Source organism: Salmo salar, chromosome ssa11 (assembly GCF_905237065.1).
Source record: "Salmo salar chromosome ssa11, Ssal_v3.1, whole genome shotgun sequence".
NCBI lineage: Eukaryota > Metazoa > Chordata > Actinopteri > Salmoniformes > Salmonidae > Salmo > Salmo salar.
In genome coordinates this window covers 30,135,476-30,207,564 of record NC_059452.1, presented here as the reverse complement: position 1 = coordinate 30,207,564, position 72,089 = coordinate 30,135,476, and the positions used below count along the sequence as shown (strand labels likewise).

The following is a 72,089-nucleotide window of genomic DNA, read 5'->3' as shown; positions in this document are numbered from 1 at the left end:
AGAGAGAGAGAGAGAGAGAGAGAGAGAGAGAGAGAGAGAGAGAGAGAGAGAGAGAAAGAGAGAGAGAGAGAAAGTACAGATGTATCTTCTCCTCCTCTCAGAGGACACCAGATGCTTTCCAAGTTTGTCCAGCCTCTTTAATGATCAGGCCTGGATTCATCTGTCATCTGACTTTACCACATCGACACGGTCTAGGACTCTAGGTCCCTTTCTCTTTCTGTGGCACAGTGTGAATGACAGTATACTGTAGGTCAGGTATTCCCAAACTGGGGTACGCGCAATGCCGTCGGAGGTACGCCAAATAAAAATGTGATTCACATAAAAAATAAACATTCTTATTTTTTTTCACATTTTCAAACAGTCCATTTATATTTCCCATCGGGGCTATACATTTGGGTGAGGTTTTATTCTCGCCTGAGTAGTCTCGTTTCACTGCCAAAAATAAAACTAAACTATCTAGTGTTCAGTGACATAACAACACAAATACAGGTAGCCTAGTCAAATAATTAACATCCAATCACATTAACCGTTACTCTCTCACGGGAATTTCACTAACAGTCCATATGTAGCCAGACATAGCTGCTGCTCATTCCGTTTGCTCGAAAATTGATAAATGATTCAATAAAGTAAGGCCCGCGTCCATAGAGACACATACCAGCTCTACTGGTAGTACTGCTACTACCAGCAGTACTACACCTGCACCTGTCGACGACACAAGTTGTTTTGCTTCCATGAGCACATCCAATGCTAGCATCAGTAATTCTACATTTGTTGTTAGCCCAGCTTGCATGGACACTGACAGTTGTGAGAAGAATCTTATATGGTGAACTACCGAGTGGCTAGGACAGGCAAGCTCCATACTATTGTGGAGGACTTAATTCTTCCTGCTGCCACGGATATGGCTGGGAAAATGACTTCATCAAACAACACTGTTTCACGACGCATCAGTGACATGGCAGGAGATGTTTTGAAACAACTACTGCTTCGCATACAAGCCAGTGAATTCTATGCGTTACAGCTGGATGAGTCAACAGACGTGGCGGGCCTGGCACAGCTCCTGGATATGTCCATTATGTTTATGGGGGGTCAATTAAGGAAGACATCCTCTTCTGCAAACCACTAGAAACCAGGACAACAGGAGAGGATATTTTTTAAGTACTGGACAGCTTTGTGACATGAAATTAACGTTGGTGGTCAAGATGTGTTGGTATCTGTACTAATGGCGCAAAAGCCATGACAGGGAGACATAGTGGAGTGGTAAAGCCCGTGCAAGCAGTTGCTCCCGACGCCACTTGGGTACACTGCAGCATCCACCAAGAGGCCCTTGCTGCCAAGGCAATGTCTGACAGCTTGAAAGACGTTTTGGACACTACAGTGAAAATGGTTAACTTTGTTAAAGCAAGGCCCCTGAACTCTTGTGTATTTTCTGCACTATGCAATGATATGGGCAGCAACCATGTAACGCTTTTACAACATACAGAAGTGCACTGGTTATCAAGGGGCAAAGTATTGACACGTTTTTTTTAATTGAGAGACGAGCATAAAGTTTTCTTTACTGACCATCATTTTCACTTGTCTGAACACTTGCATGATGACAAGTTTCTCACACAACTGGCCTATTTGGGTGATGTTTTTTCTCGCCTGAATGATCTGAATCTAGCATTACAGGGACTCTCCGCAACTATATTCAATGTGCGGGACAAAATTGAGGCTATGATTAAGAAGTTGGAGCTCTTCTCTGTCTGCATTAACAAGGACAACACACAGGTCTTTCCATCATTGTATGATTTTTTGTTTGCAAATGAACTCAAGCTTACGGACAATGTCAAATGTCATATTGCGAAGCACCTGAGTGAGTTGGGTCCTCAATTACGCAGGTACTTTCCCGAAATGGATGAAACAAACAACTGGATTCGTTATCCCTTTCATGCTCTGCCTCCAGTCCACTTACCGATATCTGAACAAGAGAGCCTCATCGAAATGGCAACAAGCGGTTTTGTGAAAATTGAATCTAATCAGAAGCCACTGCTAGATTTCTGGATTTGGCTGCGCTCAGAGTATCCTGCCTTGGAACACTGATGCCCTTTGCAACCACGTACCTACACGACCGTTCAAAAGTTTGGGGTCACTTAGAAATGTCCTTATTTTTGAAAGAAAAGCAATTTTTTTGTCCATTAAAATAACATCAAATTGATCAGAAATATAGTGTTGACATTGTTAATGTTGTAAATGACTAATGTAGCTGAAAACGGCAGATTTTTTATGGAATATCTACATAGGCGTACAGAGGCGTGTGTTCCAATGGCACGTTGTGTTAGCTAATCCAAGTTTATCATTTTAAAAGGCTAATTGATCATTAGAAAACCCTTTTGCAATTATGTTAGCACAGCTGAAAACTGTTATTCTGATTAAAGAAGCAATAAACTGGCCTTCTTTAGACTAGTTGAGTATCTGGAGCATCAGCATTTGTGGGCTTCGATTACAGGCTCAAAATGGCCAGAAACAAAGAACTTTCTTCTGAAACTCGTCAGTCTATTCTTGTTCTGAGAAATGAAGGCTATTCCATGCGAGAAATTGCCAAGAAACTGAAGATCTCGTACGACGCTGTGTACTACTCCCTTCACAGAACAGTGCAAACTGGCTCTAACCAGAATAGAAATAGAAGTGGGAGGCCCTGGTGCACAACTGAGCAAGAGGACAAGTACATTAGAGTGTCTACTTTGAGAAACAGACGCCTCACAAATCCTCAACTGGCAGCTTCATTAAATAGTACCCGCAAAACACCAGTCTCAACGTCAACAATGAAGAGGCGACTCCGGGAGGCTGGCCTTCTAGGCAGAGTTCCTCTGTCCAGTGTCTGTGTTCTTTTGCCCATCTTAGTCTTTTTATTGGCCAATCTGAGAAATGGCTTTTTCTTTGCAACTCTGCCTAGAAGGCCAGTATCCCAGAGTCGCCTCTTCACTGTTGATGTTGAGACTGGTACTATTTAATGAAGCTACTATTTAAAATATCTGCTATAATTTCCTTTGTTGGGTTGCTAAGAGCAGGCCAGTCTTAAAAATCGACAGGTCAGAGATTGTTACTCATTCTAGTTAAATAAAGGTTAAATAAAAAAATACAAATCTATGAACATGTTTTTATAGAATGAACTGGCAAATGGTTGAGGGAGATGTCTTTCCAACTAAGAGAAGTAACTCTTTCCATTAGATAGTGGGACACATGCATGACGAAATCGGTTCCATTTTGGTTATTCCCAATGTATGTACTTCAAAGGGACAGAAGGCTGTGTATTGTTGTCATTGTGGATGGCCAGATAGCTTGCAACAATGAAAATAAACTGCCATGTAGTGAATTGTAAGTGGATTGTTGCAGCTAGTTTGGTCTTGTTATTGATACCATGTCTTGTTTTGAGGTGTTTTGGCTGATGTCATATCTATGCTCATATGGCTCAAATATGCTAACTAGCTAACCAACAACTGTAACAATGTATTTAAGAGACAAGTGCTCATTGTGAAACTTAATGTATGTTTTCAATAAACATTGGAGATGAAATATAGTCTATATGTTACCAACTATCTAAGCCAACCTACAGGTACTATCATTTTGAGACATATAGTTAGTAATGGAATAGACATTCAACATCCATATTGTTATTATTTCATTACTGCAATATTTTTTGTCGTAGAAGTTAAGCAATGCTCTCTGACATAGCCAGACATGTCTGTCTACAACACCAAAGTTAGATAAATATAGACATCCCTGTACAATTTATTGTTGTGATTCTATAAGATACTTAAGAATTAACTCTTGGCCCTCTCCCTAACATTTGTGTTTGCAACGACAATGGCTTCTAATAATATTACAACTGTTCTGCTTAACTGTTCACAGTTAATGTCTCCCTGCCAGAACAATGTCTTCTTTCACCATCAGACTACTATAACACATGATGTCACTGTTTGGAATAACATTGTAGGATTTTCACAGAAGACAGATCCAGTAGAAAATGAATTGGACGGCTCCTAAATCTTGTGGACTTGAGCTTGAACTCACAGAGTCTCACGGCAGAAGAAAAACTCTGACATGATTTAACATATTAGACTTAATCGATTTATTAGACTTAACCTCAAGAGAGGTTTGACTTCTGGCGTATTATAGACAGAGTTCAAGCATAAATGATGTTCATTTAGAGATGATATGATCCACCTACACAAGGCTCAGGTCACAACCCTATCAATTTACTGGAATATTAGTATTAGGTTCTGGACTTTCACAAACATGACAGACAGAAACTCCTGTCAGACATATTACATATAACGTATAACATGACCGACAGAAACTCCTGTCAGACTTATTACATATAACGTATAACATGACAGACAGAAACTCCTGTCAGACATATTACATATAACGTATAACATGACCGACAGAAACTCCTGTCAGACTTATTACATATAACGTATAACATGACAGACAGAAACTCCTGTCAGACATATTACATATAACGTATAACATGACAGACAGAAACTCCTGTCAGACATATTACATATAACGTATAACATGACAGACAGAAACTCCTGTCAGACTTATTACATATAACGTATAACATGACAGACAGAAACACATGTCAGACATATTACATATAACGTATAACATGACAGACAGAAACTTCTGTCAGACATATTACATATAACGTATAACATGACATGAAGCACAACAATATTGAATAGTGCTGTTTCATTATGCTGAGAAAAGTATATGGTGAACGTTATCTGGGTAAAAGGTTTCCCCCTTCATTTCATAACTAAGGGCTGGATTTAATCCAATCCGTGTTAAAATGTAAAGGATATTTCCGATTGAGCCGACATATGCTGCGTTTAATGTGAATGCAGTCCGCGAGACCGAAGGCAACATTGCCTTTAATTGTCAATCGCTATAAAGTGGATCTTCAGCGCTATGGATTGAATAGAGCCCTAAAAAATGTATCTCTGGTAGGAAAAACTGCATTTGATGGAGCTGCAAGAATGCAAAGAGGATTCTTAAAAACAGATATATTCTCTTGAGATGAGAATGCCTATGAGATGATATGCATAAACAGAGAGATCACAACTTGGATACACAATTTCTGCTGCTCAGCTCTGTGTAGCCAGCCAGCGGGCCGTGGGCAGTCCTCACTCAGTCACTCCTCAGCTCTTCTAAGAGCTGGTTAGGTTCAAGTATGTTTCCTCCATAGCTGTTTTTTGTTTTGCAGTACCCTGTCTTGCTTTGTCAGCTGCCAGGGTGCGTTGACGCCTTTCAGAGGTCAAGCGGGTATCTGCTTGACCTTGCCATATGGGGTTACATATGTGTGTGCAGGGATTCAACTCTTGCAGATTTGGCCATGCGTTTCCTGTGCTGGTACAGTACTACTGTACTGGAAGTGTCACTGTCGTGAGACATTGAGTTGAAGTACATTCTCTTGCCAGCCATAGAGCCCTCTGTGGAGAAAGAATAGGGTGAAGTGACCACATGAGCCCAGGTGAGGAGAGGTCTAGCTTCTGAAATGCTGCATAAAGGCATGATGACTGTGCAACAAGATAAGACAGTGGGTTGCTATCTTCCAACCCATTCTGCTGTCAAGTAAAGATAAGTATCAACCAGAAGTGTCTCCCAACTCTCACTTGATTTTCTCATTACATTTACATTTTAGTAGACGCTCTTATCCAGAGCGACTTACAGTAGTGAATACATTCATTTCATGCATTTTTTTTTGTACTGGCCCCCCGTGGGAATCGAACCCACAACCCTGGCGTGGCACACACCATTACACCATGCTATTCCAACTGAGCCACAGGGGGGCTACACCAACTGTGATTTTCAGGAAATAGAATCCTGAGTCAGGGTGAGTCAGGGGGGTTGTGTAAGTTTGTAGGCATATGTCTTTGCTGTTCATTTTCCATTGAAACAAATCAATATATCAAGTCAGAATACAATGAAGTCTTACGTGACATGGCATCATAATGCTCGTACTCCAATGTTCAGGTAAGAAAAGCAGGCTGTTCAGTCTAAAAAGCTACTGTAGCCCAGTTATTGCTGTTTATTATGATGTGTGAGTTACAGTGCGTCACTGAAACTGAACCCACAATGAACTCTAGTTATCTGGCTATTTATCCCTCCTATGATAACAAACCCTAGCTTTTTTGTATTAGAAATTAAGATACAGTAGGTCCTCAGAGCCTCTTGTGTCCTATATTCACATGGTAGATTAATGTGTTGTAGCCTATTGTCGTCAAGAACCAATATACAAGACTATCTTTACTCAATCTTGACATCATGCACATAATAACAATGAGAAGCTGTTTCCTAAACAGTTCTAGGAGTTTCTTTCATCAACGTCAACAACAGTATATCATCTATGTCTGTAGGCTTTATGAGACGTCTGTGGAACAGTTGAAGACCTCAGAACAAAGAATTTATGGACTTAACCACCAAAACATTGACAAGTAAATCCATGACCAATGCCTGGTAAGTCAGTTCTAGGAATATGATAAGTACAGTATACCATTTTTGTAGCTTAAACCTTAACCCTACTCCACACATCTTGTAGTTATACAGTTACAGCATCATCTCCCCTATGGCCATGCATAATATCATTGCACTTGCACTATGAGGAAGCCCTTTGAAATCCAATGATCTCATGATCAAGGAGAAGTGGCGCTTCAGCAATTTGCTAAAAATGTTGACCTCAGGGTACAGTATGACTAGAAAAGCTTCTGCCCAGGAAGACGCAATGTGCATTCAGGAACCAGAAGAATACACTATCACCACAGAAGGTGATAGTTACGTAACACATTGGTTGTGTCCCAAATTACACCCTATTCCTTATATAGTGCACTACTGTTGACCAAGACCATTTGGGACACCGAATATTTGAACACTTTGAACCCAGTCAGAGTGGTGGTGGTCACAACACCGGTGCTAGTTCCCACCATGTGCAACACTGCAACCACACCTGGGATATTGCTGCCAACACACAACACAAACAAGAGGAGGGAGGTGGAGAGAGACAGGTGAGGGGGGAAAGGGGGAAAGGCGGAGACGTGGGCAGAGGGGATATGTGGCTACCGCACGCACACACACACAGAGAGAGAGAGACAGAGAGAGAGAGAGAGAGAGAGAGAAAGAGAGAGAGAGAGAGCGAGAGAGACAGAGACAGACAGAGAGAGAGAGAGAGAGAGAGAGAGAGAGAGAGACAGAGAGAGAGAGAGAGATAGAGAGAGAGAAAGAGAGAGAGAGAGAGAGAGAGAGAGAGAGAGAGAGAGAGACAGAGAGAGAGAGAGAGAGAGAGAGAGAGAGACAGAGACAGAGAGAGAGAGAGATGGAGAGAGAAAGAGAGAGAAAGAGAGAGAGAGGGAGAGAGAAAGACAGAGAGAGAGGGAGAGAGAGGGAGAGAGAGAGAGCGCGCGAGAGAGAGAGAGAGACAGAGAGAGAGAGAGACAGAGAGAGAGAGACAGAGAGAGAGAGGGAGAGAGAGTGCGCGCGCGAGAGAGAGAGAGAGAGCTCGGTAGTCTTTGTTTCCCTGACTCAGAGTTATGGAGTATACTGTAGATCTTATCTCTCCCTCTTCTCATATCCTTTCTAGTTCTAGTCCTCTGCTCAGCAGCGTCTCTCTCTGGGATCTGTTACAGCCATACCACAGGCTTGGGGAAGTGGACTTGATGTTATCCTGTCCATCTGCAGTGGATTTCCTGGGAGGCCGAGGCGAGGACCGGCAATGAGTGTGTGTGAGAGGCCCCTGGAGCATCGTCATGTGTGTGTGTGTGTGTGTGTGTGTGTGTGTGTGTGTGTGTGTGTGTGTGTGTGTGTGTGTGTGTGTGTGTGTGTGTGTGTGTGTGTGTGTGTGTGTGTGTGTGTGTATTGACAGGCATCAGTCTGTCCATAACACTTACACCTGCAGGCAGGCAGTACAATATTGCGAAATAAAAGTACATAGACAAAACATAGAGGAGTTCATATGCATGTTTTCATATCAAGTATTTGTGAAACACGTGCCGTACTATTATAGTACTACTACTACTATACGAATCAAGGGAGAAACTATAAGAATACATAAAGTAGCTATTAGATACTGTAAACTATGTGTTTGTTCTCTGAAAGAGTTACAAAAACCCAGGGATGGGAGTGCAGTAGGATGCTTCTGTCAAAGAAGGAAACAATCCATCTATAAGCACTGTTTTATCCTGTATTTTACAGGGAGGTCTTTTCATGTTACAATTAGTTACATACTCTGTAAAGTCCCTAAGTGTGTTGTCCTGTGGCAGAGTGTTTTCGTGATCTGATGAAAAAGTGCAATAGGTGTTTGAGCCAAGACTTAAGTAAGATATCCATATTTCTTATCTGGTAGATTTCTATCCATGTCAGGGCATCTGGTTAGGGTAGCTCTGAGCTCTATTCTGCTGTTCTACAGTGGCCGTTCAGAGATGGAGTGGCACAGAGAATACGATTAGAAAAACAGTAGACCCTTGGTCCTTACAGTAACTACTATATTCACTACATTCCAGCTGTCAGTCCACCCATATTCACTTACAGTATTATAGGCTTACACCCTGCACACCCTGAATAAACTACCTGCACACCCTGAATAAACTACCTGCACTCCCTGCATAAACTACCTGCACACCCTGAATAAACTACCTGCACACCCTGCATAAACTACCTGTACACCCTGCATAAACTACCTGCATACCCTGCATAAACTACCTGCACACCCTGCATAAACTACCTGTACACCCTGCATAAACTACCTGCATACCCTGCATAAACTACCTGCATACCCTGCATAAACTACCTAAACACCCTGCATAAACTACCTGCACACCCTGCACAAACTACCTGCACACCCTGCATAAACTACCTGCACACCCTGCGTAAACTACCTGCACACCCTGCACAAACTACCTAAACACCCTGCATAATCTACCTAAACACCTTGCATAAACTACCTGCACACCCTGCACAAACTTACCTGTACACCCTGCACAAACTACCTAAACACCCTGCATAAACTACCTGCACACCCTGCATAAACTACCTGCACACCCTGCACAAACTACCTGCACACCCTGCACAAACTACCTAAACACTCTGCATAAACTACCTGCACACCCTGCATAAACTACCTAAACACCCCTCATACAATATATGATTCTAACCCTAAACACCTGTCAGCCAATTCAAGTAATTCTACTTAATCCTTATTTTAACTGGTCAATTGAGCTGAGAACATTCTCTTATACAGCAACGGAGAGAATTGCAGGGAAGACAAGAGTCTTTGAATGGGTCAATAGGAAGCTTGGCCAGAGCCCAGTTGGAGCTTGCCCTGTCCATCCAACAGGTGCGGAGTCAGTCGGTTAGGGTATGTGTTGGCCCTTTGATGAATTGGGTATTAACTTGTCCGTTCCTGACCACCTTAGTTTACCGTACTCAAACTCTGGGATTTAGATGTGAAAAGGAGGCAGCATGTTTTAATAGCCTAGAGAGACAAAAAGGCCAGCCTTGTGTGCCAGGCATCCAGCTGTTGGAGGAGACTACATAACAGCAACAGGAGACTGTACTGTAGTACTTAACTAGGATAAAGTGGATTTTTTTGGTCTCTGACTGTCGTCATACTAGCTAGCAATAACTATTCCAGATAGAGACAAACTTTGAATGGAAGAAAACATACTCTGTTCTTGTCACGTCCTGACCAGTAAAATTGTTATTTGTCATTGTAGTTTGGTCAGGGCGTGGCAGGGGGTGTGTGTTTTGGTGTTTTTGGTTTAGGTTCTATGTTTTCTATTTCTATGTTTAAATCTAGTTTCCATTTCTATGTTGGGTTTTTGGCAATGACCTCCAATTAGAGACAGCTGGTTGTCGTTGTCTCTAATTGGAGGCCATATTTAGTTGGGGTTTGTTTCACTTGTGTTTTGTGGGTGGTATTTTCTGTATAGCCTGGGAGCCTTATGGAACGGTTTTCGTCGTTTGTTTATTTTGTTTAAGTGTTTTCTTTAAATAAATGAACAAGTTTGAGCACTTTACCCGCTGCGCCTTGGTCCAATCCTTATGACGCCCATGACAGTTCTCTCTCTGGCTGGTCCAAACCCACAATCTATGGTCCAAACAGAGAATATACATGACACGTTTTACAGCAGCCTTTTCTAGGCTGGGAGCCTCTCTTGGCCTTCACTGTACTGGCAGCAGAATGTGGCTGCATGACACAAATGGTACCATATTCTATAAAGTGCACTACTTTTGATCAGGGCCCACAGGGCTCTGGTCAAGAGTAGTGCACTACATAGGTAATAGGGTGCCATTTGGGACGCATCCTAAAATTGAGACAGGCTGGAGATGGAATAACACTCAGATTTTTTAAGAAGAAAAAAAGAGACAGTCACTCTCCACATACCCCTCTCCTTCCAGTCTCACATTAAGCATCTCCAATCCAAAATTAAATCTAGAATCGTCTTACTATTTCGCAACAAAGCCTCCTTCACTCATGCTGCCAAACATATCCTCGTAAAACTGACTATACTACCGATCCTTGACTTCGGCGATGTCATTTACAAAATAGTCTCCAACACTCTACCCAGCAAACTGGATGTAGTCTATCACAGTGCCATCCATTTTGCCACCAAAGTCCCATATACTACCCACCACTGCAACCTGAATGCTCTCGTTGGCGCGCTACATATTCGTCGCCAGACCCACTGGCTCCAAGTCATCTATAAGTCTTTGCTAGGTAAAGCCCCGCCTTATCTCAGCTCCCTGGTCACCATAGCAACACCCACCCGTAGCACGCGCTCCAGCAGGTATATTTCACTGGTCATCCCCAAAGCCAACACTTCCTTTGGCCGCCTTTCCTTCCAGTTCTCTGCTGCCAATGACTGGAACGAATTGCAAAAATCACTGAAGCTGGAGACTTATATCTCCCTCTCCAACTTTAAGCATCAGCTGTCAGAGCAGCTTACCGATCACTGTACCTGTACACAGCCAATCTGTAAATAGCACACCCAACTACCTCATCCCCATATTGTTACTTATCCTCTTGCTCTTTTGCACCACAGTATCTCTACTTGCACATCATCATCTGCACATCTATCACTCCAGTGTTAATGCTAAATTGTAATTATTTTGCCTCTATGGCCTATTTATTGCCTTACCTCCCTACTCTTCCACATTTGCACACACTGTACATATATTTTTATATTGTGTTATTGACTGTACATTTGTTTATGTGTAACTCTGTGTTGTTGTTTTTGTCACACTGCTTTGCTTTATCTTGGCCAGGTCGCAGTTGTAAATGAGAACTTGTTCTCAACTGGCCTACCTGGTTAAATAAAGGTGAAATAAATACATTTATTAAATATAAACATCCCACAGCCCACAGAAGAGATTGGTAAAACAGCTTTAGTTGAGAGGAGAGGTATTACCCTAGTAGAGGTTTTACATTGGAGGTATTACCATACCCAGCTAGCAGCCTCTAATTAAGGCCATCTCACTGCATGGCAGCCATTGTCCCTGTGTTTGGCATCTCAGTAAGACAGACAATAGGGACTGACTGGCTAGAGGGCCCGTCAAGCTAACGATGGTGGCAGCCAAAGGTAATTGGATAGACTTCAGCCTCCTTAGGCCAGATATTAGAGAATGGTAATCAATGCTATACTTTTCTTTCACAAACGATTAGATTTTCTGCTGCGGTTAGGTTTAAATCCCATTCATTTAAATCCCCTTCTTTTCTGAGGGACAGTTCTTCAGAAAAGTATTTTTTGGTCCATAGTCAACTGAGAGATTTACACAGAAAGAAGAGAGTAAAAAACAAACTACACAGAGCTAACTAATGCCCCTGACTGTGGGAAAAGAAGAGCAATTAATAAGGTATCAACGGTATCAACATCATGGCTATCCAATAGGCCAAAACATTCATTTACAATTAAAAGAAAACTCTCTATCATGTATATATTGTGGTAATCTGGACACTAGTAAAAATGAAATTGAAATAGTTAACTAAAATGCATGTTGGTAAATAGATGGCAGTGAAAAGATGTTGGGCCAGTTTGGCTGCGTCTACACAGCCAGCCCAATTCAGATAACTTTTTTCTACCAATTGATCTGTTGACCAATCACATCAGATCTTTTCACATCAGATCCCCTTTGGGCTCCCAAGTGGTGCAGCGGTCTAAGGCATTGCATCTCATTGCTAGAGGTGTCACTACAGACTCTGGTTATATCCCGGGCTGTATCACAACCGGCCGTTATCGGGAGTCCCATAGGCGGGCGCACAATTGGCCTCCGTCGTCCGGATTAGGGGAGGGTTTGGCCAGGTTAGGCCGTCATTGTAAAATAAGAATTTGTTCTTAACTGACTTGCCTAGTTAAATAAAGGTTAAATAAATAAATACATGTGCTGATCTGATTGCTAAAAATAACAATTAGTGAAAAAATATTAGCTGGGCTGCCTGTGTAAATGCAGCCATTGTGTGATACATACATCAGTATCTCCACCATGGGGTTAAAAGGTTGTATTTGTCTCCCAGTTTACAATGAACGTAGTAAGGAAGAATCAAGTAACAAAAGCTAAAAGCAAGCATTTTGTAGACGTGCACTGCACCACCTCTGCTAACATTAATCTAAATTATAGCCACAATCATTCCGTGGCCATCATACAATAAGAAATGTAATCATCCCCAGCTTCCAATTGGCTTGTTCAACTCCTATCCTCTTCCCTTGGAGAGAGGGATGATGTTGGTCAAGTGGATGACTGCTGTCACCTGGTGGTGGGTTACAGAACAGAATGTGCAGCGAAACCACTGAACAAATATATTAACGCAACATGTGAAGTGTTGGTCCCATGAGCGGAAATAAAAAAATCCCAGAAATGTTCCATATGCACAAACAGCGTATTTTTTTCAAATTTTGTGCACAAATTTGTTTACATCCCTGTTATTGAGCATTTTTTCCTTTACAAAGATAATACATCGACCTGACAGATGTGGCATATCAACAAACTGATTAAAGAGCATGATCATTACACAGGTGCACCTTGTGCTTGTGGACAATAAAAGGCCACTTTAAAATGTGTAGTTTTGTCACAAAACACAATGCCACAGATGTCTCAAGTTTTGAGGGAGAGTTCATTTGGCATGCTGACTGCAGAAATGTCCATCAGAGCTGTTGTCAGAGAATTGAATGTTAATTTCTCTACCAAAGGCTGCCTCCAATGTCGTTTTAGATAATTTGGTAATATGTCCAACCAGCCTCACTGCAGACCACATGTAACCACGCCAGCCCAGGACTTCCAATTCTGGCTTCTTCACCTGTGGGATCGTCTGAGGGGGACGGGGGATGCTTTGGAGTATTTCTGTTTGTAATAGAGCCCTTTTGTGGGGAAAAACACTGGCTCCCCAGTGGGTGGGCCTATGCCCTCACAGGCCCACCCATGGCTGCACCCCTGCTCAGTCATGTGAAATCCACAGATTAGGGCCTAATACATTTATTTCAATTGACTGATTTCCTTATATTAACTGTAACTCAGTCAAATCTTTAAAATTGTTGCATGTTGCGTTTATATTTTTGTTTAGTATATATGCCATCCAGCAGACACTTTTTATACAAAGGGATTACAGTAAAGTGACTGCACACATGTATAGTATGTTTATGTGATCCCTACAGGAATTGAACCCCCAACCTTGGAGTTTCTCATGACAAGCTCTAATCAACTGAGTCAAACAACCATACATTTACAGTGAGGGAAAAAAAGTATTTGATCCCCTGCTGATTTTGTACGTTTGCCCACTGACAAAGAAATTATCAGTCTATAATTTTATGGTAGGTTTATTTGAACAGTGAGAGACAGAATAACAACAAAACAATCCAGAAAAACACATGTCAAAAATTTTATAAAATAATTAGCATTTTAATGAGGGAAATAAGTATTTGACCCCTCTGCAAAACATGACTTAGTACTTGGTGGCAATCACAGAGGTCAGACGTTTCTTGTAGTTGGCCACCAGGTTTGCACACATCTCAGGAGGGATTTTGTTCCACTCCTCTTTGCAGATCTTCTCCAAGTCATTAAGGTTTCGAGGCTGCGTTTGGCAACTCGAACCTTCAGCTCCCTCCACAGATTTTCTATGGGATTAAGGTCTGGAGACTGGCTAGGCCACTCCAGGACCTTAATGTGCTTCTTCTTGAGCCACTCCTTTGTTGCCTTGGCCGTGTGTTTTGGGTCATTGTCATGCTGGAATACCCATCCACGACCCATTTTCAATGCCCTCCCTTTAAGTGTGCTCCTAATCTCAGCTCGTTACCTGTATAAAAGACACCTGGGAGCCAGAAATCTTTCTGATTGAGAGGGGGTCAAATACTTATTTCCCTCATTAAAATGCAAATCAATTTATAACATTTTTGACATGCGTTTTTCAGGATTTTGTTGTTGTTATTCTGTCTCTCACGGTTTAAATAAACCTACCATTAAAATTATAGAGTGATCATTACTTTGTTAGTGGGCAAACGTACAAAAACAGCAGGGGATCAAATACTTTTTTCCCTCACTGTACATACACACAAGTCAGTACACTAACAGGGAGAATACACATAATTAGAACAAGAAAGTTGAAAGCAAAAAGACTAATTACCGAAGTTTGAAAGCTATAAAATACAATATAAAATTGTACTGGATTTTATTGCAAAAAAAGGAAGTTTGCTGTGTTCACAGAAATTAACATAATTGCAACAACGCGCTCTGCTAAATAAATAACAATGCACACTAGTTAACTTGAAACCATACATACCCCCTGGAATACACTGTTGTATTACTAGGCACACTTGCCTTTTTGCTCACAAATTGCCTTATTTTTCAGTAGATGCTTGGGCTTTAGTTTGGCTAAAGCCATAAGGATCAACTGCTGCCTCAGCAACATCACTCTTCAATGGAAATGCAAATAGAAACAGATGCAAAGCAAAACCTTTAGCTAATTATACAGCAGCACTACTTACATTGCGTGTCCCTGAGCAGTGGAAAAACTGTAAAGCACAGCATGTATCGTTATAGCTTGTATTATTGCTCCTTTACTGGGTTGCCAGATTGGGTTGATATCATTAGAAAAATGTATTAATGACGTTTTCTGCAATCCAGTCATATATTAAAGACTTTCAACTCATACGAAAGCAACGTTTGGCAGCCTTTTCAGTTATCTTCAAGGAACCTCTGTAGAAAACAGAGGTGAACAGGTAGACACATTAAAGAGTACAGGATACAGTCATCTCAGAAGGGTATCCAGGTCATTTACATACATTATGGGCTGGCACTATGTAGTTGGGTTTTCATCTGAAGAGGCAAAACTATGACAAAACAATGGGATTCCTTAAATCAAAATCAGCAGGGGAATCTACAAAAAACATTGGCAAAAAGTTCAACATTGCTATGAGCAACTTCCTAAAAGCATTAGGATTAAGTGGATATCCGTATATTGCTCATCCTTCCTATGACCACATTACTGACATCAACAAGGATCTGAAATAATATACTTGGAGGTCTATGATTCCACCCCATCTGTACAGAAACACAAACAATAGCTCTTACAAACCTTGCTTACAAATCTTTTTAAGGCACTAAAAAATCATAGAAAGAATTTAAGCAAAAAATATATGATTTATTTTTGTAAAAAAGCAACATTAATTTAAACATACATCATCCTATTTCCTATGTGGTCAACACAATACTTTACTATGCTGTCAAAATGAGGTTCCAGCTCTCTAAAATCAGTGCAATAGAAAAGACTGTTGTGGTTCATCAGACTCAGTAGTCCGTCTGTCTGTGTATTCAACTGAGAGCTCCGTCTCTGTACATGATCTAGATCGACATTGCAGTCGGCAACTGCAGACTTACTGATCAACAAATCACCTTGGATCTTAAATAACCGTATTATTAACAGTAGATCAGTCAGTTTGCTCCGTCCGTGATCAGCTACTGAGCAAAATGTATGCTAATGCTCTCGAACACAACGTCAGTCTCTGCCTCAGACTTAGTCGTCCTTTTTGTCAGAGATGCTCTCTTCCTGGTTGTCCTCAGAGCAGACGTGATTGGTGGAGGAGAGTTCTGACTCCACCTCCTGGAGGGCCTGGTACCGCTGGAGCTCCAGGTAGGTGGTGAACAGCTTGGCATACTCTGGGTGGTTCAGGGCAAACGCCTGGAACTCGGCTGGAGAGGGAAATAGAGTGACAGAGGATCAAATCAGAACTTACAGTAAGTAGTATATCTGGTATATTATCAATGCTCACAATACCTGGAATTCAGTTTCAGAGAGGATCAAATCAGAACTATATTCAAATTGTCAGCGACTAAAGAAGCAATTCTGTTACAGCATAAAAATTCAAATAAAATTCCACAAAGTTGTTGTTTAAAATGGGCTACTTTTGGTGAAAGTAATGTTAATATCCTATGGGAATTTAAAAAACGAAGGATAAAAAAAACTATACAAATATTAATAACCCACTTTCAAATCCATATAGTATTTCTCTTTCTATATTTCTAGAATGGAGAGATCCAAGGCTCAACCCGGCCTTTTCTACGGTGTTCCGGCAAGGCAAGCTGCCTTTAGTTCATGCTGGAGTCTTCCACTTCAGATAACCTTTGACCTTCACAAGGGTCTATTTACCGAAAGTGATGAATTCAGAGCTGTCTGTATCTATCTCCTTAAAGAGTTTGGAGACATTGAGGTCACACACGCCTAGAGCAGAGCGAAGCATGGAGGAGAACTCTTCATGAGTGATTCTTTGGTCCGCGTCAGTGTCAAACAGCTGAGGAGAGGGAGACAATTAGTTAAGTAATGACAACACATAGGCTTGCTTATTGAAATCGAGATTGCTCTTATGACCATGTGGCTTTCAAACCTACTTCATTTCCCCCTCAGACAACTACAAAACACAGTACCCCCCACACCTATTTGACTTTATCATAGCCACTGAGTGCTGCTCTATTGCTTCCAAACCATGGGTAGACCTCACAGACAGTCTGCGTCAGCTATATTCCAACGCCCCAATGTCATGTGTTGGACAGCTAAATGTGACACGGCAACATTCGCAACAAGCAGGGTTTTTATTGGCCGAACCTGGAAAGCTGTGCGGAGGACCTCTTCGGTGTTAGCTGGCCGACATAAGATGGTTACACCGATGACATACTCTCTGAAGTCAATGGTGCCATCTCCATCCTAGAGAGAGACAGAGTGACAGCTAAGTATCACTTAACAAAGCCAGACTACACATTGCATTCAGTGGACTACAATACAGTATGTTTTTCCAAGATGAACAATGGTTCCTTTATTTCTTCAGACAGTTTGTTCACCCTCTCTATGAACAAAGCAGCGGGGGACAGCATACTAAATCCTCGGTTACTTAGCCCATCCAGTCACAGGTTGGAGAGAACAGACAGAATAGCTGTGGTCTGATTCTCCACGCTTTGAAAGAATAGTGCAGTCGTACACTTCCCTTTGTAGTTTTCAAAGGAATGTTGTAAGAAATATGGTGTAGACTTCCTCCAGCCAAGCTTGCACCAATCCAACACAACCTAGGAAAGCCTCGAAGAGAGATTGAACCGAACTAGATGTGACTGGCTCTCACCCTGTCAAAGAGAGCAAACAGCTCCTGCAGGGCGGGGCTGATGGGCAGCTTGAGGAAGCTGGCGAACTCCTGGATTGTGATGCGGCCTCCTTTACAGGAGCAGGCCACGGCTGCAAAGCCCTCCAGCTCCTTCTTCACGTTGTCCCACTTCAGGCTGAGGGGGACCGGGGAGGAAAGGAGGAGGGCAGGACACAAGGACTTACTCAGGGGAGGAAGAGGGTGTAGGTCTGTGTGTGTGTGTCCAACTATTACCAATTGCCGATGTAGCAGTTGGACAAATAAAGCAGTATTGTGTAAGGTAGCGTTACTCCAGTGTGGAGTTTGCCAGTGGGTGACACAACAGTACATAACAGGACATAGTGTGTTGCCACAGTGGCAATAGCACAGTATTAGAGCATCAGAGGAGCCAGTCTTACTCAAGTTTTTGGCTGATCTTAGTGAACTCCACTAGACCAGCCTCCATGGGCAGGGTGAGCTCCCCAGCCGAGATCATCAGTCTACAGTCCTCATATGTGTGGTCCGTCACTGGCACACCCAGGGCCCTGCACACACATAGGGATAGCATTGAAGAGATGGGTAAGAATAGACATAAGGAAGCTATTATTAAAATGCTGTAATACCATTCACACACACACTTACTGGGCCATAACATTTCGTACTGTCCTGGCAAACAGCACAGGTCTTTTCTTTTCCTCCTCAGTAGGGGTAACTGGAGGAAGAAACTGGAGGAGAGGGCAAAGATCAAAACAGGGACTAACCAGGAAGTACAGGCTAACTGGAGGGCTACCTAAATAAGGTCTTTATAACACATTCATAAGTCATACATAACACCTTCACAAACCATACATAACACATAAGTACTGCTAATGAATGTGTTATGAAGTCATTATCTCTTGGCCTAAGTAAGTATTCCTGTGTAGTGTGTTAATACTAACCTCTATCTCTACATTGGTGTAGAGCTGAGACAGAGTGAGAAGCAGCAGGGTTTTCCTGAAAGAACATCACCACGAATCATCATCACCTCTATTCAAAGGGCATAACGGTAATCCCATACAACAAGATTGAAATGTAAGCCTACTAAACTGAAAAACAATTCATCGCTCAACAGTGAAAATCTCTATTCCCAGAGTTTGAGGCCTAACTATGGCCCATGAGGAGAAGTTACAGGAACATAGTTGCAATCTGAGAGACTGTACAGAAAACAACAGGGGAAATGTAGCGTCGAAGCGTTGAGGCAACACTGATGATTGTAATCCACTGAGTGCACTGCAAACTTACGAGCTGAAGCCTTGCCAAGTCCAAGTCACAGTGTCCAGTCTGTTGGGATACCTCATGACCACAGGCTGCACCGGGACCCCAGGGACGAAGGCACCTGACGGGGAGAGAGGGACAGAGTGAGACCCTACTGACCTCCAGCACTGACTACTATTCTAACTTAATGAGCACACACACACGACCTATATGTGCAAACACAGGAGCACAGACAGCCTACTAATTGGACAGAGTGCAGCCGATGACAACTCATTTACCCACAGTACACGTCCAACCAATAACAAGACCAGAAGCTGGATTCATCTAACCCTGATCAATATACCAATCAGTACTGTAAGGAAGATACTCATATTATTTCTGTGGGTTTGGCTATTGGCACTGCAGTAAAACAAAGTAATTCAGTTAGGTGCAAATGTCTGTGCAAAAAGTGTAACATGCCATAGAGTGTAATTGATGGTCTTGTATGCTGTTATTTGCATTGATTATTAGATGCATTCTCAGGTTTACAGCTTTAGCATTGAACCATAGAAAGTGCTACTGTACAATTCACTCAGATCTTAATAGCCTAGTTCTTGGTATTGAGTGAAGATAATCAGTCAGTCATTTCCTTCTGAAGTTCATTATTACATCGTGCAATGTATTCCATGTCGCTATGGCTACTGTTCTGTTTCAGGAAGTAATGGATACACTCAGGCCCCTTCACTCTGGAGAAGCCCATTGTGTGTGCATCAGCTGACTGACCACACAATGAGGCACATAGCATGTAGCATACTGGGAGTAAATGAAGAGGTGTTGTGTCAAAACAATTGTAACAGTATTACTTCCGTCCCGCTCCTCGCCCCAACCTGGGCTTGAACCAGGAACCCTCTGCACACATCGACAACAGTCACCCTCGAAGCATCATTACCTATCGCTCCACAAAAGCCACAGCCCTTGCAGAGCAATGAAAACAACTACTTCAAGGTCTCAGAGCGGGTGAAGTCACTGATTGAAACTCTACTAGCGTGCACAGCTAACTAGCTAGTCATTTCACACCGGTTACACAAGCACCCCAGAAAGAAGCTAAATGAACACCATTCTGCAACCGCATGGTGGTGAATTTGCATCAAGTGAATTTGCATTAAGTCAATGACACCACTAGTGTGGATGGTACTGTGTGTCTCTCCTGGAAGGCTGTCTGTCTTCACTATAAACAAATGACAACCAGCCTGTTAAATGGGAATACAACATGGACATTGTAGGGTCCCACATGATTTTCATGCCCTATCAACACTACACTGTTTGGTATAAGTTGATACCTTGGATCCACACAAAGGTGTTTCTACTCCTATTTAAAAATAAGCATGGTAGTGAAGTTCAACCTACCTTGTTTGAAAGTGATGAGACATGAGCGATTTGTACAAGTCCCCTCAGGGAAGACCAGGATCTGGAACATAAATAACTAAATGTTTATTTTAGGAAAGAGAGATACCTAGTCAGCTGTACAACTGAAATGTGTCTTCTGCATTTAACCTAACCCCTCTGAATTAGAGAGGTGCGGTGGGCTGCCTTAGTCGACATCCACGTCTTCGGTGCCCAGGGAGCAGTGGGTTAACTGCCTTGCTCAGTGGCAGAACGACAGATTTTTACCTTGTAAGCTCGGGGATTCGATCCAGCAACCTTTCGGTTACTGGCCCAATGCTCTAACCACTAGGCTACTGCCACTGACAATGTAGGTGGATCTAGTCCAATGTTTCATTCTATGCTGAATGAAGCAGACTTTCTATAACAAAGAAGTAGCAACAGAAATTGTGTTTGAAGGAATGTCACGCGAGAGGAAGTTGACAAGGCAAATTCTTGGTATGAAAAGGTGTGATGTTTCATTCCCAAGCTCTTTATCAGACTACAAGCTAGACAAGCCATGATAAATTATGATAAAAAATGTCAAATGGCTGTGTGTATGTGTGTGTGTGGATGTGTTTAACTATACTTGTGCGTCCCCACATGAATAGTAAACTAAGAAAAAAAATGGACCCCAGTTGGTTATTCCCCACAAGAGCAAATGGGATTTATGGGGGGGGTTTAGGATTAAGGTTAGGATTAAGAATTTGTGTTAGGGTTAGAATTCGGTTGATGGTTAGGAGCTAGGGTTAGAGTTAGGGGTTAGGGAAAATAGGATTTTGAATGGGACTGAATTGTGTGTCCCCACAAGGCTAGTTATTCAAGACTGTGTGTGTGTATATACGCATGCGACAGACCTGTGGCCAGCAGCCTCCAGACTTGGCTCTGCTGTCTATCTCCATAATGGTGTTCTTACGGGAGTCTGGGTCCTGTCTGGAGACCAACACCGGCTGGAGACACCGCACAAACCCTGGATGGAGAAAGGAAACACACATCAGATAAACTCACACACTAGTGCTGAGCAATGTGTTTTTTAGTGTTTTGAGTATGATTATTCTTTTAAAGATTAAATGCACTATGCATTATGTGGGTTGAATGCTGTTACACAGAATAAAACAATGAATAAAGGTCCCATGATGGTAGTGACTGCACATTACTGCTTATCACTTATTAACCACCATTTATTCACATTACTTTACTTTAATCAAATATTTCAGTTGTGTATATTACATTTGTTTTATTTGATGGCTTTATTATTTTATTTCAAGTCATCATTGCTACCTATGCTGTCTGACAAATCACTATTTTGTAATTCTTCAAAGTAAATAAGGCATACTTTATGACTGCTGAATACCAACTATCAATCAATAAGATCATGTATTTTTAGTTAGAGATGCCTCACGAAGAAACATCTGCTCTCTATATCACCTCACGATCACGCATTCTTCTGTCTTCCGCTGCAGGTGTAAAAGAAACATATACCGGACAAGCAGATGCGCAAAAGATCATCGTCATTGTAGTTAATTACCACGTTTTATGCACTAAACTATGTAGAATATTGGCCTGTTGGAAACTACAACTCCCTACTATATCACACAGTTCAGGCTGTATCTGATTTATCTCTAGAGAATGTACGAGAATGTGTGCAATGTACGCATTGAGCTCAAAGAAAAAAAACGAACTAAATGGAAATGAAATAATTGAACCCCGTTGGTCAATTAGTTGTTTAAAAATGTCAGTTAATCGCTCAGCACTAACACACCATTACAGGCTGGAGGCACCGCACAAACCCTGGAGAGAGGAAACACACACATCAGATAAACACTAACGGATATTAAATCTGCAAACAGAATCAGCATAAATACCCACACTTATCGTTGACAGACCCACACACTTACTGCTAACTCACAAACACACACTCTAAAAAAAAATCCCTCTAATAAAAAAAACCCAGACAGAAACAACACTCACTGCCGAATATAGGAGTGGCGAGGTTCTCAGTGCGGGACACAGTGGAGGGCAGGCCTGCTACGATGCACACAATGCCATCAAAGAAGGTGGAGTGTGGGGCCACAGCCAGAATGGGGGCCTCTGCACTGCTCACCTGCTGGCCCTTCACCACCACCCTGAAGCCCATGAAGAAGTAGTAGGACCTCCCCAGGAACGCCATCACACGCCGACACATGAACCTGGGGAACCAGAGAGTCAAACATCAACAGACATGTAGCATGAAACTATACAGATTAAACTAACAGTTGTATACTGTCAGGAATATTCACTTAGAGACACTGAACATGGATACATATAGCCTACATCTGAATGGACCAATATTACAGTCAACATAGATCTGTGTGTTGTCAGGACCTCAACTTAGCCTTTTGAGGGTCAGTAGTACTGTACTAAGTTGTTATGAGCTAAGTTGGTGCTCCATGTTCATCAGCTAGTTAGTGTTGACAACTATCAAATAAAACAGACCTGAACACGGGCGATAAACATCCAGCAGCTGCATGTAGCTGTGGTCACGTCATATCAACACATACAATCAAAGAGAGAGGGAAGTGGGCTGCTTTTGAGTCACAGAAGAACACATTTGGTTTATTTATCATGTGTTGCATCAGGCCTCATGTTACATATCTCTATGACCCCCTCCGTTCTGAGGAAATAAAGAAGAAGAGGTAGATACTGTTTCCTTCGATACAGACAAGATCTAATGAAGACTGCTTCAGCTACACTCAAAATGGACAGTTTTATCTCCATCTCTGCATTCAAAGACTCAATTATTTACACTTACTGACACTTGTGGCTGCTTCGCATCATGTATTGTTGTCTCCACCTTTTTGCCCTTTGTGCTGTTTTCTGTGCCTTATAATGTTTGTACCATGTTTGTGCTGCTACCATGTCGTGCTGCTGCCATGTTGTGTCGCTATCGTGTTGTTGTCATGTTGTGTTACTACCATGCTGCGTTATCATGTGTTGCTGTCTTAGGTCTCTTTATGCAGTGTTGTCTCTCTTCTCGTGATGTGTGTTTTGTCCTACTTTTCTTTTAATCCCAGCCCCCGTCCCTGCAAGAGGCCTTTTGCCTCTTGGTAGGCCGTCATTTTAAATAACAATTTGCTCTTAGCTGACTTGTTTTGTTAAATAAAGGTTAAATAAAAATAAATAAATACACAGAAAGGGCTGATGTAGGCTACATTCCTTTTAGTAGCTTCACAGTTTTTAGTTGAGGATGAACAAGAATTAGTGTGAAATTGCGTAGTTGTTACTCCTTTGTCCTTCATGCATTTCTCAATGTGTGAAAATCCCACAGCTCTGGATGTATATTGGCAATTCCATGGTAACAGAGTGATGCTGAAACAGATTTTTCACTTTAAAATCTAGTTCAAACAAAAACAATGACTGCAAAGTTAAAGTTGCACTATGCTGGAATCTCTATGCCATTTCCTGGTTGCTAAAACTCTAATAGTTAGACTAATTTCAGTTTATATGACAAAATAAGCTAGTATAGTGTAGACAATCATTGTACCATTGAAACCTCTATGAAATATAGTTTCCATAATCAAAATAATAGTTTTTTCAGCTATTTGAAACTGGTGTACAAAACCGAAAGTAAAAGACTCAAAAACAAAACTTAACGGGAAGCATTGAAAGTGCACATAGAACAGATCTACCGATTCCTATGCTTGCTTTCATGTAGAATGATAGATCTATAACTCATATTTCTATGTGAATTTGGTCCTTCGCCCCAAAATGTACATATTTTCACTTTAAACAAACCACACAACTATATGCACAATGACTATTTTGAACTATTTCCACAGAAAATGTTACAAAAACACAGTGCACATGCAACATTTGGTAAACGAATAATAGTTTGTGCTGTTTGTGCAGTTCTGTTAATGTGGAATTGCTCCTATGCATCAAGTGCGATGGGAATTTCACACATTGAGAAACGCAACTACGTAATTTCACACTAGCTTAATTCTTGTTCACCTTCAACAAAAAACGAACTGTCAAGCTGTTAAGGAATGTAGCCTACATCAGCTCCTTGGCTTGAAGGTCGAGGGTTCGAGACCTGCTCCCTGCCTGCTGTTTCATTACAATAGTTATACATACAGACCTATGTCAGTAGTGGCACAGGATGGTGTTTTGCAGTATATTTACCGTCTCCATCCGGTCATGGGCGCCACTGCTCCTTTGAGAGGGTGCAAGAATGTTGTTACGACAGCAACAGGCCATGTTACCATGAGAACCAGAGTCAGGAAGATGGCACGGATAGGCACCAGGAAGATTCCCCGGAATACACACTGCAAAGAGAGAGAAAAAAACATCACACACACCAGTTTTTTTTTTTACAGATCTACAACGTGTTTAGGTTATTGACTTCATGTCACTGAAAGAGGGACTTTAAAGAGCCATTTTAAAACACATTTCCTAACCAACATATAATGCGCAACAATGCAACCATTGACCAAGGAATACGCACGTTATAGACTTTTCATTCTAGAAATTCACATGGTTGGAGGAATTTCCAGAAGGGTGCACAAATGCATTCATTGTTTGTGTTACACAATAACAAGGTATTACAAAAGGATTGTCAGGGTTTCATCGGTTTAGATTAGCTATGTACCTGTACTGTATGCTATAGTCACGCACCACCAGACACACACACAGCCGAGGAGCTAGAGGACAACCACCCGGCTGCGCTCAGCGGTGGGTAGTGGAGTAGAACTGTTTACGTTTGAATACCAACCTCAGTTCTGTGACCGATAAATGAATGAGTTAATCGATTTATTTTACATTTTATACTCACTTTGATAATGTCAGCCTTGGCCAATTTCACCTCCTGCACAAAAGGATTAAGGACGGCCGGAAGAAACAGGGATTGCTGCCTGGGTAGCGCGAACACTCTCCGGGGAGTCATTCTTCTCGCTCGGGTCGCGGTATGGCGTCAGTAAGCATTAGAATTGCACAGTAGTTCTGCAATCACCCCACTTCCTCGATTCGAATCTTGCGAATTCTGTTCGCTCTCCGAATGTTGCGATAACATCGTTCACAACAACGGTAGAGCGAGGACGAGAGTGATCTGGCACTCTGCCTCCGACTACTTTTAGGCCCCACCTACTGCACTGGGTTTACGTGGGATTGTAACATTTTGCCAAGTGAGCAGTGGAAACAAAAATATAAGTACTTGACACATTGGAAATAATTTTCAAAATAACAGAGCAAACTAGAATGCTATTTGACCCGAAACAGAGTACACCGTGGCAGAATACTTGACCACTTTGACTGACCTAAAATTAAGGAAAGCTTTGACTATGTACACTGTACAGACTCAGTGAGCATAGCCTTGCTATTGAGAAAGGCCGCCGAAGGCAGACCTGGCTCTCAAGAGAAGACAGGCTATGTGCACACTGCACACAAAATGAGGTAGAAACTGAGCTGCACTTCCTAACCTCCTGCCAAATGTATGACCATATTAGAGACACATATTTCCCTCAGATTACACAGACCCACAAAGAATTCAAAAACAAATCCAATTTTGATAAACTTCCATATCTATTGGGTGAAATACCACAGTGTGCAATCACAGCAGCAAGATTTGTGACCTGTTGCCACAAGAAAAGGGCAACCAGTGAAGAACAAACACCATTTTAAATACAACCTATATTTATGCTGATGTATTTTCCCTTTTGTACTTTAACTATTTGCACACCATGCCATTAAAGCCCCTTCAATTGAAATTGATTGGCTGAAATAAAGTGTGAACAAGTCAAATATTCATGTTGAATTACAAAATGTATAATTTTGAAGCAACTTTACAAGATTAGTTAATGTACATTAGGGTGGCATTCAATAGATATAGGGCCTTAAGAAAAGAAAACACAGAAATACCCATAGAAGGATAAGAATAGTCATTGAGGTTTCTTTTCACAGCTTAGCAATTGGGGTCAAATTGTTGTTCATTTGTATGAAATTAACTAAGTCATATCTCAAGGGCAAAGGCATACTATGGCTGGCGTGATGACATGCTCTGCTCAATAATAAAAACCACAACAAAGTGTTTTTCAGACCTTCATCCATCCACAAGATGTCACCTGTTAGTCAAATATGGCATTTACATTGACCACAGAGGTACTGTATGTAAGGGCCCTCAGAATGGCTCAACAAGGACCTGAATACAAATATACAGTATGAAGTGTACTTAAGAAAAAACATTTTAGAACTACACCTATTTATAAACTATTAATTTACTGATTACAAATTGTGTGCTAGTGGGCTACAGAAAGGCATAGTCCTATCTAGTGTGACATAGGACTATCTGGTAAGAAACTTCAAGGGCTTTTCTCTCTCTCACACACACACACATATATATATAACATGTATTGACCATCCATCTTTATTATTTTACAGACAGAGAATGACACATTGCACAAAGTATTATAAAAAAGCATATGAATCAAAACAAAATGACTAGTATCAAAACAACAATACAAAAAGATTATTACACAATACTTCTGTGGTACTTCTCTTGTCATGACTCCATCATGCAACAACAAACCAGATACAGTCTCTAGGCAGCCTGTGCCTTTCATCTCCCTGTACCATCAGTGAAACAATAGACAGATCCTACAAAATAGAGAATTTGGTCTCCATATTTGTGCAGTACCCCTGTATAGTCTAATACAAAGTGCTAGCCCTATATGAAGAATAAGGTATGTCTATAAGTACTTACTTCTGAAAATAGTCTGAACAGAATGTAGAAAAACTGCATATCAAATATAGGATCATGCAAATAAGCATTTTCTATAAGCACCATTATCTGTCCAGACATATTGTGCAAATTCATATTTTCAAATGTATTCCACAACACTGAAATTACTATTGACTATTTCTCATTCTATTGCAGTATCATGTACTCTCTAGATTGCAGACATAGCAGTAAATATAGACAGCATTCATTCTTCAGATGATGCAATACTGCTCAGGTGAAGCTACATTTATATAGGAGAATATCTTCCAGTACAACACTGCCTGTCTCTATGTAGTGTGGACATACCTGATGTCTGAGTTTCTAATAACAAACAACGGGCTAAAGAGATCAAAGTAAATCTGCATCATCATAACACAAACTGATAATATCACACCGTAATATAATACAAAATCCTGTTGCCTATGTTCAGCCTGTGTAGATGGTCCCACGGTGTGTTACAAGGTGTCATTAGTTTCTAGGCTAGGGTGCAGGAAAGGCTGGTTGGATAGGGATGGGGGAATCAGTCCGCTGAGAGCTTAGCCAATGTCTATGCGTCTCACTGTTGCTTAGTGACAACCCAGCCAGTCCTTTGTAATCTCGCCCAGTTTGACGATCTTCAGGCTACTGTCATCCATTTTGAAGTAGTGGGCACCTTTGAAGAAGTAGGTGTAATCTGGAAAACACAAACATTATGACGAGACAAGGTACATAAAAATCATCACATTCAGTGCATCAAATATACATTAATTTCACCTTGAGCAAGCCACGAGGCCTTACACACTAGAAGGGAAAATTTGAGCTAGTGTAAAATATGTCCCCTAGAAGCTTCTATCTTAGTATAACACACTATTGTCTCAGCCAGAGGAAGAGGACATGATGATGTCACTCGTCTCCTCAGTAAAAACACCCAATCAGGAATCAGCAGAGGAGGAGCTCAGGCTAATTAGAATGAAGACAGAGGTACCTCTGTGAAGCAGCACAGGCTGGCTCTATCAAACACGGTTTCTTAGTAGGGAAGCGCGGTGTGTGATGTATAGTATATGTGTGTCAGAAGCAAGGGTATAAAAAAAACCCTGGTTAACTGCCATAGACTAAGATTTACCTCCTGTGTTATACTACTCTCGCTGCTTGCTCTCTACTCTCTCCTCCTGCCTTTACCTCTCTCCTTGCTTTCTCTCTCTCCTCCTGCCTCTACTCCTGTCTCTACTCTCTCTCGCCTCCTGCCTCTACTCTCTCTCGCCTCCTGCCTCTACTCTCTCGCCTCCTGCCTCTACTCTCTCGCCTCCTGCCTCTACTCTCTCGCCTCCTGCCTCTACTCTCTCTCCTCTTGCCTCTCTACTCTCTCTCTCTCCTCCTGCCTCTTCTCTCTCCTCCTGCTTGCTCTCTCTCTCCTCCTGCTTGCTCTCTCTCTCCTCCTGCTTGCTCTCTCTCTCCTCCTGCTTGCTCTCTCTCTCCTCCTGCTTGCTCTCTCTCTCCTCCTGCTTGCTCTCTCTCTCCTCCTGCTTGCTCTCTCTCTCCTCCTGCTTGCTCTCTCTCTCCTCCTGCTTGCTCTCTCTCTCCTCCTGCTTGCTCTCTCTCTCCTCCTGCTTGCTCTCTCGCTCCTCCTGCTTGCTCTCTCTCTCCTCCTGCATATCGGGCATGCAAGGATGTGCAATGATGTCAGAGGGAATGAAACAGTTTTGGTTGTTTTAAGTAAGGTCTTTGTTGTTGTAATATCTAAACAGACGTGGCAGTTTCACCACTAAGGATTCCAGCTTTAAGGCCAGGTGACAGTTCATAATGGAGAGGACTGGCTGGGTCAGGTTGGGTTCTAACTGACAGGAATGTAAGCCTGCAGCCAGTGGTGTGTCGGTACAGCTCAGACTGAAGCAGTGCTCCCTCCATGTTTTTCTCACACACACACACACACACACACACACACACACACACACACACACACACACACACACACAGGTTGAAGCAACGTTGTTTCCACGTCAGTTCAATGAAATTAATTTGAACCAAAGTGGAATAGACGTTGAATTGACGTCTGTGTCCAGTAGGTCTCTCTCTCTCTATATATCCCTCCCCCTCTCTCTCTACCCCCCCTCTCTCTGTCTCCCTCTCTACCCCCCCTCTCTACCTCTATCCCCCCTGCTCTGTGTGTGTGGTGGTGTCACTCTAAGTGATGTTCAATAAAGTATCTATTATACAGTATTGTATTCTAGTATGCTTACCAATGCCATTCAGACTAAAAGCAGAATCAATGCCGTCTGGGATTCCGTTCCAAGAGTCAGCGATGAGCTTGGGGAAGCCAGGGTCCATCTTCTTCTTGGCTTCATTGTACCTGGAGGGGCATGATAACACACAGAGGCCATGATATCAATGTTTAGTCATGAGTACATGATACTATGTTAGTCTGTCAGGTACGAGAAGATTGGGCTGTTTTGGTTGACAAGTCACAGCAGTCATGCAAGAGTTAAGTACATACAGCAACAGTATCTTACATTATCCCTGTATTAGGTAAGAGCAGAGTGAGCTGTTTTAACAGTCCAGTGGAAGCTAAGGTCTCTAATTAAAAGCAGACATGGCTCAGCACAGCAACACATCAACACAGTGACGTCTATAGAATTAGAATGACTTTAAAGTAATTCTAATTCTATAGCGATGTCATCGTTACAATACTGAGTGGACCAGACACAGGCTTTGGTAGGGGTTGTGTTGTGGTGACTCACCTCCAGAACTTGTCTCCAGCGAACAGGTAGGTCTTCTGGCTCTTTCCGAAGGAGAAGGCTGCGTCAATGCCTTTCAGGTCTGTGGGCAGGCCTATAGAGGAGATTCTCTTGGGGTAGCCTTTCTCTATCTGGTCTGCATTGAAGATCCACATCTCATTGCCTATATGAGAGAGAGGAGGGGAGAGATGGCAAATGAGCACAGGTCAAGATGCTCACAGGGAAGGGTTTGTGAGGATAGAGTTTCTCTAAACGGTTTCCTTTTCATTAGCCACAGAGAGACAATGATCATAGGAGTTGGCAAGACAGCACAAACAGATCTGGGGCCAGGCTAACATTTGATCATATCTTGTGGTTAGGGAGGACTGGATAAGTAATTGAGGAAATGTGACTCATAGCTTTACAATTGAAGGGCTGGATGGAAAAGAAATGGTTCTCTTCTACAAGGCCAAGCATTCATCTTCTTAAATAGGAAGAGCTCTGATTTCATGGTCTTATAGGAGATGGAGCTTTTCTAAAGGAGAATGGCATGCTTCTACAATGCATGGCATGTATTATAAACCACTAATAACTACTTACACTACTAATGTCCAAAATGTCCAAACCACATACTAGCAGTATACTTGACTGAAATACTAAAAGACACTTATGATTCTCCTAACGGTGAACTTCTTAGAAATAGGATGTTATTTACTGGAAATTGTCACAGCCGTTTAACGGTGGTAGAGAGAGGAAACTGCCATGAAAATGTCATTGTGAGTTTTTCTGATCAAGTCAATAAGCACAACAATGAACTGCATATATGCAAGCGTGTAATCCTGGATTGTTCTCCTGGGTATCAACAGTGAATGACAACTAATTTACATACTCTCACATCCATCCATAACTGTGTATGTATTAGGGTTGAATGGTGGGAAACCGGTTACCGAGATTTACCACTCCCTTTTCCCGGGATAAATACAGTAACAGTGAGAAACCGGTAAATTATAATAAATTATTTAGAGGAACAGCATGTCGTGAAATGGAATTGTTAAATGATTTATTATATTTGGCTTTTCTACGGCCTGATGAATCAACGCTCAGGGTGGGGACAGACACCCCATCACAGTATGGAGCGCAGTTCACAGTGCATGTAGACCTATCATCTCATCATGGTAACTTTTTTTTCTTGTGACAGGGAGTCCTACATTTGCTACAGCATAGTCTATGCTCAGTAATATAAAGACTGAATGCACCTCTAACTTACCCATCTCAACCTGTCTTTCAGAGGTCACCTTGTTTTTTAACTGGAAAGATAGAACATGTTTTGTATTGCAGCTGCAGAGTTTTAAAACAGCCTGTCACTCGAATATCGTTGCTTTAAATCAGTGCCCGCGCAGTCTCTCTCTCTCTCCATCAACTCCATTAAAAATAGAACATCCTGTTCTAGATTGATATACAACCCTATATATAGATGTCCTTGCGTACCTCTATCAGTAATACATTCAATGAGGTATTAACCTTATATTTAGCTAATTAATGATGGGTTATGCATAATAAGCTTATAACTTATAGCCTCTGTCTCTAGCGCAATACGCAAGCACCTCTGCTCCCCTGGCCTCCTTAAAAAAAGCTCCTTAGCTCTTGGAGTCCCATGCAGGAAAAGCTACACTAGAATAGCTCGCTGGACAATAGACAATTATACCAGTAGACTATTCGAAAAGGGACGCAAGCTCTTTTTTTGCTGAATGTTAAATACAGCAGCCAATAGAAGTCACGGGTAATAAGAGCGAACTCGATGGTGGTAGGCTATAACAGTTACATATTCAGACCCATAACCATTCAATCTTCGTGAAGAGAAGTGAAAACCTTCTGTATCTAATTCTGCTCCTATATTATTCAAGGATGTCATTAGAATGATGAAGATAAGGACAACAAAACTTATTTCATTTAACTGTTGAAAGCGAGGAAGGAATGAAGCGTCAGCCTACTAATTTTACAAATTCCAAAATTAAAATTACATTTCTAGGCTATACTTTAACTTCGTAGGCCACATGTGCTGCTTCAGAATTGCATGTTCCATTCTGCTTTATCATGGTTTGAATGATGTGCATAATTCCAGTCCATATAATACAGTATAATACAATACAGTACAGTAATACAGTTCACACCCAGAAAGATTAGCCTACGGGAGATAGTTTCATTTATCTACCAAAGAGAGCATATAGCTAGCTGCAACTAATGGGAATTTATTGAATACCTGCACAATTATTTGGCCTTTTTTGGTTTTGGCTTCATTAAATGTGGTTAATGTAGGGCTCATTAAATGTATTTAATATATGTCTCATTAAATGTATTTAATATATGGCTCATCAGGATCAGGTAGCATCAGGTTTTAATCTTCATGCTGATCAAAGCTCTAATCAAATCCAGACATATTTATATTCTTTATAATGGTTTTCAATGACACTTATGGTTTTAACAAAATTACCGGGTTACCTGGGAGAAAAGTGATTTATTCTTGGGATGGAACATTTGTAAAATACCGGGAAAATATTAAACCGTATTATGTATGTATGTATGTATGTATGTATGTATGTATGTATGTATGTATGTATGTATGTATGTATGTATGTATGTATGTACGTACGTACGTACGTACAGTGCAATCGGAAAGTATTCAGACCCTTTGACTTTTTCCACATTTTGTTGTTACAGCCTTATTATAAAATTGATTAAATTGTGTTTTTTCCTCAACAATCTACACACAATACCCCATAATGACAAAGCAAAAACAGGACATTCAGAGACTTGTCCTGAAGCCACTGCTGCGTTGTCTTGGCTGTGTGCTAAGGGTCGTTGTCCTGTTTGAAGGTGACCCTTCATCCCAGTCTGAGATCCTGAGCACTCTGGGGCAGGTTTTCATCAAGGATCTCTCTGTACTTTGCTCCATTCATCTTTGACTCGATCCTGACTGGTCTCCCAGTCCCTGCCGCTGAAAAACATCCCCACAGCATGATGCTGCCACCACCATGCTTCACCGTAGGGATGGTGCCAAGTTTCCTCCAGATGTGACGCTTGGCATTCAGGCCAAAGAGTTCAATCTTGGTTTCATCAGACCAGTGAATCTTGTTTCTCATGGTCTGAGAGTCTTTAGGTGCCTTTTGGCAAACTCCAAGCGGGGTATCATGTGGCTTTTACTGAGGAGTGGCTTCCGTCTGACCACTCTACCATAAAGGCCTGATTGGGGCGACAGCGTAGCCTAGTGGTTACACCGTTGGACTAGTAACCGAAAGGTTGCAAGATCAAATCCCCGAGCTGACAAGGTACAAAATCTGTCGTTCTGCCCCTGAACAAGGCAGTTAACCAATTGTTCTTAGGCCATCATTGAAAATAAGAATTTGTTCTTAACTGACTTGCCTAGTTAAATAAAGGTAAACATTTTTTTTAAACAATTGGTGGAGTGGTGCAGAGATGGTTGTCCTTCTGGAAGGTTCTCCCATCTCCACAGAGGAACTCTAGAGCTCTGTCAGAGTGACCATCGAGTTCTTGGTCACCTCCCTGACCAAGGCCCTTCTCCTCCATTGCTCAGTTTGGCCAGGCGGCCAGCTCTAGGAAGAGTCTTGGTGGCTCCAAACCTCTTCCATTTAAGAATAATGGAGGCCACTGTGTTCTCGGGGACCTTCAATGCTGCAGAATTTTTGTTGGTACCCTTCCCCAGATCTGTGCCTCGACACAATCCTGTCTTGGAGCTCTATGGACAATTCATTTGTCATCATGGCTTGGTTTTTGCTCTGACATGCACTGTCCACTGTGGGACCTTATATAGACAGGTTTGTGCCTTTCCAAATCATGTCCGAAACGGCACATTGATGCCGAAACGTTGGCGATTTACCCAATAAATTACTGGGAGTTTATATATGGAGTGTGCGACTCTCTTTATTTTTATAGTTTATTCGCCGTTAGTCAGCACCTCCACACAAAACAATTTTTCTGGGTGTGCGCCCGCTCATGTTTTTCAATCAATTGAATTTACCACAGGTGGACTCCAATCAAGTTGTAGAAACATCTCAAGGATGATCAATATAAACAGGATGCACCTGAGCTTAATTTCGAGTCTCATAGAAAGGGTCTGAATACTTTTATTTTTAATAAATTTCCCCCAAAATCTAAAAACTTGTTTTCGCTTTGTCATTATGGGGTAGTGTGCGTTTAAAAAAAAGCAATTTTAGAATAAAGCTGTAACGTTACAAAATGTGGAAAAAGTCAAGGGGTCTGAATACTTTCCGAAGGCGTTGCATCTCAACGTTGGATGACAACTCAGTCTCCCATACATACATTACCTGCAAAGAACACAGTCTTCTCCTCCAGTGGGTTTTCATAGGCAGCGTCGATGGTAACAGGGAGCTCAGGCCAGTAGGTGGCTACCAGCATGGGACCTGAAGGCTTGCCCCGGAAGTTGGTTGACCTGAATATGAACCTGATAGAGAGAGCAGAGAGGAGTTACCTACTGGTTCAAATCATGTAAGAGGGGGCAGAGAGGAGAGGAGAGAGGGGAGAAAAGGGGGGGGGTCAGATGAAGGGAGAGTAGAGGGCAGTGGGGAAGAGAGGAGAAGGGGGAAGGGGAGACGGGAGAGAAGCAGCGAGAAAGGGGAGAGGAAAGAGGGAAAGACAGAGCGGCGAGTAGGAAAGAGCGAGGGGAGAGGAAGGAAGAGGGAAAGAGAGAGGGGAGAGGAGGGAAGAGGGAAAGAGAGAGGGGAGAGGAGAGAAGAGGGAAAGAGAGAGGGGAGAGGAGGGAAAGAGAGGGGAAAGTGAAGAGCAGTAAGAGATGTGAGAGGGGGAAGTAAGGGGGAAAGAGAGAGAGAGGGGCAGTGAGTGAGAGGGAGAGTTTCAGCAGCGAAGCCACAATAGCCTGATTCATTCAGCATCTGGTTCTCGTTAGGACCGGTGTTTATCGAAGCCAGGGGAACAAGACCCATCTTGCCCAGATTTCCAACAGGCAGCTGCATGAGCAACAACAGCAGCAGCAGCTCCCCAAGTCTTTTCCATTGACCTATTTTTCAAAGAGCCAGATATTTCTCAGATAGATAGCCTGTTAATGGTTATAAAATGCTATGCAGATATGGACAAAGTAGTCATATGATGATCTGCTATAGTAATCTATTCAAGGTTGAGGTATGTTGAATTAGTCCCACAAAACAAGCCAACCTGACCCTAAATCAGACAGGAAGACAATCCATGTCCACCTCTGATTGTGAGATTACAGGAAATCCTATATCTGGGTCACAGAGATTTCAGCATTTCACTCACTCTTGTCACATTCTGGATGCATATGTAATACACTTCCTGCATGAAATGCAGCCAGAGAGGTTAGAGAAACCTAGCTAGCAGGGCTGTCTGTGTTCAGAGTCTCGATCCCATACAGGTCCACCTCATCATCAGCCAAACCGGCCGTGATTGGGAGTCCCGTAGGGCGGTGCACAATTGTCCCAGCGTCGTCTAGGTTTGGTCGGTGTAGGCCGTCATTGTAAATAAGAATTTGTCCTTAACTGACTTGCCTAGTAAAATAAAGGTTAAATATTATTATTATTATTTTTATTTTTTAAATCACTAGGCCAGTGAACAGTGACAGTGTGCGTGGGTTCAGTTCAGTGGATTATTCTGCAGACTTCCCACCCAGCCCTGTTCTGAGCCATTGACTGTAAATAAGGTGCTGAGCACACAGTGAAGTTAGACCACCACGATGTCTTACTCATCCTTCATGTCCAGATCTGCTTTCCATCACCATGCTGAGACAGGAGAGATTAGAGAGAGGATTCTACCTACACCAGAGATATTAGGGAGAGAATTCTACCGTCACCAGAGAGATTAGAGAGAGGATTCTACCGTCACCAGAGAGATTAGAGAGAGGATTCTACCTACACCAGAGATATTAGAGAGAGGATTCTACCTACACCAGAGATATTAGAGAGAGGATTCTACCTACATCAGAGATATTAGAGAGAGGATTCTACCTACACCAGAGATATTAGAGAGGATTCTACCTACACCAGAGATATTAGAGAGGATTCTACCTACACCAGAGATATTAGAGAGAGGATTCTACCTTCACCAGAGAGATCTGCTCTCAAAAAAGTGTTAGCTGGGTGACAACACTTTTAAACTGATGCACACTGTTTCCAATCTAGTAGCCCTCCAGACTCCAGACATTACACTGACCCACTAGACTGGTGACTGCCCTCCAGATTCCAGACATTACACTGACCCACTAGACTGGTGACTGCCCTCCAGACATTACATTGGCCCACTAGAATGGTGACTGCCCTCCAGACATTACATTGGCCCACTAGAATGGTGACTGCCCTCCAGATTCCAGACATTACATTGACCCACTAGACTGGTGACTGCCCTCCAGACATTACATTGACCCACTAGACTGGTGACTGCCCTCCAGTCTGTGACTTTCCCTATTTATCCGTCTCTGTAATTTCACTACAGCCTAAAAATAGGGAGAAGTAGAACAAAACAAAACAAAATGGCTGCACACAGAAATGAATATCCTAATGGGCCCTAGGCTATTTTTATTAACCTTGACAGCTCCATGAAAACAATTTTTTGGCTGAGGAAACGAAACGCCAATAACCTTAGTAGTCTCTATCCTAATCTTTGCTTATTGACTTGAGTCTCCATCTCTCCTCACTCTCTCTTTATATTGAATCCCTCCTCACGGTCTCTGTTCCATCTCTTCTCACTCCTCTGCTCCATGGCTCTGATAGCTAAACCATCTGGTGACCTAGAGCCAACAATGAATAACTAGGGACCAAAGTCATCCCACCACTGAAACCTGAGATACAGCCTAACTGGCCCTCTGAGTCCAGATATCATGCAGCTATGGGTTTGCTATTGTAACTCCTCCATAGAGATACATTTTACATTTACATTTTAGTCATTTAGCAGACGCTCTTATCCAGAGCGACTTACAGTAGTGAATGCATACATTTCATTTCATGCATTGTTTTGTTGTTGTTGTACTGGCCCCCCGTGGGAATCGAACCCACAACCCTGGCGTTGCACACACCATTCTGGCGTTGCAAACACCATGCTCTACCAACTGAGCCACAGGGAAGACCTGAGATGTAGGATCTTAATTTGATCACTCTTTTGTTGATGAGAATTTTCCTGCACAGCAGTTTATTCACGTTTTAAAGTGGAAATTACAAACTTTAGAACATTTCAGACTCGATTTGCACTAAATTAAAATGTATCAACCCCTACAAAAAATGTCCATGAATTATGATCCACATAATTATTCACATTTCCTTTTGCTTCAGGATTATTTCCCTACTGTAGCAAACTGGCTCAAATGAAGATCCTACAGCCGTAACTCCCTCCGTAATGGCATTTCCCTCCATCTGAGAGATAGCTATAATTATGGGGTGTATCATTGAATATGTGTCATTGTTAATGATATCATGGTATATGTGATATCTAGAACTAGAACACCGCAAATCATTTTGAATGAGACAATGATCTTGCTGATGAGGAAATGGAGAATCTCTCCAGAAATCCCCAGGTCCAGTGTCTTGTCCACAACACATCACTGTATGGGTATTCTGACAGCTTTTATCATAGGCTGGATATCTTGTGGATTTGGATTCTCTAGGATGTTTGAGCAGCAGACAACAGACGATATACCTAAAAAATAACCAAACTAACCCAATCAAAGATATGACTTACAGGCATAGTCAAATCATTTCTAAACTAACTATTGAGAGAAATTCTACTGTTAAAACCAGACTCCGGTTTTAATTGGCAGTCCTCCATCCTTTAACAGTTAATATTATGTTGACACATCAACCAAACACTACACTGTTTATACAGTAGTTTAAAGTCCACAGAACAGCCTTCAGCATGATGTTTGTCCCTGTTCCCTGAACAGCGTTAATGCATGGTGAACCACAGCGAGTGAAGACTTAACTCTTAACTAAAGCAGGATTCTATGAACTAAAGCAGGATTCTATGAACTAAAGCAGGATTCTATGAACTAAAGCAGGATTTGAGGGTGGTTTCCCTCCAGCCCCAGACTCAGGGTGGGCAGTGTGCAAAGCCAGGCAGGCTGAATGACTACAGTCTTTTGAGTCCAAAATGTCTACTTGTTTGCTTTGGACACCGTTCCAACTCAGCAATGACAGATATATAGTAAAGCTCACCTTAAAACTTTGAAGGCTAAAAGATGTGGCGGCAATGTCTGAGAAGGAACATATAAATGTCCAATGAAGCCTAATCTAAACCTGCTTTTCAGTCACAATTTTGTAATTTGGATTGCATGCAATAGCTTATTGTTTGGGTTGAAAGTGTTCCTAACATAATTTGTCCCAGACAGGATTAATCTGTTGTGGTGAAGAGTTCATATTTCAGAGGGAAAGTACACTGAGTCATGGAAAGCTGAGAATGAACCACAACAGATAATGTAAGATGGAGAGATACAGAAAGCCTATTCCTTTTCTCCTTTTTTACACTACATAGGACAATCCCAGTTGAAGTCTGTACCCTGTAGTAGGGTCTGGTTTACAATCTTAATAACAGGCAGCCATTTTGGTTTACCATAGTTGATACAGGATTGTGAGAGTGGTTATTATTACCAGCTGTTTCATAACTTTATACTTATCACAGTATGGATAAGCATTAGAGCTCAGACAGAGATAACACCACCCCCTTCATTCAAACAAAACAACTGATTGCCAAGAGAAAATAATTCATTCTGAGACCAAATAAAGCCCCCTATTAAACTACCCATTGTTTGTGGTGAAATTATTTAGTTGTGGATTGTGAGGTCTAACTTGTGGACTCTGGTCTGCTCCAATGACTCTAACCACAGAGTCTAAAATAAGAGTATTTCGGGTTATATGTTCTTTCTGTCTGTTTTCTGTGGACAGATCGGTGGTCAGATTGGCAACATGCTTTTTGAGAAGACCAAACAAAAGTGTATTACCTACAAGTCAAATTTTGCTCTAACCATTGGCGATCAGAAGTAATACTGTAGAATCCCCAGTAAATCATTTACCTGTCCTTGAAGAAGAAGGTCTCTCCTCTGATCTGGGCCACAGCATCAAACACCACAGGTTCATTACAGATGTCCATAGGAGTGACTGGGCCCTGGGTGGGAGGCACGGGCTTGTCTGTACCAGCACCTGAGAGGAAAAGGAGAGGCAACATGGTGAGCATTGAGTAGATGAGATTGATATCCTTCAACAAGGAGAAATACATTTGTTACCTGCAGGACATTCACCAAAGTACACGGGTTATAAACGGCGGGTGAAGTCATGGTTACACATTATTTAAAAGGTACCTACATAATGACTTCATAACCCATACATAACCCATAAGCAGTACATAAGAATTTCAAACTGACCATAGAGCTCCTGAATGCCCTTGATGTCGTCGTTGGACAGTCTAAAGTTCTTGGTGAAGGTGTACATGGGGGCCATCAGAGCACCAGGGTCCTGGGAGTGCTCCAAGCCCAGGGCATGGCCAAACTCATGGGCCGCAACCAGGAACAGACTGTAGCCTGGACAACACCAATAGGAGTGAGAGATACAGCAACACATATTCAAAGCATAACAAGTCAAGATATATTCAGGTGAATAGTTTGAGAATAGTTTCCATGTTGGGAAATTCCTGATGGCCACTTTCCCTTCATTCTGCATAGACAATGAATGACTAAATACATTAATGAATAAAACAGAATAATAATACAAATGATTCAAATAAATAAACATGAATTGTCATTGTCCACTAAACTGCTAAAACAACCTACAAACAAGCATAATGTCAAAGGTCATCGATTACATATTTACCTTGATCAGGACAGAAGCCCCACTTGCGGTCATCGTCGTAGCTCTTGGTGGAGGCGCACCACATCTTGCCGTCGCTACGTCCAGAAGCGGTGCAACTGTCATAAGTGTCTCCAAGGAACGTGAAGGGGAACACACAGGGGGAACCCTCAGAGTTTCCTCCAACGGTGGACATGGCTGCATGGGTGAACAAAAATACATATTTCAGGACCAAATGGACTTTTCTTTGTGTGCCGATGAGGTAGTGCTTAAAGTTATCAACTTGATTTGGGTTGAATTGCTAAATGGATTTTCTTGAGAAACTACCATGACTGTAATGACATTGACATCAGATGTATTTTGAGTCTACGGTATATCCAAAACAAAACCAAATACCACTCTCCAAAAAGTGTCTTTTCTTTTCCTGCATGATAATATTATATCTGGGATCTGGGTTGGTACAGCACTGGGCCTGTGTAAAAAATGTTTTTAAGCAGCCTGTTTCTTATTCAGTGCTTCTTACACACACACAAGACTACACTGCATGCCAGCATTCCCAACCAATTAGAACCAGATGAAAACCTCAGCCTTAAACCCCCCCTCTCTCTCCCTTTCTGTCTCTCTTTCTCTCCCCATATCCCGCTCTCTCACTCTCCCGACTCTACCCCAAAGCCCTGAGCCAGCCCCACTGACACAATGGAAAATAACCCCAGCCAGCAGCCACTCAGTAAAATACTTTTACAGTCATTCAGGAGACTAGCTGCTGCAAGATTGGAAACCATAGATCTGGAACATTATAACATTCTCCTACACCAATACATGGAGGCATCAGCACAGCACACCTTGACTAATAAATGCAAGCACCCACACTAGTGATGCGCGGGTTGACTCATAACCCGCAGTCCCGGGAGGATGGGTTTAGGGTCATTAAATATTGTGTGGCTGAAGGGTGGGTGGGTAGGCGGGCGGGCTGAATAAAGAGAAACAATACCTTAAAAAATCCATAAAGGTATCATTCTTGTGCCATATATATATATATATATATATATATATATATATATATATATATATATATATATATATATATAAATAAATGTAACATATATGTTACATTGAGGTTTTTCTTTCATTATTTTAGTCTATTAGTGCATAAGCCTAAGCTTCAGGGCTTAACTGTACGTGTGCCAAATAGCCTACACCGCCAATCACCAAATAATGCTTTCAAGAATGGGCAGAAAGCCAAATAATGCTTTTGGTAATGGGCAGAAAAAGTTCACGTCTATACACAGAGGCAATAAAAGGACATTGTCAAAGTTGAATTCAATAAGACAAAAGCTACGAAAGGAGAATTGAAAATAAATAGGAGGGAGGGCCAGAAAAGTAATGTTTAGAAATGTTTTGGTGAAGTGGTAAAAGAGGATTAGCAGTAACATAGCAGTACCGGCTATCTTATGTGTGATGATTGTGAGGTGGTACACCAATTCCACAGCCACAAGACGGGACTTGAAATAGGCCTATGGCATGTCTAGGGAACTGTAGCCTACTGTTAAGATTGGTTAATGGAAACTGAAATCTGGATACTGACTGTAGGTCTATAACCTCTCACATAGCCTTAAAAATAACTCCTGCAGAATTAAGCATTTCTTGCAATTCCTTTGACCTTAAGGCTTGGTTTTTGCTCTGACATGCACTGTCAACTGTGGGACATTATATAGACAGGTGTGTGCCTTTCCAAATCATGTCCAATCAACTGAATTTACCACAAGTGGATTCCAAGTTGTAGAAACATCTCAAGGATGGTCAATTGAAACAGGATGCACCTGAGCTCAATTTCAAGTCTCATAGCAAAGGGTCTGAATACTTACACAACCGTTCAAAAGTTTGTGGTCACTTACAAATGTCCTTGTTTTTGAAAGAAAAGCACATTTTTTGTCCATTAAAATAACATCAAATTGATCAGAAATACAGCGTAGACATTGTTAATGTTGTAAATGACTATTGTAGCTGGAAACTAGCTAATCCAAGTTTATCATTTTAAAAGGCTAACTGATCATTAGAAAACACTTTTGCAATTATGTTAGCACAGCTGAAAACTGTTGTTCTGATTAAAGAAGCAGTGAAAAATTAGTCGGGCTGATTGAGGTAGTATGTACATGTAGATATGGTTAAAGTTAAGACTTGGCATATATGATAAACAGAGAGTAGCAGTAGTGTAAAAGAGGGGTTGGCAGGTGGCGAGACACAATGCAGACAGCCCGGTTAGCCAATGTGTGGGGGCACATGCATATATGACTATGCATATATGATAAACAGAGAGTAGCAGCAGCGTAAAAGAGGGGTGGGGGGCACACAATGCAAATAGTCCGGGTAGCCATTTGATTACCTGTTCAGGAGTCTTATGGCATGGGGGTAAAAACGGTTTTACCCCCAAGCATTTGTGGGTTCAATTACAGGCTCAAAATGTCCAGAAACAATGCTGTTTCTTCTGAAACAGTCTATTCTTGTTCTGAGAAAGGAAGGCTATTCAGAAACTGCCAATAAACTGAAGATCTCGTACAACGCTGTGTACGACTCCTTTCACAGAACAGCGCAAACTGGCTCTAACCACAATACAAAGAGGAGAGGGAGGCCCCGGTGCACAACTGAGCAAGAGGATAAGTACATTAGAGTGTCTTGTTTGAGAAACAGACGCCTCACAAGTCCTCAACTGGCAGCTTCATTAAATAGTACCCGCAAAACACTAGTCTCAAAGTCAACAGTGAAGAGGCGACTCCGAGTTGCAAAGAAAAAAACATATCTCAGACTGGCCAATAAAAAGAAAAGATTAAGATGGGCAAAAGAACACAGACACTGGACAGAGGAAGATTTAGAAAAAAAGTCTTATGGACAGACAAATCTAAGTTTGAGGTGTTCGGATCACAAAGAAGAACATTCGTGAGACGCAGAAAAAATGAAAAGATGCTGGAGGAGTGCTTGACGATGGTCTGGGGATGCTTTGGTGGTGGTAAAGTGGGAGATTTGTACAGGGTAAAAGGGATCTTGAAGAAGGAAGGCTATCTATTTTGCAACGCCATGCCATATCCTGTGGACGGTGCTTAATTGGAGCCAATTTCCTCCTACAACAGGACAATGACCCAAAGCACAGCACCAAACTATGCAAGAACTATTTAGGGAAGAAGCATTCAGCTGGTATTATGTCTATAATGGAGTGGCCAGCACAGTCACCGGATCTCAACCCTATTGAGCTGTTGTGGGAGCAGCTTGACCGTAAGAAGTGCCCATCAAGCCAATCCAACTTGTGGGAGGTGGTGCTTCAGGAAGCATGGGGTGAAATCTCTTCAGATTACCTCAACAAATTGAGTACTAGAATGCCAAAGGTCTGCAAGGCTGTAATTGTTGCAAATGGAGGATTCTTTGACGAAAGCAAAGTTTGAAGGACACATTTATTATTTCAATTAAAAATCATTATTTATAACCTTGACTATATTTCCTATTCATTTTGCAACTTATTTTCATGGAAAACAAGGACATTTCTAAGTGACCCCAAACTTTTGAACAGTAGTGTATGTAAATAAGGTATTTCAGATTTTTATTTTTAATACATTTGCACAAAATTCTAAAAACCTGTTGTTTTCACTTTGTCATTATGGGGTAAAACATATATATTTTTGAATAAGGCTGTAACGTAACAAAATGTGTGCACTGTATAATGACAGCCACATGTATCTAATTATAGACAAGTTGGCTAACAAATAGCTCACCAAAATGTCATAAATTATAAGCAGACACATATTTAAATCAGGCAAAAACAATATCCTGTACCCCTTGTCAAAACATTGTTCTGCCATCTTTGACTGTAGCCTATAGCACATTTTCTACATTCACGGGTTAGGGTTGGGTGAGGCCCTCAGACTTTCACTATCACATATAGTCGGGCGGTTGCGGATGGGTTAATAGCAGTAGTGGGCGGGTGAAGAAACAGCTGACCCGCGCACCACTAACACACGCTAGCACGCACACACACAACCTGGCTCAAGTACAATCGAAAGCACACACATATTTCAATATAATCCTCAGATGAAGGTTTCCATGCAACAGTTAGGTTTGTTGGATGCATCAGTGCCCTTAGCTGTTTGGGTTAACACAGCTGATGAGGCTTGTATGCTATATGGACGGAGAGACCCCTTCAGGCTTGGGCAGTATGAACTGGGAACCTACCTGTTTCAGGGCAGAACCCGTAGGACTTGTCATTGTCATAGTTCTCAGTCGTAGCACACCAGCGGTAGCCGTCGTCACGCCCCTGAGTGGTGCAACCATCATAGTTCTCCCCTTGGAATGTGAAGGGGAACTTACAGGGAGCTCCGTCCGCGTTTCCACCCAGGGTGAAGAGTACTGTAACACGGGAAGTTGAAGGAATTATCTATACAGAGTTTACAGTAGGTTTCCATAATTTAATAAAATGCCATGGCAGTTACATTGAGCCTGAGTTTGAGTGATTTCACAGATTCAATCTAAAGCTAACTGAACCGCATAATCAATCTTTGTCAGGGTGTTACACATCCACTCTGTCCAGACTAAAATGTTTATTGCTACAGTATATCAACAGTCTATAAAACTATCAACAAGAGAAATGTTTCACAAGACTTCACTGAGTACGCCATTTTCTCAAGATCAAAGGATAACCAGTTAGGAAGTTTCATAAAGACTGTTGGTCTCATATGAGTCGACTGTAATCCTATATGTATCAATATGTCTTTGCGCTCATTTATGGTGAGTCTATACCCTAATGTCAGTACCATGGACAGCAACACAAACAGACAGACAAAAGGATTGATGAAAAGCTTCATGAATCTGGCCCAGCAACACAGAGAAGTGGGAGTATTTTATGACCCAGACAACAACACTAGTTTCCCAGAATGGACTCCCACCCACTTGGTCCCAGTCCAACAGCAACACAGCTTGTTCTAACTAATCACAAACCTCTCACCTGGAGTAACTCCTGGCCTACTCCTCGTCAGAAACTATAGCTAAAACACCACAAACGTTCCTTGAGGGACTGCTGAATGCAACACTCTTAACTTTATACACTCCATGTAGATATCAAAACGCATACTACAACTCTTTTGCACAATACATTCACAGGAACTCTTTAGAGGAAAAAGAAAAACGCAGCCATGTTGGCTCCTACTCACACTCATGGGGACAGAAACCGTATTTGCCGTCGTCGTCAAAGTTGTATGTGGTGGAGCACCAGAGGAATCCATCATCACGGCCCTGATTGGTACAGCTGTTGTACTCCTTCCCCATAAACATGAAGGGGAACTTACAGAACTCCCCCTCTGCATTACCAAACTTCACCTTCACAACTGTGGAGAGGAGGGGGATGGGGTGAGGGGAGAGGTGATGATCAAACAGAGCTCAAACAGAGCTGTATCAGATACTGTGTGGTTCAGCAAATTGCTTTAAAAACGTGGCATGTATGACCATGAATAAATAGGTGATAAGTAAAAACAAGTAGGTTTATATATTAGATCAGGATGAACTCTTATTTACAACTCAGACAGTACAGTCTCCAGTACCTTGTCCTTCTCCCAGGGTCCACTGCTCGTCGTCATCAAAGTGGGAGTCTCCCCCGGTGCCTGGTCCAGGAGCGAAGGCATGAGCCAGCAGACCATCTTTACCATCGAAGGGGTAGCCATCTCCATGCTCTGTGGATTCACATAACAAGGGTTAAAACAAAAGGACTCAAGGCACAGATCAGTATACAGTTACAGCCTTGCTGGATGGATTCAACTCAGAATAGAACTGTCTCTAAAGTAGCTAGTGTTAAACTTCAACAGTGTAGATCACGTATGGGATGGTGCCATGAAGACATGTAATGAAAACATGTCATTCTGGGCTTGTTTTGACCACAAGTCGGTCAGACAGTGACCTCTATATGTTCTTACTTGAGGTCTGGCCTCATTACGAGAATATTGACTTTATGTGAGACACAGGGAACCCAGAGAAAGAGCAACTAGTAACTCACACATAGGCAGGCCTACGGTACTATACTTTACGATTAGCAGCACTGAGCACCCATCATCTAATCTAGTTCCCAGCCACTTCCGCCCTTTTGCACAATAGCCGGATGATGAGTAGCCTGGTTAAACCAGTCTGAACGAAGGTGAGAGCAGAATTAAGTCTGGTTTAACTAGGCTACTCATCAGCCGGCATTGCTGACGTTTCATACAGTACATTCAGCAGAATATAAAAGTCAAAACTGTTCTGTAATACCGTACCGTTGCGGCCAAAGTTAATCATGATGTCAGCCTCTCCATCCATGAGGCGGGTGAACTTGAGTGGGGTGACGTCACTCCACACTTTGAAGGCCCTTAAGAAGGCGTCATCAATAGTCTCCTCGTCCAGGTCAGGAGAGTGGCCTAGAATCCTGAGAGGTGGAACACAGAGACGAGAAGAAACTGAGGAGGAGACTCATTAAACAGCTCATCCCTGGCTGAAGATGTGCTGCATCATACATCTTACATAATGGAATATTACAGTGTGATTGACTAGGTATGCTTGAGGAAATGCACATAATGCAAGCAGAAGAGGGACCAATGTCAGCATTTAAAACCCTCAAACGTGAGATTCACCTATGTCAAAATGCAGAAGACAAAAGCTTGTACACACCACTCTCTTCTATTTACAGGACAAAAGCAATAGAGCAGAGCTTTCCTAAACCCCCCTTCTGGACAAAAAGTCCATCAGTCTTCAGGCCTTGCCTATGACTCATGTGGTTAGAATGCTTCATGAGAGAGTCCAGCAACTAACCCCTGCTATGTGAGTCTGTCTGAGCATTACAACCCTCTGTCTCTTGTTGTTTTGGTTAACTTCTCCCCATCTTTGTTTTTCCCATGGTTCATACAGTAAGTGAGTGGTCATGAGGACACAGAAAGGGCTGATGTAAACAACAGAACTTTACTCTCTTCTTAACCTCAAACTAAAAATATCAAACAAGCACACATTGTACAGGAATCTTGGAGTTAGCAGATTGTGGTTGGGTTGGTGGGCAGCACATAGTTGAGGTTTTCATCTCCCCAAAACAAACTACAGGGGCTGGAGGAGTCATTTCCTTAGTCATTTCCTTTGTTCAGCAGTCAGCACATTGCACAGCAACATAGGGAGTTATATGGAGTACAACCCTATTGCACAACTCCCTATACCAAAACACTATTTGGGCCAAACGAACATGTTTTGACCACTGACCTGTAGGTGATGGCGTTTTGCTGCCACTTGGGTTTCCTGTGGAAGAAGTTGTATTGGGCAACATCAGGAACTCCACAGCGGGGCTTCTTCATGATCTCCACCGTCTTGGGGTCGATCTCACCCGTCTCTTGTAGCGAGAAGAACTTCTGCATCTTCTTCAGGGTGTCCTTCAGCACCATGAGATTACATCTATCTTGTGGGCAGCCATAGAACTTGTTCAGATAGTGCTGCAGAAGGGAATAAAAGACAAGCCTATGAGTTGATATAGGATCTATTCTGATGCCTTCCTACTCTATATAGTGCATTCATCCATGTAGACATACTGTATCAATGAATGCATGAACATTTGTGTGCATTACACAATGAAACATCCCCACTGGGCACAGATGTCAACTCAATGTCTGTTCCACGTTGGTTCAATGTAATTTCATTGAAATGACGTGGAAACAATGTTGATTCAGCCAGTGTGTGCCCAGTGGGTATCCAACTATGAGGTCTGAAGCCAAAACATTATGAATTTCATGAATGATTTGCCATTTTAAAGTAATTCACAAATGGTATCATGGCATTTAAATTCGCTATTCCTGAATTTATTGAAAATAACCGATAAAGTAGTTTGAAGCAAAAGTCACATTACATTCCCACTATGAAAAGTTGTTTAAGAAACACTTACCAGAGCCACTTCTTTGTCTGTTTTTGGACTATCGTCTCCTGGGAATTTGATAATGGGCGAGGGAGCTGCAGAGGTTTTCTGGAGAAAGGCGATTAACTGTACCAAAAACACTTTGAGGACAAGGTGTCGAGGGCTAAATGCCGTGTGGCACCCCATCTTTCCCCGGTGGAGAATCGCTGTGTATGTAATCGGGATGGAGAAAACAGAACGCTTCTGGGCTGGATGTAGTCCTCTTGCTTTATCTTCTCCTCAACGGGACATTCTGCACTGCAACCCAGGTCTGCTAACTCAGTTGTGCTTACACATGCAATTTTTGTATGCTGCTTTCCACGGGAAGTGTAGGCTACAGACTGCGCAGTCTCCCCAAATCGGGGAACGTTGGACAAATGTAACCGGATACCTGTTCCAATTACGAGTTTACTGCGTAATTCCTAGCCTCTGGTCTGTTTTCATTGCATTGTAGGCTAGGCCTATTCGTTGTATTTGCGCATACATTGAAACGGGTACAATGAATGCACTAATCCAGCATAAATAGTAGATAGATTGACAATGAAACCAAACAGATAGGGAAAATTCAGCATAAATTACAATGAACACAGTTGTAACCAAGGTCTATGTCATAGCATAAAAATAACTCAACGCGGAAAAAAAGAGAGCGCCTTTTTAGGCTATGGACGAACAGAGGCCATCCGCCGCCGGACTACAGGGAATGTCTTGTGACGCTTCGATCACACCGACAGGGTCATTGCGCAAAATAGTAAGCAGCATCATCTGGATATGTATTCAACAAAAGTTCAACATTAGACTTCTGCTACCATTTCTGTCAAGCCATCTACGCATACAGTTTGACGCATATGTTCAATAAATCCAACGCAATGCTGCAAGGCAAACGCAGCTTTCATTGGAAATTAACTTAATTCTGGTGTACCAAAATGCAATGACTATAATTCTGGTGTACCAAAATGCAATGACTATGTCGGTGTGTTCAAAGCGGAAGTGTTAGCAAATGTTTATGAGCTCCTATACACCGCATTCATCCACTCAGGACCAAACACCTGATAATGACATGAATTAAGGAAAGAGACATGTTGCGGCAAGGAATCAAAACAATCACTTTAACAGTGTCAACGAAATGGTAAAGTGTGTAGCCTAATATCGCTAGAAATAGTTAAGTTTAACAAAATGTTAAAACCACTGAAAAAGTTGGAACATGAGTTCAGCAAAGGCGCTCTCTAACCAGGCCCTGAAGTTGAGAGTTCACCTGTTCTGTCCTGGCTAAAAGGTGAGCAGCGCCCCTCTTAAGACGTTTCTGATTATGTTAGCAAAAGGCCTTAGTAAAAATGTTTCCCTGACACCTGTTGCTGCAAAGAACAGTACATTTAGTATCCTAGGCCTAGGTGTGGCTTACTACTTCATTCATAGAAAAAAGGTGCTATCTAGAACCTAAAAGAGTTATTTGGCTGTCCCCATAAGAACACCCTTTGAAGAACCCTTTTTGGTTCCAGGTAGAACCCTTTTGAGTTCCATGTAAAAACTCTTTCCAGAGAGAGTTCTACATGGAACCTTAACGAGTTCTACCTGGAACCGAAAAGGGTTCTCCTATGGGTCAGCTGAAGAACCCTTTTGGAACGCTTTTTCTAAGAATGTACCCTAGCAAGCTTAGACCGCCTACTAATACTGTATCTTACCATAACCCAAAATACTATTTTTTTTTAAATGTTATGTTAACTAAAAAAATATGTATAGCTTCAAATCATGATAAGAAAAGTAATGTTGCGCATGGACTAGGCTACATCAAGCACTAGCTATATCAAGCACTAATTCCATGTGAACATGTCATGGAATGCACTTTATTCTGCTCTTTTTTTCACAGCTTCTGAGAGTTTGCTGTTGGACCTTTTGCTGTTCGGACTCTGATGGGGAACAGTGGTGCCAATGCCAACCAATGGATGCAGAGTAAATCATCCCTTAATCTCTTCACACAGCCTCTGTGCTGATTTTGTGCGACTGTCATTTTTTCCCAAAATGTGCCTCTTGGAAAATGTATTATGGAAAATAAATGATCATCTTGGAAAATAAGCAGTCTATGGCAAAACGAAGGCATTTTCATAATTCAACCACGATGGTGACAATACATCATCTCTGGTGGTGTCATGGAGATTAGAGCTGATATATGATATAGTGTGACAATCCCACCGATAACCGATATTCAAAAAATGTCAGTCTCATTCTTATCTGAACACTTGTGGCCATTCTCATGATGTGTCAATTTCTTGGACAAGTGCGCTTTTGGATGGCAATTTAAGAGAACTCAGTGTGGAACAACGGCACTTTTGAATTTCCTGCTGTAATTGGCAGATATATCGGTAAATTTTGTCCTTCCAAAAAATCTCAATCTGACCCAAAAACCCAATTTCAGTCGGACTCTAATGAAGATGGGACTAGGACCCATTGGCCCAATAATAGGCCTATGTTCTTAGGCTCCTCAGTATGACAGGGATGGTAGAGTATAGCAGCCTATACAACATAATGGTGGTTTGTTGAATGTGTCGAATGGCTCAACAACAGACGCCGAGCAGCTTCTGCTTTGATCTTTTCCTTTCATTAGGACTTTACTTAAATTTTATTTGTATTTATTGTATTTATTTAAATTGTAGTAGACCAAGGAAACCACCAGAGAAAGTCATAAGATGTAACCCACTACAACATTGCATACATGGAAGTCTTCTCAGTCTGGGCCAGATTATGCTCCATCTCTGAACTCTCAGTGTGATGCAATATGAGGTGAAAGGCTGACATCTGGTGGTCATGCTGTGTAAATACATTATGTACTGAAAGAAGTGCAGTCAGGAAAATCATGGGGAACTATTTAATTGGTCACCACACAAGGCAACATGGACTTTGGCTTGCTGTCATTATCTCACTTAGAAAATATGTTTTGTTTAAAGACATAGGTGTTTCTTGACTCATGTTTGCTACCTCTGTTTCCATACAGTATGCTACTGTACATTGTGCTGTATTGTAGTCCCTTTAACATCATATCTTTGAGCTGTTGTTATACTCTAGAACAGATATATAGTAAGTAGCCTTCCACGAGCCAGAGCAGCTCATAGGAGCAGGAGTCTGCCCTGTTCGGTGAGGCAGCTTGATGTAAAGGATTGTGGTGAGGCAGCTTGATGTAAAGGATTGTGGTGAGGCAGCTTGATGTAAAGGATTGTGGTGAGGCAGCTTGATGTAAAGGATTGTGGTGAGGCAGCTTGATGTAAAGGCTTGTGGTGAGGCAGCTTCATCATTAAAGGGTTGTGGATTTGTATCATTTCCCTCTAGTGGCTGAACAAAGCCATGCATCGCTTTCTCATCAGTAGCTCACATAGAGCAACACTAGGCCAGCCGCATCACATAGGCTCAGGATCTCTAAGAGATATCCTAACTCCATTTGACATCTCTTTGTTTCTCCTATCACTGTGGATTACCCCTGACAGTATGACTGTGGACTGACTCCTTAATAGAGGAAGCCAAAGGACTTTACCCAGAGATCTGACAGACAGACGGATATACTGTAGCTAGCAAATAGGATTTCTGTGGCTTATCTCACAAACCAATTTCCTGTTCTTTTAGCCAAGAGTACAGTTAATTTTTCATAGCATAGGCCTGTTTGTGGCTAAAGCAGAGTAAATGTAACATCCATTTGCCTACAATATCCTGGGCCTGTCACTGCAGAGCAGGGCTTCATTTCATGCACTGATACATGCAGCCATCTGCGCAGACTGACACGCAGGGAGTGGGACACACACACACACACACACACACACACACACACACACACTCACAGATCTCTCACATCTCTGACAAATAGAGAGGGATGCCCATTAAATGTACATGCACCCTGCCTTTTCCAAATAGAAAATGCTGAGGCGTGTAAACTTGGGTAACAGCTAAGTGAATGCCTTTGTGCATATGAATGCAAATTTGCGGGGGATACGGGCATAAACAGATTGAGATGATAAACTTTGATTTGCATGTAAATTGTTTCTTTTATTCTCTGTTTGTTTACTGCCACAGCTCCTTTAGATTGAAGGCAGTGACTCTCAAGTTCTCGCTCTTTCGTGTGTGTGTGCATGTGTGTGTGTGTGTGTTCTTGTTGTTTTGATTGCAAATGTCTGCATGTGTTGATCCCCTCCTTTGTATTTTATGTCGTCTTGATGGTTGACTTTTAAAGGGAAACAAACCTGATTGTAATAGAATATGCCGTATAGTACTTCTATCATTTACAGTATATAACTTCATACATAGCACAGGGCCTAAACATAAGCATAAACATCCCACATATATTTGATTTAATGGCTAGCAGAGATTTTTTTTACATAGGGAAGATGTTCAGTTTGTGTGCAATATGCTTACTCTAGTTTACTCAAATCAAATTGTATTTGTCACATGCGGCACACATACCCATGTCATTAATATACCATTGGTAGCTTTCTCAAATGTGCCCAGTGGCCCTGTTGTGGATGGGGATGTGACCAGTGATGTTTATAAACCCTGGAATGCTAATGCTATGTATTGGCCGATGAGAGGCTTTGAAGCCCAGAAGGAGCTGTCTAGGACTGAATGGAATTCTACAGTATTTCAATTAAATGTTTAAGTACAAAATTACATGTATTTAAGAATTTTTGTTGTAGTAGTGACATTAACAGAAGAACATTCAAAAATGGGAATTTAAGTAACAAAATGTAATTTTATTCTTTCATATTTTTTCTAAGTGTGCATGAAGGTGTCTGTAATAGAATAAAAAACAAATGTAAATATTCATAAATGTATGTAAAATGGTGGGGGAGTGTCAAGATGGAGGCGCGGTGGCTTCAAAACACCACACCCCCTGTCGATCATCTAGTGTATAGAGTGGCTTGCGAAAGTATTCACCCCCTTTGCATTTTTCCTATTTTTTTTGCCTTACAACCTGGAATTAAAATAGTTTTTTGGGGTGTTGTATCATTTGATTTACACAACACGCCTACCACTTTGAAGATGCAAAATATTTTTTCTTGTGAAATAAGACAACAAAAAATTACTTGAGCGTACATAACTATTCACCCCCCAAAGTCAATACTTTGTAGAGCCACCTTTTGCAGCAATTACAGCTGCAATTCTCTTGAGGTATGTCTCTATAAGCTTGGCACATCTAGATACAGCAATCTTTAAGTCATACCACAGATTCTCAATTGGATTGAGGTCTGGGCTTTGACTAGGTCATTCCAAGACATTTAAATGTTTCCCCTTAAACCACTTGAATGTAGCTTTAGCAGTATGCTTAGGGTCATTGTCCTGCTGGAAGGTGAACTGCCGTCCCAGTCTCAAATCTTTGGAAGACTGAAACAGGTTTCCCTCAAGAATTTTCCTGTATTTAGCACCATCCATCATTCCTTAAATTCTGACCAGTTTCCCAGTCCCTGCCGATGGAAAAACTTCCCCACAACATAATGCTGCCACCACCATGCTTCACTGTGGGGATGTTGTTCACGGGGTGATGAGGATAAAATGGAGTCTCCCACATGCCTTTTGGAGAACTTAAGCAATGGCTTTTTTCTGGCCACTCTTCCGTAAAGCCCAGCTCTGTGGAGTATACGGCTTAAAGTGGTCCTATGTACAGATACTCCAATCTCCGCTGTGGAGCTTTGCTGCTCCTTCAGGGTTTTCTTTGGTCTCTTTGTTGCCTCTCTGATTAATGCTCTCCCTGCCTGGTCTGTGAGTTTTGGTGGGCAGCCTCTCTTGGCAGGTTTGTTGTGGTGCCATATTCTTTCCTTTTTATATAATGGATTTAATGGCGCTCCGTGGGATGTTCAAAGTTTCTGATATTTTTTATAACCCAACCCTGATCTGTATTTCTCCACAACTTTGTCCCTGACCTGTTTGGCGAGCTCCTTGGTCTTCATGGTGCCGCTTGCTTGGTGGTGTTGCAGACTCTGGGGCCTTTCAGAACAGGTGTATATATACTGAGATCATGTGACACTTAGATTGCACACAGGTGGACTTTATTTAACTAATTATGTGACTTCTGAAGGTAATTGGTTGCACCAGATCTTATTTAGGAGCTTCATAGCAAAGGGGGTGAATACATATGAACGCACCACTTTTCCGGTTTTTATTTTTTAGAATTTTTTGAAACAAGTATGTTATTTCACTTCACCAATTTGGACTATTTTATGTATGTCCGTTAAATGAAATCCAAATAAAAATATATTTAAATTACAGGTTGTAATGCAACAAAATAGGAAAAACGCCAAGGGGGGTGAATAGTTTTGCAAGGCACTGTATATAAATCACTGGATGGGAATGGGACAGACTGGACATACTGGACATGAAGAGTTTCTTCTACTGTATCAAGCCTCTCCAGCGGTCCTTGGTCTGCTCCAGTACTATTGGTTGACCCCAGTCCAACAGAAGACACACCCTTCCTTTGGTCCTTTGGCTCTTCTTAGAAGCCTCTGATGAATCACCAAACCTCTTCATGATTCTCTAAACATCCAACATGGTAAAAGTCACAGTTCCTCTACATACACTTCCACTCTCTCCTCTCACTCAAAGTTGTAGAGAGTTTCTGGTGGTAGTAGAACTTAGGAGGATGGAGTGGCATACACAGCTTTGAGTGAAACAGACTGGGACTGGGAAAGCCATGTCCCTCCTTGCATGCCTTAGTATTCGAGTCGATGTGGTGGGATGGAATTGTAGTTGTTATGTTGAGAGCAATTAAGACTGACGCAGAGAGGTTGATAATCAGTCTGGCAGGATTGGTTGTTTGAAATGATTAAGCAATGGTTGCTGAGTAAACAAAACCCAACATCTTCCCCCTGACCAATTCATTTATTTTAATTTGGCTAAGCACTGTGTTAGCGAATAGTATGACACATGTTATATCACTCAGTTTGAAACATTGTGATGATGAATTATAGAACATAAATCCATTATCTTGGACATATTTTATTTATAAGCCCTCTAAGACACTTCAGCACTACTGGGTCATTATTGTTGCATATTGTGTCACTGCTCCTCTCCACACCTGGGTTCAAATACTATTTAAAAACATTTCAAATCCTTTATATGTACTTGGTGGAACTTGCCTGTCGTAATTAACCAATAGAATAGTCCCTGAAGTGTAAACCCTTCCCATCTGGCACTTTTATATAATACACTTTTATTAATATTTCACGTATTTGAAATATTTCAAATAGTATTTGAACCCAGGTCTGCTCCTCTTGGATGCTTGCAAACTAGCAAAGTTAGTTGAAATGCAATGAATCACAGCTTTACTCGCTGAGTTTTGACTGACTGACGTGTTGTATGTGAAATCTGAGAGCCCGGCCCAGAGAGCAACATGAACAGAATTGTTTTATTTAATGCTTTTCCCCTCCATTCTGTTTCTCTTTTAGTGTTGCCGTGTAAACACTGATGCAATAACACATTCCATTATAGCGCTGAGAGGAAGAGACTTGCGTCTCTTTAAAAATGTATTTAAAAAATGTATACAATTTTGGGCAGTTGCAAAGCTTAGCAGCGGTGGCGGCACTCCGAGATGCAATTGGAGCTCAGATCAGCAGTGAATCTTTATGGAGATGAGGGAGGAAGAGGTGGCTTTGATGAGTGCAGCATGTAAATTATTTGTATTGTGTTTATAGGACAAGGGGCCGACCCTGGCCCTGCGTCACTACCAGGCAGAGATCCTCATGCTCCTGCTGCTCCACTCTGTGGTGGGGCCTCGCAAATACACATCATAGAAATGACCAAGAGAGAGCAAGGCATCAGAACCTAGTCTTTGGGCTTTATTCTCTCTCTCTCTCTCTCTCTCTCTCTCTCTCTCATTTATTTGTTTTCTTCCTTTAACATCTATGACTGTCAGACAACAGGGATTTAGATTAGGCATCAGAGTTTTTAATGTGAAGTAGTACATATATCATTTTGTCATCTCAATACAAGACAGCTAAACAATCAGTTTGTAAAAGAATCAGCACCACTAGGCAATGATGGCACCGTTGGGCCTGTATGTATATGTTTTAGAGAAATTCAAATATTGATGCCTTTTTCACGTCTAAGACAAATTACTCTCAAAAGATATCCCAGAGAGGTACGTACCCGGACATGGAAATGAAATATGAATGGTTACCTTGAATTGCTTTTAGTAATTGTAAAATATTTAAAGTGGTATTTATGGAATGGAAAGCCTCACTTCCTTGCTTGCTATGCACAGGCTGGCAGGCTGACAGTAGGGGATTAATCTTTCAGTGGTTGTTCTGATTCGGCCGTCACAGAAGAAAATGAATAGCCTTGATAAGTCATGTTCAGGTTTGGATGTACCTGCACCGCTGGTGAGGGATGTGAATGAAATATGATGTAAGTGAGTGAAAGCATTCTGTCTGACAGTCTGACAGTTCTAAGAGCTCTGCTGCAGATTAGCTCCTGATGCTGTTTGTACATGTCAGGTGGGGACAGGGAAAATTGTGTTTCTAGTGATTACTGTTTGTGAAAGAAATTAGCATGATGAGTAGAAATTACATGTAGTCAATCAATGGCCTTAATTTCTTTACCCGTGGCCTGTGTATGATTTAAAGAGCATATCACATTTTGTTTTAGAGCTATAATGTATTTTCCAGAGTCCTATTTCTGATCTCAAGCTAGTAATTTAGCTTCCTTCCTTCTTCAAAAGATTGACATATGTCATAAGTGCTTTGTGATAGAAGAACACATGTGAGATTCCTTATTTTAGTAAATGCACTCCAGTTGTTAGGTTTGACCTATAGTAAATCTCATGAGAAGAAATCATGGTAGAATAGTAACTAACTGATGACTGACTCTTAATGGAGGGTATGTATAGGCACTTTAGAAGGACATGTTCCCAGGCCCCATTACCTTGTCTCTGGGGACAGGGAGAGCAGGTGCCGAGGCCCAGGCTCGGAGAACACAAATCCCTCTTTGAACATGAGGTGGTGGAGCGTCTCTCTAATCCATTCTCCCTTCTCTCCTTCTTTCCAGGGGGCTCGTATCATCACCTGGCTGGCACTAATGTATTCCAACCCTACTCTGTCGTCTTAATAATGTGTTGTTTTTTGTGTATGGGAGTGTGACGTGTGTGTGACACTGTGTGTGCGACACAGCGTGTGTGTGTGATTGTGCTGTGATTGTGATGTGTGTGACACTGTGTGTGTCTGTGTGTGTGATTGTGATGTGTGTGACACTGTGTGTGTCTGTGTGTGTGATTGTGCTGTGATTGTGATGTGTGTGACACTGTGTGTGTCTGTGTGTGCTTGGTGGCTGAGATGACCTCATCATTGAGTATAGCCTGTCTGCCTCTCTCTAGTCTAATGTGAGGTCTCCAGCAGCTTGTCCCTCAGGCTCGGCTCTTAATTCAGAGAATGTGTAATACACCCAGGTAAGCAGGTTTAATCTGCTTTGGGCTTGCATACAGAGCAGACGGAATTTGATTTGATTTGATGTGTATCTACCCGCTTTACATCAAACAGCACATTTCAACAGCTGGGCTCAATATGAGTTTTGACATGTTTAAAAAAATATATATATTTTAAACTTAAATCTCTCTCACAACTCGAACTGGTTCAAACAAATCTCCCTCAGTCACGTTATTGGCCCTGCTTCCTGGAAAAACGTAATAGCTTTAAAGCTCAATATGGCATTGTTATGGTTTCGTACCCTCTGTCACAAATTCCAGACAGAAGTGAATTTCCTATTCCCTGTCAATAACACCCAGAGTATCACCTCTGAAAGTGAGGAAGCATGATTCAATAAACCTGTCACTTATTCTTTTCACTTTGACCCCGTGTTACCCTTGTTAGTCCAGGGGAGTTGGATTACCGTTGCTTTTCCACCATGTATGTAACCTTCATAGCCTTCCCAAGAAACAGAAACACCAGACTGGCTATATCAGTATCACTCTTTGGCCCACACTGTCCACACACCTCTTTGGCCCACACTGTCCACACACCCCAGTCAATGTGCAACTGTTTTCAGGCCTCTCTCAGAATCACACACTGGTAAAGAAGTCGCCTGTGCTGGACATTTTTAATGTTTGTGCTTTTCTAATAACAAATTTCTGTGTTCTATTCATGTGCTTTTCTAATAACCATTTTCTATGTTCAAGCAAGTGACTGACTGAACGAATCCTCACTATCAGTATCTGCAATTTGGCAGTACGCCCAGACCTTTGTTTTGAGAATGAAAGATCTCAGTTTCAAGGTCTCGGCTTAGAGAGAAGAAGCCTTGTGAGGTATTGGTCTGTCACATGTTATGAGCCAGTATTGGTCTGTCACATGTTATGAGCCAGTATTGGTCGGTCACATGAATTAAACAAAACGGTAATGATGAATTAATTATGCTAAATCATGCAAATATAACTTGTCTGTGTATTGCCGTATACAGTATAAGACAACTGCTGGGACTGCCCCAGCAGAGCTCCTGATTGACATGTGTACTATGGTGCATTGAGTTGGTTGGAGCCTCTCCAGCGTGATGATAGTAATAAAGAAATGATTCATTTAAGATTGACTTTGAGTGTACCTGGTTGTAATTTCCACGACACACAGTATATATATTTTTTTATTTTATTTAACTAGGCAAGTCAGTTAAGAACAAATTGTTATTTACAATGACGGCCTACCCCAGACGACACTGGGCCAATTGTGCACCGCCCTATGGGACTCCCAATCACAGCCGGATGTGATGCAGCCTGGATTCAAACCAGGCACTGCATTGATACCTCTTGCACTGAGATGCAGTGCCTTAGAGCACTGCGCCACTCGGGAGCCTTATATCACTGATTCACTTTTAGTCACGTAGCCTTAAACTAGTGGCCTTGTTGATCCAGATATGAAGACATTATTACTGATCATGCAGCTCTTCAGACTGCAGAGGCATGCTACTGGATGTTGTCACCACAGAGACTGGCCTGGCCTGGCCTGGCCTGCATGGTAGGTTATGAAAACAGCAATGTGTTGTGATGCGTGTTAGCAGGCGGCGGCCCGGAGGTGGTTCCATGTATGAGCCAGTGTTCTGGTCATGGAAGCCCATGCCTCCTCCTATTTCTGCAGCCTGTGATCTAGGATCTGGGTCCTGTTGTATAGGCCTGCCAGTCTGTGGCCCGTAGGCCCCCTCTCTAACTAAGCACCGGATGGCACGCCACCTCTCTCTCCTTTCCGCCCGCCCGCCAGGGATGTTAGTTTACAGGATATTGGAAAAGACCTGTGTCAGGAAGTGGAGGCCCACAGGCCATTGGGGAGCGGAGGTGGTGTTGCTCTAGATTACTGTATCACCTCTCTCTCCAGGTAACGGCAGAAGTTGTGTCTGATGGGTGACAAGTTTGTGTGTTTGGGGGTTTGTAAAGCACTGGGATGAGAGCCTTGTGTTGAGCACAGGAGGTTGGTGGCACCTTAATTGGGGAGGACGGGCTCGTGGTAATGGCTGGAGCGGGATTCGTGAAATGGTATCAAACACATGGCTTGGTGCCATTCCATTCTCTCCGTTCCATCCATTATTATGAGCCATCCTCCCCTCAGCAGCCTCCACTGGTGTTGAGATACCCAAATATAAGGATGTCTTGAATGAACTCTCTATATCTATATAATAAAGATAGGTTGTGTATTATGCTTTTGCGTTATTTTTGTGTATTAGGTTTGTGTAGTGGGTTTGTGTAGTATGTTTGTGTATTGGGTTTGTGTAGTAGGTTTGTGTATTAAGTTTGTGTAGCAGGTTTGTTATCCTCTAGTTTTCAGTGCATGTTTCTTAGTTGTGGTATGAACATTTTATTTCTATGTAAAATAACTAAAGGCACATGACAGGCATGTTAGACAGAGTGTATTTTATCTTTAATATGGGAATGTGACAGGGAATGAAATGAATCAGTGCTCTGTGCTAACCCCAGCAGCATTAATATGCAACCTGGATAGACGGCCTAACTGTAATTTATATGATATTCCCAGAAGAATCATTATTATTCCCAGGTCTTGGCAGGAACATTTGGCCTATAAAGAAATTAACTTTGTCTCTTTGCTAAGTACACCAATACATCAGGCTGTAATCTCTTCCATAGATTAATCATATTTCATATTACGCAAGGCGAATGTATTCATATTGCATATTTTTCTAATTTCTCCTGTCTGACCATCTGTATGTATTTAGTCTTACCAAGATGAATCCTCTGATCCTATTGGGTCAGGACTGGAGGCAGGTGTTTTGATTACACCAATAGGAGTAAATAAGAGCTGGTGTCAGGACGTAATCCTACACATCATTTTTTATATCTCTGTAATATATCAGGGACAGTGATTTCCCTCACCAACAACATTGTTCAACCCGCTTTGGTGATTATGGTGTGTGTGTGTGTGTGTGTGTGTGTGTAGTGTGTGTGTTTTGAACAACGGTGAATGGGTGGGGGTGGACAATATGCCCTGAAATTTCCTACAGCATTGTGAATATCACTGACGTATGAAATTGCACTCTGTGTCCTCAGATCAGAGTGCTTAATCATTTAAGAGGACCAATCCTTGAAAGGATTACAGGGAGGGGGTGAGAATGGGGAAGGGAGGGGCTGAGAAGGGGTCTGAGAGAGGTGGGAGAGGGGGGATATCGAGGCCTATTGGGTTTGAGAGGAAAGTGCAGAGGTCACCATTCTACATTGCCTCTGTTGACCCAAATTCTACAATACCCTGATTATAATTTTCCCAGGAAATGGAAGTATTAATTCTGATCTTTTTTCTCTGGTTAAATGTGTAACCTTTTTGATAATAGTACTACTCAAGACGACTAGATGATGAAATTGGTCAGGTCAGGTTATGTATGATTTGAGGTTTACTTGACACAGGTTGTGCACAATGTGCACACTCACCTAACAGCAAACAACACTAACTGCAGGTACAGTATGTTTGTTACTGTATGTCCGCAGTCTTACAGTACATTTGCACTCTGCAATTCACTGATGTTCTACACTTGTCTGGTCTTCCCTAAGGCATCTCCCCTAGTGTTAGACAGGACGTGTAGATGGAGGTACAGACAGATTGCTACTGGTGTTAATGTTAATGTAAACGATCGGCCTGTCAGGCAGAGCTTGTGTTTCTTACTCTCCTGCTTCTGCCTTAACATGATCAAAGTGATGCAAATAGAAGCCTGTATTGATTTACGGCACCAGGCCTGTTTATGCATATGTCACCTATCTGCAATTCCCATCTGTGTTTTAAAAGTCCTGTAAAACTGCCTGGAACCCATAGATGTCAGTCTCCGTAAAGCAGTGATTCTCTGGCCCCATGGGTCGCATGTTCCTGTCACAATTAGGTTATGAGTGAGGATTTAGATACAAAGCAGATGATTATTTTGACCTTATGTTAGGTTTGGGTTACAGATGGGATGCTATGCAGACTATAATCCCCCAGTTCCTCATCCTGTCAACCTTTACTCATACCCTACTTTCTGTCTGATGTGTTAAAATATACCCATGTTGGGTCTTCATTTGAGCCAGTGTGCTATAGCAGGAAAATAATCCGGCAGTAACAGGAAATATGAATTATGATGTGGATTATATTTAATTTACATTTTTGTAGGGGCTGATACATTTTTTCATAAGGGAAAATCAAGTCTGACATTTTAAAGTGGAAATCACAAACTTCAGAATCCTTTATAAACCTCAAATACACTACACGTTTGACATTTCCTGCATTACAGGAAAGTTCTAACTCCCAGGCCCAACGATCTGAACAGCACCCATAGACTCCTCTAACTCCCAGGCCCAATGATCTGAACAGCACCCATAGACTCCTCTAACTCCCAGGCCCAGCGATCTGAACAGCCCCCATAGACTCCTCTAACTCCCAGGCCCAGCGATCTGAACAGCACCCATAGGCTCCTATAGCACCCAGGCCCAGTGATCTGAACAGCACCCATAGACTCCTCTAACTCCCAGGCCCAGCGATCTGAACAGCACCCATAGACTCCACTAACTCCCAGGCCCAATGATCTGAACAGCACCCATAGGCTCCTATAGCACCCAGGCCCAGTGATCTGAACAGCACCCATAGACTCCTCTAACTCCCAGGCCCAGCGATCTGAACAGCACCCATAGACTCCTCTAACTCCCAGGCCCAGTGATCTGAACAGCACCCATAGGCTCCTCTAACTCCCAGGCCCAGCAATCTGAACAGCACCCATAGGCTCCTCTAACTCCCAGGCCCAGTGATCTGAACAGCACCCATAGACTCCTCTAACTCCCAGGCCCAGTGATCTGAACAGCACCCATAGGCTCCTATAGCACCCAGGCCCAGCGATCTGAACACCACCCATAGACTCCTATAGCACCCAGGCCCAGCGATCTGAACACCACCCATAGACTCCTATAGCACCCAGGCCCAGCGATCTGAACAGCACCCATAGGCTCCTATAGCACCCAGGCAATCTGAACAGCAACAATGAACTCTCTGTCACAATAAGGCATGCTGATTAGGACAGCCATTGCAGGAAAATGAAAATGAATTCATATGGCTCTGGAGAAGTGTCGTATGGAATTGTTGCCAGCCAGGGTCAGCCTTCCAGACGGCTAGTGTATGCAAAGTAATTCATCCACTCGCATTATCCCAATAATGATATATTTCAGGGATTATGAATTGGGATGTTTCCTCGCTACAACGCTTTAAATTATATTTAGGAGAGGGGCGTTAAGATTACTGCTGCCCTTTAATTTCAGAGACGGAGCACGTTGTCACCATCTGCATGAAATCTTATTCTAATAGCAAAGAGCAATTTGTGGTATAATCACCTAGGCGACCATTACACCAATGACCCGGCCCGCCCGCCTTCCAATCACATTCTTCAACAGAGCGTTTAGTGCCTTTGTGGGGGAATGTGTCGTGCGTTAAGACTGGTTGAATTAGAAAAGAAAAATGAAAGAGCGGAATGATTTTTATTCATGTGAGTTCCTCTCATGGAACATTACTGCACTTCATTGCTACCTTTGGAAATGTATGCAGAATGAGAAACGTATTCATTTCCAACTGCTTCTGCATGATTGTATAGCCTCTCCTCTTCTCATTTTTCACGTATTAACTAACAAATGTGTTTTTCTCTTTGCAATATATCCTGTGATCAATCATTGATTCTTATAACAGTCACACTATGTTGCAATATGTTTTCATATCTGCAAAAAAGTAGCTGAGTGTAGGTCTAACATGTCAAAGTAGTACTGTACATGTCAATGTAGGAAGTCTATTCCCGCTATAGCTCTGTGAGTGGGCAGTGTATAGCCTTCTATATCGGATTTCCAGCTTCAGTAAAGGTGTGTATTTTCCACACGCTAGGTCTGTCAGTCGGGTATGTGTGTGTGTGTGTGTGTGTTCGTGCGTGCGTGCGTGCGTGGATGGGTGGTGCCCGTCAGGTTCCTAATTGATGACTGGTGGGTGAGTATCGGAAGCAGTCAGCTGGCAGCTGAGGAGAGATCCGCTGGTAGGTTGGTACCCCCTTCTATCAGATGTTTCTTTGAACCTCCAGATTAGGAGGTGCAGACACACGTTTAGATGCCACATGGGGGAGCACAGCAGTGTCGCCCTGCACCCCCTCTCCTTACTTCCTCTGGTCCAAAATCCAGGGACCCCGCGGCATACTACAAAGCCAACAGTTGAGTCTGAAGACGGGAAACGTCCCACTGTTTTTCTCCCAGCAAATATGTCTACCCTGTGATTCTTGGCTTTAGTCTCTAAATGGAAACAGTGTTGTTTCTTTTCTTTCACACTACAGCCAGCAGCTAGAGTAGAGTGCCAGAGTAGTTTCCTCAGGATCTGTTTGAGCCCTGCGTCGCCCCCTAGTCTGCCCCCGCCTGGCCTTCATTAGACCTGCTTATTGGTCACAGACTAGACTTGTGTGTTATTCCTCACGCGAAAGGTGCAGAGGAAATTGCTGAGTCCTATCGGTCGTAAGACATCTCCTGGCTACGATTTCCTGGGCTTGCTTTGCACGCGTGGCCGGCGTCTGCCTGCCCGATGGCAGGGGGGATAAAGAGAGCTTACAGAGAACTGGGGCTCAGACTGGCCCTGGCAGGCCCCTCACACACCACACAGGCCTCAGCCTCACTGGAACCTGATATCACCACATTATCAGTGTGCCCCACACACATCCCTGAGGGGCTCCACTCACTCTGTCCTATGGGAGTTTGGCTTTGCTAACCCTTGTACCTTTGAAAGTTCCTGTGCTCACACTTACAAGAAAATACAGAAACAATATATAAATTAATGTGCTGAATGTAAACATCATGTTTTAATGTAGTTTGTAGATTATTATTGGATGCTTTTGAAGCTCACACACTGCATTATTTATTTACTGCTAATGCGGTCTGCTATGCATACAAAATGTGCTCTAACAACTTTAGGCCTATTCATCATGGGAACATATAACAATGCTAGAACATGCAATCAGCTGATAGTAGATAAACAGTGTATCTACTGTGTTCCACCCTGTGTCAAGACTATTTGTGTACTGTGATCCAGTAACGGAAGTATGTCATGTCATTGCTATACTGAGCATATGATGTGTGTGTGTGTGTGTGTGTGTGTGTGTGTGTGTGTGTGTGTGTGTGTGTGTGTGTGTGTGTGTGTGTGTGTGTGTGTGTGTGTGTGTGTGTGTGTGTGTGTGCTCTGTGCCCTGGACGAAGATGAAAAGTTGTGTGGACTTGTAACCCCTCTTCCCCCGCCGGTAATCACCCGGGAGCCCTGTAATCCCTGGTGCATGCAGATGCTGCTGCCAGGAATATTACTGTTTATAATATTAATCTGCTCTCATATTCCTTTCTTTTACCAAGATGAGGCTTCCTCACGCGCCATGTTCTTATGGGAATTAACTGTACTACAAGGGGATTCATCCAGAGGTAGATTTCTCCTCCTCGTCAGAGAAGGGATCAAGCCTTAACCCAGCCTGAGGTCGTTTCAGTATCAGTGATTTAAGGAACGGAACACCCCCTCGCAACACCGTCCTCACATCTCCATATCCTCATAAACACTCCTCAGAGACATGAAAGACGACGTTCCTCCACAGTAGGGACTCTCTCCAATCCACGTCCCGGCCCACATGAATCATGTCAGCTGAATGCCGATCCAGAGGGAGGTGGGCTAAAGCTGCTTTAAGGTGCTATGACGTCCCCCCAGCAGGCTGTGATACCTGGCTTAGCAGCAGGTAAACCCAGTACCACAGGCTGGGGACAGCTACTATTGTCTCCATCCAGCTGATCAAAGACACTGACACAGCACCCGTATCACTAGAACAGGAATGAATGGGAATCATCATCACCCAGGCAGATGGGTTCAGTTCAGGCGTGTGGTTGAAACCTCTTTCCATCAGTCTTTAGACTATCATTTGGTTGGGTACTACCTGTTAAACATGTCACCCGGAGGCAAGGTGGATTTGTGCTTTTTCATGTATCTTTGAACAACTGCCAGTCGAATGGTAACACGTAAATGTATGAAGAATTAGTGAAGCTAATGACTGAAATTAGTTTAACCATTGAGTGGCTTTCATTGAGGTGTGATTACACTCATACTGGGGCGGCAGGGTAGTCTAGTGGTTAGACTGTTGGACTAGTAACCGAAAGGTTGCAAGATCAAATCCCTGAGTTGACAAGGTCAAAATCTGTCATTCTGCCCCTGAACAAGGCAGTTAACCCACTGTTCCTAGGCTGTCATTGAAAATAAGAATTTGTTCTTAACTGACTTGCCTAGTTAAATAAAGGTAAAAAAATGTAATAAATACTGTTTGCATTACTCAGTGTTGTACCTCTCATTCCCTCTCTCTCCCTTGTTTCATCACTGTAGTGGAGTGAGTTCATCCACAGTGCTGCTTCACATCACAACACAGTAACTAATAATTGCTTACAGATATGTGAGTGGATCTGTAGTCTTGCGAGCTGGAACAACAACCACAATCCCACCGTCCTCAAATGGCTTCCTACTGTTTATTAGTTGATGGTTTCCTTCCTCTGATGGCCTGTGCATGTACTTGCATGAAATGTTTGAGTTGCTGTGGAATTGGATGCAGTCAGTCCACTGTGGAACAGACTGGTGGGTGTATATATGAATGCAATCAGGAAGGGGAGGTGAGATGCAGAGTGTGTGTGTGTGTGTGTTTATGTGTGTGAGTGTGAGGTGCGACTGCAGAGCAGAGGTGGCAGTGGCGTGTGAAATCTGTTGGGCAGGATTGACAGCAGGATGACTGATACCTGTAAAATAAAATATACCTCTGAGAGAGGAGATGATTCTCCTTTGTGTTTTACAAAACACCCTCCATGACACCACTGAAGGATTGCTTCATCCCTGAGGAGAGAGAGAGAGGGAGAGGGAGGAAGAGAAGAGAGAGAAAATAAAGCCTATCCGAAGTTAGGCTGATATGATGAAGAGAGAGAGACAGAGCGGCCCAAAGCCGACACATTCTGATTGTTTTGATGTCTGGGAAACACACAGTCAATTATAAAGGCTCAGTGCATAGTAGAGCTGTTTGTTCTGTTTCCAGACAGAGCAGAACAACTCAACTGATAACTTGTAATGGAAAATCATTCTATTGAAACAGTGGAGCATTTATATGGCTCTACGTTGATGTATCGACTTCACTATGTAAAACCTAGGGAGTCGATTAGAACATCAACATTATTTCTACATTACCAGGATGTGGTTCCTTGCTAGATTTTGAAGGAATGGGACAAAGAAGAAAGGTGCAGGGATGTGTAATTTCCCCTATTGATCCATGATGTGAACTCGTGTTGGTCTGGGTGTAAATGACCTGGCACCTGGTAACCCTTAGCTTCTCTCTACAGGCATATTAGTCACTATTAGGTGCTCTGGGGTCACCTTGCTATGAGCTTCTTAATCCCCGATGGAGGTGACATAGTCAGAGTGCCACTTTGCATAATATTAGACTAGTGTCTTAACCTTGAACCAGGAAAATCTATTTTCCCATAGTTAGTGAAGATTTCCAATGCACTGCTTTTAGGTCTTTGGGATTTAACCATCACCATCATCACACCATCTGACCCCCTATCTCCCTTTTATGCATATCCTGGCTGTAGCGTTGGTGGGTGGGTGGGCGGGCGGGCGGGCGGGTGGGTGGGTGTCCTGTTAGCTATCAGTATAAATGCAGACCACCAGCCATGCATCCACTGGGTAATTATTCAATTTCCAAGATAAATCTGGTGTATAGTGTCATATCCATCATGGCTGTCACCTCTTATACAGAGAGGTAGGGCACTAAATGGAAGGCTTTTTGCTCATATGCACTTCTATATAGTCATCAATTCTGAGCAGTCCATTCATTGTTTCATTTGACAGACGGGAGCTAATAATGAACGATCAGCTAATGCCCCTCAAACTGAACAGAGGAGTCAGAGTGAGAACACAGAGGCCGTGTGTGTGTGTGTGTGTGTGTGTGTGTGTGTGTGTGTGTGTGTGTGTGTATTTGGTGGCATAATTCTGTGGGCACATACAGTATTAGACAGGGCCTGTTCCCATTTCTCTCTTCCATCCAGAGAGAGAATCCTATCCTCGTCTCCACTTTCACGGTTGCTGTCCTGTGTCCTGTATACATGCAGACAATGTCCGAAATGTGTAACGATCAATATTTTGACCAGCTATCTAATCAAGAGAAACCACCTATAAACAAGTGTTAACAAAGGTTTCCGTCTGATACCAGCGTGGGTTTACAGCGTGTATACATTGGGAATGGATGTGAAAACAGTGGTTTGGTCTTCAGACCGTGTCTACAGGGGGATCCTAAACCTTGTCCCTGCCTTGTTAGACAGTAATAAACATTGCTTGTCCACTCAGGAGCAACATGGGAAAAAGATTTAGGCGGAGGCAGTGGGATGATGTTTTTGTGATGTGTTGTTTTGGTGAACATCAGATTAGGGATGTTACTCTTGATGTAAAGCTAAAGAAATGCTTTTGGGCTGATTGGGGTCACGGCAGGTTATGTGATGTACTGAACAGCTATATTCAGGCAGTATTGGGGAGATTTGGGGTAGGCTAAAATATGACAACAATATTTCCTCTTTCCTTAATGTTTTTTAGGCACTAATGTTCTGAAATGTATTCAAAAGACACAACTGAATCCTATGCTCAGTAATGTTATGTTGTGTCTTTTGAATACATTTTGGGACTATAGTGCATCAATGACAAATTATAATCTATTGTTCAGGCATCAAAACATTGATGTAAAACAAATAAACTAAACAATGTTTTTAATACAAACATTGTATGACCTCATAAAATGTTAAGCAAACCATGATTTTCTTTTTTACAAAGAAGAAAAATGTGATTGGCTCAGTCAACGACTTTCGTTTCTCAGAAAGATGGGTTTGTGTTGAAAAGGGGGGGGGATCATTTTACTCCTATGATTGAAAAACAGCCTGAAAACATCCACCATACAGCTAATGTGCTATTTGGTGCCAGATACAAGACATCTCATCTGACACTCTTTGATATTAGTTGTTCAACAAAAGAGGGAGCGACAATTCATTGTAAAAAGTGTAATTTAATTACATACACTGGCCTATGTATTAGGGATATTAGTTTAGAATATAGATACCCTCCACATCTACCACCTCCACAATCACACAATAGATAGCAATAGCCCCCGTGATGGTAGTCTAGGAGGCCCAGGCTGGCTGAAATGCTAAGATATGTCATGTGTTTCATGCATGGCTGCTCCTGATGTATTTACAGTAATTGATTCTTTTCAACGATTTCCAAAGCCGCCTTGAGATCCCGCTGGCTCTAGCTCTCTCTTGCATGTTTTAAAGGGGAGTGCAGTCACGTCACGCATGGCTTAATTCCACAGATACGCACGCCACGGTGAGCCGCCTCTCCGGTAATTCAGTCTGGCCTTTTCACACGGAGGTGATCACCCCGCCCCTGGACAGGACACAGGGGTAACAGACACAGGGGTAACAGGGGTGCAGGGGGGCTGGGACTGGCCCCTATAGAGCCCCATACTGTGGCTAATGCCCACACCACTCACACACTCCTGATCTCTGGTTAATCCTCACACACACACACACACACACACACACTGATACACCCACCCACACATATACACTAATACACACAGACCTAGACACCCAACCAATCTTCAACAACAAAACCTGTCATCATATTTTCCTCTATGCCATATTAACATAGGTTGAGTAGTGACACTGTTAGGAGGTTCTTTCACTAGATGTGCATTGTGTTGGGGTCACATGTGGCAGGTGAGATAAGATGGCCTGCTGGCTCTTGACTGTTCCTCCTATGAGCATGAGAGAGGCCAATTCAGAATCTTGACTGATCAGAATTTTGATGAGTGACTTGAAGTCTTTTGTGACTCTAACATTCATTCAAATAAAACTGAGTGCAATGAATATCATCAACATAAATGATCAAATTTAACTCTATGAAGTTCAAGATAAGTTCAATCAAATTCCAAGATTGTTTTGTTTAGCTTTTGTTTGAAATGGCACACCTATATGTCATATTGTTCTAGAGTGTACAGTAACCTATATGTCATATTGTTCTAGAGTCTACAGTAACCTATATGTCATATTGTTCTAGAGTGTACAGTAACCTATATGTCATATTGTTGTAGAGTATACACTAACCTATATGTCATATTGTTCTAGAGTGTACACTAACCTATATGTCATATTGTTCTAGAGTGTACACTAACCTATATGTCATATTGTTCTAGAGTGTACACTAACCTATATGTCATATTGTTCTAGAGTATACACTAACCTATATGTCATATTGTTCTAGTCTACAGTAACCTATATGTCATATTGTTCTAGAGTGTACACTAACCTATATGTCATATTGTTCTAGTCTACAGTAACCTATATGTCATATTGTTCTAGTCTACAGTAACCTATATGTCATATTGTTCTAGTCTACAGTAACCTATATGTCATATTGTTCTAGAGTGTACACTAACCTATATGTCATATTGTTCTAGTCTACAGTAACCTATATGTCATATTGTTCTAGAGTCTACACTAACCTATATGTCATATTGTTCTAGTCTACAGTAACCTATATGTCATATTGTTCTAGAGTGTACACTAACCTATATGTCATATTGTTCTAGTCTACAGTAACCTATATGTCATATTGGTCTAGAGTGTACAGTAACCTATATGTCATATTGTTCTAGAGTCTACAGTAACCTATATGTCATATTGTTCTAGAGTCTACAGTAACCTATATGTAATATTGTTCTAGAGTGTACTGTAACCTATATGTCATATTGTTCTAGAGTGTACTGTAACCTATATGTCATATTGGTCTAGTCTACAGTAACCTATATGTCATATTGTTCTAGAGTCTACAGTAACCTATATGTAATATTGTTCTAGTCTACAGTAACCTATATGTCATATTGTTCTAGAGTGTACAGTAACCTATATGTCATATTGTTCTAGAGTCTACAGTAACCTATATGTCTTATTGTTCTAGAGTGTACAGCAACCTATATGTCATATTGTTCTAGAGTGTACACTAACCTATATGTCATATTGTTCTAGAGTGTACACTAACCTATATGTCATATTGTTCTAGAGTGTACACTAACCTATATGTCATATTGTTCTAGAGTGTACACTAACCTATATGACATATTGTTCTAGAGTGTACACTAACCTATATGTCATATTGTTCTAGTCTACAGTAACCTATATGTCATATTGTTCTAGAGTGTACACTAACCTATATGTCATATTGTTCTAGTCTACAGTAACCTATATGTCATATTGTTCTAGTCTACAGTAACCTATATGTCATATTGTTCTAGTCTACAGTAACCTATATGTCATATTGTTCTAGAGTGTACACTAACCTATATGTCATATTGTTCTAGTCTACAGTAACCTATATGTCATATTGTTCTAGAGTCTACACTAACCTATATGTCATATTGTTCTAGTCTACAGTAACCTATATGTCATATTGTTCTAGAGTGTACAGTAACCTATATGTCATATTGTTCTAGAGTGTACACTAACCTATATGTCATATTGTTCTAGTCTACAGTAACCTATATGTCATATTGGTCTAGAGTGTACAGTAACCTATATGTCATATTGTTCTAGAGTCTACAGTAACCTATATGTCATATTGTTCTAGAGTCTACAGTAACCTATATGTCATATTGTTCTAGAGTGTACTGTAACCTATATGTCATATTGTTCTAGAGTGTACTGTAACCTATATGTCATATTGGTCTAGTCTACAGTAACCTATATGTCATATTGTTCTAGAGTCTACAGTAACCTATATGTAATATTGTTCTAGTCTACAGTAACCTATATGTCATATTGTTCTAGAGTGTACAGTAACCTATATGTCATATTGTTCTAGAGTCTACAGTAACCTATATGTCTTATTGTTCTAGAGTGTACAGTAACCTATATGTCATATTGTTCTAGAGTGTACACTAACCTATATGTCATATTGTTCTAGAGTGTACACTAACCTATATGTCATATTGTTCTAGTCTACAGTAACCTATATGTCATATTGTTCTAGAGTGTACACTAACCTATATGTCATATTGTTCTAGTCTACAGTAACCTATATGTCATATTGTTCTAGTCTACAGTAACCTATATGTCATATTGTTCTAGTCTACAGTAACCTATATGTCATATTGTTCTAGAGTGTACAGTAACCTATATGTCATATTGTTCTAGAGTGTACACTAACCTATATGTCATATTGTTCTAGTCTACAGTAACCTATATGTCATATTGGTCTAGAGTGTACAGTAAACTATATGTCATATTGTTCTAGACTCTACAGTAACCTATATGTCATATTGTTCTAGAGTCTACAGTAACCTATATGTAATATTGTTCTAGAGTGTACTGTAACCTATATGTCATATTGTTCTAGTCTACAGTAACCTATATGTAATATTGTTCTAGAGTGTACTGTAACCTATATGTCATATTGTTCTAGAGTCTACAGTAACCTATATATCATATTGTTCTAGTCTACAGTAACCTATATGTCATATTGTTCTAGAGTCTACAGTAACCTATATGTAATATTGTTCTAGAGTGTACTGTAACCTATATGTCATATTGTTCTAGAGTGTACTGTAACCTATATGTAATATTGGTCTAGTCTACAGTAACCTATATGTCATATTGTTCTAGAGTCTACAGTAACCTATATGTCATATTGGTCTAGTCTACAGTAACCTATATGTCATATTGTTCTAGTCTACAGTAACCTATATGCCATATTGTTCTAGAGTGTACTGTAACCTATATGTCATATTGGTCTAGAGTCTACAGTAACCTATATGTCATATTGTTCTAGTCTACAGTAACCTATATGTCATATTGTTCTAGAGTCTACAGTAACCTATATGTCATATTGGTCTAGAGTCTACAGTAACCTATATGTCGTATTGTTCTAGAGTGTACAGTAACCTATATGTCATATTGTTCTAGTCTACAGTTACCTATATGTCATATTGTTCTAGTCTACAGTAACCTATATGTCATATTGTTCTAGAGTGTACAGTAACCTATATGTCATATTGGTCTAGAGTCTACAGTAACCT

At 41.8% G+C, this 72,089-nt stretch overlaps 2 protein-coding genes and 1 long non-coding RNA gene across 5 annotated transcripts; 1 reads left to right on the top strand and 2 right to left on the bottom strand.

Moving 5' to 3' along the window:
- Nucleotides 1-14,675: 14,675 nt before the first annotated feature.
- LOC106562418 (lysophosphatidylcholine acyltransferase 2) lies at nt 14,676-25,422 on the bottom strand. The gene is made up of 13 exons (XM_014127296.2): nt 25,093-25,422; nt 24,444-24,586; nt 22,254-22,471; nt 21,140-21,252; nt 20,268-20,328; nt 18,909-19,002; nt 18,566-18,620; nt 18,270-18,352; nt 18,047-18,172; nt 17,631-17,784; nt 17,123-17,221; nt 16,670-16,811; nt 14,676-16,212 (listed from the first exon to the last, which is right to left on the bottom strand). Exons 1-13 carry the CDS (start codon nt 25,201-25,203, stop codon nt 16,037-16,039), a joined length of 1,575 nt encoding a protein of 524 aa, XP_013982771.1. The 5' UTR covers nt 25,204-25,422; the 3' UTR covers nt 14,676-16,036.
- A 1,243-nt stretch (nt 25,423-26,665) lies between these two features.
- Nucleotides 26,666-47,760, bottom strand: mmp2 (matrix metalloproteinase 2). Its single transcript, NM_001139932.1, is given in 13 exon segments — nt 26,666-27,706; nt 29,250-29,359; nt 29,748-29,907; nt 34,067-34,203; nt 38,788-38,914; nt 39,136-39,291; nt 39,581-39,754; nt 43,775-43,948; nt 44,749-44,922; nt 45,136-45,264; nt 45,838-45,986; nt 46,805-47,031; nt 47,478-47,760. Coding segments are annotated over 13 exon segments (1,980 nt in total). The 5' UTR covers nt 47,634-47,760; the 3' UTR covers nt 26,666-27,599.
- A 189-nt stretch (nt 47,761-47,949) lies between these two features.
- LOC106562422 (uncharacterized) lies at nt 47,950-57,751 on the top strand. 3 transcript variants are annotated; one of them, XR_006757548.1, is made up of 3 exons: nt 48,170-48,759; nt 49,351-49,433; nt 56,499-57,751. It is a non-coding gene; the product is annotated as an uncharacterized lncRNA (long non-coding RNA). The 3 variants fall into 3 exon arrangements; XR_006757547.1 differs by lacking the exon at nt 56,499-57,751 and having other exon boundaries at nt 47,950-48,234; nt 49,351-49,553; XR_001319030.2 differs by lacking the exon at nt 56,499-57,751 and having other exon boundaries at nt 49,351-49,553.
- The last annotated feature ends 14,338 nt before the right edge of the window (nt 57,752-72,089 follow it).

Bases quoted from the DNA above. Each gene is read 5' to 3' on its own strand.
- LOC106562418 (XM_014127296.2), bottom strand. From the start codon at position 25,203: ATGACTCCCCGGAGAGTGTTCGCGCTACCCAGGCAGCAATCCCTGTTT. The intron at 20,329-21,139 runs GTCTGTCGCATG...TTTATGTTCCAG, and splicing joins CTGGAGGCTGCTGGCCACAG to ATCCTGGTCTTCCCTGAGGG. The intron at 16,812-17,122 runs GTTCGGCCAATA...CCCTCTCCTCAG, and splicing joins TCCTCCGCACAGCTTTCCAG to CTGTTTGACACTGACGCGGA.